Genomic DNA, 72,089 nt, shown 5'->3' on the forward strand with positions numbered 1-72,089 from the left:
CGGGTGTTACATGTGTGTGACACAAACATGGCAGTCATGTCAGTGTCATGATGATTTGAAAAGATAACTGTTTATATGTACTAGATTTAATACAAATGTATGTGCAGCTGCATCTCTGTACATCTCTGTGATACTGTGACCTGTCTCCATCATTATGTCTTCCAGATAATGCCTCGTTCACGCCTGCCAGCATATAGCCACCTGGAGGATGATGCCCTCATCCCGTACCTCCATGAGAACTATGAGGTGTTGTTCAGATGTTGTGTAGATGTATATGGTAAAACACATGCATGTAAAGGTTTCCATGTGTATGCGTGCATTGTCACTGCTCATGTCCATTAAGGCAGTGTATGTGTTGATATGTGACATATACACAGCATCAAGGTCAACAGCATTACTGTGGACACATCCAGGCATGTGCTGATAGGTAAGAACACCAGTACAGGCAAACAGACATGCCCACATCAAGACAGCATTCACATGGAGTATGAAAAATGTAATGAGGTGACACACATATATGGTGATGATATCCAATGCATAACGGGTGTTACATGTGTGTGACACAAACATGGCAGTCATGTCAGTGTCATGATGATTTGCAAAGATAACTGTTTATATGTACTAGATTTAATACAAATGTATGTGCAGCTGCATCTCTGTACATCTCTGTGATACTGTGACCTGTCTCCATCATTATGTCTTCCAGATAATGCCTTGTTCACGCCTGCCAGCATATAGCCACCTGTAGGATGATGCCCTCATCCCATACCTCCATGAGAACTATGAGGTGTTGTTCAGCCATGTGCCATAGCTTGCCCAGCAGTGTGACGACCTGTGGCAGGACCTTCGCAGGAGGGTTAATGATGTGGGTGGCCATAACCGCACCTACCAGCAGGTGCGCAGACACTGCATGGACCTGATATGACATACGAAACAGCATGCCAATGCAATCGCCAGGGAACAAGGTGGAACAGGTGATGGGCCACCAACCCAGCCCCCACTCACACACACTGAGGAGATACTGGCCAGCCTGGGGACACCCTCATTCCCTATCGGCATCTTTACCTTTGCAGAAGATGTCCTCCACCTAGAAGTATGCCTCTGGGAGTGCTGTGCTCCAGTACTCTCGGTAGAGCATTCTGTAACTGTGTAATGCTGTAGTGTGATAAGGTAGTTAGGTGTATGTTCGACTCCCAGCCCTGCCAAGTGTGTGTGTGTGTGTGTGTGTGTGTGTGTGTGTGTGTGTGTGTGTGTGTGTGTGTGTGTGTGTGTGTGTGTGTGTGTGTGTTTCCAGCTGCCTGGGGACAGAGTACTGCTTTTAGACGGCTCACTCCCCATACATTCCCTATCGGCATCTTTGCCTTTGCGGATGATGTCATCCACCTAGAAGTATGCCTCTGGGAGTGTTGTCGTCCAGTAATCTCGGTAGCATGTTCTGTAACTGCGTAATGCTGTAGTGTGATGAAGTAGTTAGGTATATGTTCAACTCCCAACCCTGCCAAGTGTGTGTGTGTGTGTGTTTCCAGCTGCCTGGGGACAGAGTAATTATTTTAGATGGCTCACTTCCCATACATTCTCTATCGGCGTCTTTGCCTTTGTGGATGATGTCATCCACCTAGATGTATGCCTGTGGGAGTGCAGTGATGCTGGAACTCGGTAGTGCGTTCTGTTACTGCATAATGCTGTAGTGTAGTAGACTAGACAGATAGGTGCTCGATTCCAAGGCATGGCAGGTGTGTGTGTTTGGTAGTTATACCATATGTGTTGGTATCTGTGGGTGGCTAGCTGCGGGATGTGTTCAGTGTGTTTTGTTGCTGACCTATATAGTGTCCACAGCCCGCATATTCTGCCAAGACACTGGGTTGTCAACACATACATTCACCAATAGGTCTGGTGAGTAACTATCAGCAGCCCTACTCTTACCCTTGATACGGTCTGACCCATATGACGCAACAAAACACACGTGCCTTGATAGTAACAACACTACATGATGCAGGTGGCACATGTAGTTTCCTTTTTCATTCCTGTCTAATGCTTTGCTGTCATGTGGTCCACTGTTGTGATATAAATGCCATATCTACATATGTGTGTACATGTATATGTGTGTATGTATATGTGTATATATATATATATATATATATATATATTTATACAAATAATATATATGATATATGTAGATATAGAGGTGGACATAGATGTGAACATATATGTCTAGGGACATCAGCACTATTGAATGTTTGTGTCGGATGATCTGTACGTGATAACCTGGTATCTATGTATATCTGCCATGGCGTGGTGGTAATGCACATCATCTGTAGTGTGCAGGGTCATGGGTTGTAGTCATGTAGACACCGGTTATTTTTTTGCTGGGAAGACCATAGGACATCGAATATGGTGATAGTAAGGCACCTGTTGCCAGTTGTGTATGGATCTGAGTGACACTGAGCAGTGGTTATTAATTTGGAGGTTTGGTATGGGTCATATAACTATTCATTAGAAGACTATACTATGCAGATGAGGCTGACAATAGTGTATCCCATTTATCACCAGGGTGTGATACAGGTCCCTGGAGTGTATGTGTGTAGTCAGCCGGGTGAAGGTCTTGAATATAGTTGGCAGCATGGGAGGAGGGTCAGGCATACTGTAAGTACATTGCAGAACTGTGCCTCGGGAGTGCTCCTGCCTTAGCACACCTAAGCTAGGGGTGTGTCTATACCTGCCTGGTGACATTGGGAGGGATGACAGCAGTGGTGGGGTACTCAGGGTGTACAGGCTGCACAAACAGGTGTTGACCAGCATAATCAGTAGATTACATGGCCAGCCCGCACCTGAACAGTACAGTAATGTGAGCAAGCAGCATACACACATGTTTCGTCCACACTCTACACCACCGGTGTATACCTGCGGGGACATTTCATGACACAGTTCAACCAAATGAGAAGGGCTGCAGCAGGCAACATATACCAACATGTGCAGGAGGCTGGGGCAGTGAGGATGTGTATGCTGCTGAACAACCCTTACAGGGGTGACATAAGACTTTATAGTCCCAGGGTGACTTACCAGGGGCTACATGGACTGGGGATGATGGAGCACTATGGGGTGGACAGAGACCTCCTACAGCGGCTTGTTGACCTGTGCCTGCCACACCTGACACATCAAACAGGCTGAGGGAAACACATCACAGTGGATACCATGGTATGTGTTGGCCTAGGTGTACAAGCCACAGATACCTCACACAGCACAACTGGGAATATCATGGGTATCTCACAGCCATCTGCATCCAGAGTATTGCACCAGTTCACTAATTTGTATCAACCAGGTTTCAATACCTTACTCGTCTGTATGGCAGAACATGTACTCAATAAAAATGTTTTTTATTTTCATGAGGAATGTTTTTGGCAGTTACAAGGTACAGCAATGGGAGCTTCATTTGCACCCATTTATGCAGACTTGTTTATGGCATACTTTGAAGAATGTATGATTTATGATGTATCACATAATGTATACCTGGTTGAAATTGATATCTGGCGCTGATACTTGGATGATTGCTGGATGGTGTGGAAAACGGATGAAATATACTTGCAAGAATTTGTTGATTACCTTAATGGTAATATTTGGGGTATTCAATTTACGAGTACAAGTAACATCAATACTATAGATTTTTTGGATGTTACTGTTTACCGTAATGAAGATGACACCTTAAGTACTAAAACGTTTAGGAAATACCCACAATATAACACATTATTACATGCCTCTAGAATGCATCTGAACCACACCATCTGCAACATCCCTAAATCTCAGTTCATGCGTATTAGACGCATATGTTCATCAGATGAGGAGTATCACTATGCTAGCCAGGATTTATATCATCGATTTCAAGACAGGGGATATAGAGACATAGATATACATCAAGCAAGTTCATGGAGCAGTATCAAGGATAGAAGGTCCTTATTACAATATAAGAAACCAGGGCATGGCAACCAAGAATCCATCTTGAGATTTGTCACCACATATGGCAGGAATCAACAAGAAATCAGAGATATATTGAATTCCAATTGGAACATTCTTTTGGCTAATGAAACTTTAAGAACAGTCTTAGGCCCTCAATGCCAGATGTCATTCAGGAGAGGAAAGAACCTGGGAGGTTTATTCTCACATTACAAACGAAGAGAAGGGGGCAGAGCAATATATCAACAGACCACTATTATAGGGGACAAACTTATTGGTACATTCCCATGTGGTCATTGTTGCTCTTGCCCACAAGTTGGTACATTAAAAGAATTTACTAGTGCTAACACGAGCCGTGTTTACCAAACGAGGGTCTTTGGCAATTGTAGTACTACATGGATTATTTATTTAGCCACCTGCCAATGTAAAGCCTTTTATGTGGGTCAAACATCCAGATCTCTGAGAATACGTATGACCGAACATAGAAGTGAGATTAAGAATAAAAAAGAAACCAATGCTTTATATAGACACACAATACAACATCCAACAGCTCACTTCATGTTCATGGTCATCGATAAAATTCAGGGGGATAGAAACAATCCACAGGGTTGGCACTCCATTTTAAATTATAAGGAACAATATTGGATTACCAACCTGGGTTGTTTATTCCCACCAGGTCTGAATGATTATCTGTGAATGTTACACGGTGTAAGGGGATTCCACTAATGGCTACAATTTTATATACAATGGTTATTAACCTGTATGTAGATATGTATTCAGGTCAGGTCAACTGTATTATGGGATCTAGGATCTATAGGATCTATTCTTTATTCTGGATTCTTTACATTTTTATATGTGTTGGATATTGTATGTGTATGTCTATATACACACACATACTTGTGTGTGCATGTATATATATATATATATATATATATATATATATATATATATATATATATATATATATATATATATATAGTATTTAGTCTGGAAGTCTATGTTTGTTATGATGCTGGGATTATTATGATAACTTTATATTATATTGACATCATTTGCTTGGTGAACATACTCGATATTCTAAGATCTTATTAACAGTGTGTAGTGATGATTATTATTATGGATATATCAGTTACAGATATGATTTATACAAATAAATGATGATGACAGATGGGGTTAAAAATAGTGCATATTCATCATAAAATATACATCAGGTGTAGTGTAACCATGATTTTATTCATATAGAAATGTACACAGAGGTCTGTTTATAAACATATTTATCATATGTCTTTAATTATCAGAACTATATGTAGAAAAGTATTTTTATATCATCTGGTATTATTTTTACAATAGTATACTCTCCTGAGGGAAGGTTTTGCTTACCAAGGGGATACATGTTTTTGGATACTCCATCCATTAGGTGGAGCTAGATTGCTGTTTCAAGATAATTTGAAGTACTATATATATAGGTTGTTTCTTTCATATAATAAAATTGTGTATCCATTGATAAAGGCTTCATAGCCAAAACCGGTCTAGATTTGGTGCTGGACTCAAAGCAGGAGTAAAAGGTTGTTAATACCAAGTGTTCGCTATCTTCTTTTGCTGGTCGTTGGTGGATTTTTGACGGTTGTTGACCTTGCATGCCATCCCTGCATAGCATAGTGTTGGTGGTTGGTTACCAGTTCACAGACACCATGTCAACACATGCTAGTGAGCGCGTACATGTCCTCAACACACGTGATTCGTAGACCAGCAATATGCATCAGTTCAACCACATGGATAACTACCCTGGGGTACTGGGTGCTATAGCTTGCACACACATACACATCGAAGCGCCACCCAGTGAGTGGGGTAGGGCCTACAGTCACTGCAGGGGCATACCCTCCAACAGCTAGGCCATATGCGATGGCCAGGGCATGAGATTGAATGTGTGTGCTGTCTGCCCTGGAAGCTATGATGATTCCGATATATGGCTTCTGACACAGCTGTACCACACCAATGCCAATATGGACATCCCCTACAATCTCCTAGTGGGGGATGCTGGGTAAGCACTGGTGTTGTGGCTGATGACACCCATCAGCAATGCACACACACCTGAACACTCACACCATAATGAGGCGGATGCACAGGCAAGACATATACTTGTGCATGTGTTTGGGATGCTCAGTTCATGGTTCTGGTATCCGGACACATCTGCAGTATTCACTAGCTACATGCATACAAGTTGTTATGGTATTTGCTATGCTACACAATCTTATCCTGCAGTAACAGTTGCAGCAGGAACAGCATGGGGTAGGGCCACACAGCCCAACACCACTGCCAAGGCCTGTACAGGCACAGTGTGACTTGGTGAAGGAACTACCTGAGCAGGGCACAGTCGGCGAAAGCCCGTGCACAGTATGACCTGCCCTTGGCTAAGATGCAACACAAGGCATATGCACTGACACAGTAGGTACCCACGGATTTCCCCTCTCTGACCCGCACACAGTACAATGGATGCCAAACATGACACTACTTGTGCTTGGCCATGTATAGGAGGTGCACTGTGTGCATCCAACATAGGCAGCCCTCCAGCACCGTTCTCAAGTCCAAAACACACCCAGGGTATGTCTATTGACCTAACAATTGGCAGTTGTATTAGAATGTCTATTTACCCATTGCTATGGTATGTATGTGAGCATACAAGTGACTGTGATGGCCAAATGTTAGGGCAGCCGACAGTACACATCCATACTGGCACCATGACCTCTGTAGCACATACGGGGGTCACAATGCTAGCCTGTAGTACACAGGGTGTCCTAACCCACTGCAGATTATGGGCTGACCATCATGTGTGTCCGTACAGCCCACACATGTTCCATGCAGCTGGACAGATGTGGACCAATACAGACAAATGATATACGATGGCCTATGGATATGCCTAATGAATGACCCCAACCCCCTAAGACACACACAGACTACAGCAGGCCAGGCAGTTTGATGTAGGTTGTGTAAGCTAGGATGTCCAACACCACTGTGCTGGTATTTAAAGCTGGGAACTGACGTATACTGATATCCCTCCAACCAGCAATTTAGGTAGGTCCACACACTGACATGGAGTACCTGGCATGCCAGTACAGTAGTGGCAGATGTGTACAACTGTTGGCTGTGCCCCCGTCAAACCTACACATGTGAGAGTCATGTGCGCCACCCACGGTGCTGTGTAGGACTGTGGTTGTGGTTGGATGTCCCCCCACACTATGCAGACATGTAGCAACTGTCAATGCCACATGACCATTAGCTACCCTGCAGACACAGCATGACACCTGTCTGTGTAGAATGGAGGGGTCAGCAACACAGTACTCACTATCTGGACATGTGACACATGTGCGATACAGTTGGCTATACTTGGCATGCTCACACACATGACGGTATGATGGTAATGTCGGTCGACAACATGCGTAACAGTCATACTGGGCATGCTCACACACTGAAACACAGGACGGTCAGGCATGCATACACCAGTGGTCCGGACATATCTGCCAGTACATTGCTATACTGTTGGATGACTGCGCTGTATGGTGTGTGTGTGTGTGTGTGTGTGTGTGTGTGTGTGTGTGTGTGTGTGTGTGTGTGTGTGTGGTCTATTATCTGTACATATGCCATGGTCTATTGTTAATTCACATGCGCTATGTGCACAGGGTACTGCTATCAACACGTGAATAGGGCGGTTCTTTGTTTGTGGACAGACCGACGCCTTTGGATACGGACTGGGTAAGGCACATTCCAGCAGGTGGGAGCAGGTGGGAGCAGTTGTGCGTGGGTTTGCACAGTGTTAAGCACTGCTGACATCTGGTCACAGCACCTTATACCCATTTAGACTCCACATTTCTTTGACAGTGCGTTACTGGCATACTGGTAGACAAACATGCTTACAGCCACTCACTCACCGACATTTCCACTTACATTTGTTACTCACGCTGGGTGTGTGCGACCCCTTGTGATGCGTATTACATTGGACTACATGACTACAGTATCGGGTATGTGTAACCATTTTGCGATGGCAGGCGTTCGACTGTACGGACTCAGCAGCCTGTCCATTGATGTAATCATATTATATGCGTGTTCCTCATACGATCTGCTCCCATCTGCCTGATACATGGGAACCGATACTCTGCAATGCTGACATGTGACTATGATTTTGTTAACGCAGCTGTCCACCGAGTCATGCTACCGCATACCTACTGTATGTTTTCCACCTTTCAGATTGCATGACGGAAGACTGTAGGAATGACACCTTTCCCACTTTGCATACAGTCCCTCATTAGGCATATCTCATGTGACAATACCAGACCTCTCCACCAATTGGGGACACATTTCTACAGAATCAGGGACAGGTCAAGATAAAATCAGGGACACTTTTACAAAAGTAGTGCTATTAACTTGAAACATTGACAGAATCAGAGCATATGAATTAATACACATTTTCTGAAGTAAAAGTAGTTTATAACTCTTACTTATTGTCATTAGTCATTAAGTGTAATTCACCACCTTTCCTTCAACAGTCACTAATTTTAGGAGGGATTGAGAGGGACAGAGTTAAACATTCAGTCAAACTCAGGGATGTACCTGAAATTCAGGGATAGTTGAGAGGTATGGACAATACTCTAGCCATTGCAATTGTCCTGATTAGGGGACATTCTCATGTTGTACGTATCTGTACTGGTTGCTTGTTACAGGTCTTGTATACCTGACACGTCGATATGTTATATGTAGTGGCATAAGCAACTTTACTGCTGCTAGACTACGCTTTGATTTGTGCCGATATGTATATTTCTGTACTATGCATGGCTGTAGGTATGTTCTGCCCTGGTACGTCTGACATTTCTACAGAGCAGATTCCACTTTGGCCATTCAGAATGGTGGCGGCCCTATAGACCCTATATGTAGAGCTATCACATGTGTCAAGGCAACACATATCCACAGCCAGTAGTAAACGGATGACTTCCACGGTTTGCATACATTAAGGTTATTCATGTAGCATTATAATTGATAATACTGTTTCCTATTACATGTAGCTGTTTCTGATACAACAAATTAAGTTCTGACACCACTACACACACTATATAGCCTCCATTCCCGGACTCACAGGCCATGTGCCATAACTGTCATTTTGCAGGACACAACTGCCCAGATGGGTATGTCCCTCGCAGGCGTATTGGTGTTGAACCACTTCTATTATGCTATCATCTACCTAAGGTGGTCAGCAAATTATGCACTTTCCGTCAGTAGCAGAACTCACGTACCAATGGGTGTGAATGAACACTGTATCAGGAACAATGCATAACACCCTGTGGGACACATTTAGATGATTGGTTCTATTAACCAGACACATTTACAGTCACAGAGTATATGTATTCATTCACGTTTGTCAAGGTACATGCTGTTTATGACTCATACATGTTGTCATCTGTCATTACTTGTATTCCGCCACCTGTTCACCTAATATCACTAGTTCTGGAAGTGTTTAGTTGGACTTTGTTACATTCTGATACATAACTATGGACATCCATGCTAATCGGGTACAGGGCACTGATTTGGTCTATATGTATTCCCCCGATGGTTTACAGACTATCCGGTAGATGTGATTTTCAGGTTTGGGAGGTGTAGGCGTATGCTATGCCCACATAGGAATATTAATGACTTCCAATGGGCGGGCCTACTACATCTCTGCCAACCAGCACCTGCACACTTAAGCCCATTATTGCATACCCATGATCCACCTACCTGACACCCCTCTACAGCAGTCATGACAAAAACTTACTGCGAGCACAGCTGGGGTATGAGCACACCCCTACACCCCTACACATTGCCCACTCTCCCCGTCTCGGGACACATGTTGTATGTTTTGTCAACACATGTATTATCACACTTGCACAACCTACTGTTCCATGTACACGTACATCCTGCTCGTATTAGTGTCAGCAGATTCACACGTACCCTGAATTTTTGGGGTCCCGCAAGGGACATCGTTATCCATGTTTAAAGTGTAGACCTTGCAAATCTCTCCCACTGGTACTTTCCTACTGGTGTGGGGGGGGGGGGGTTCCACGTGTTTCCTTTCCCATTTGACTATTTCATTCATTTATAGATACAATGAATATTATTCTGGACGTCAGTTATAAATTCACTACAGGTATGCAATAGTCCTGTCAACAGATGTGACAGTTGGTTGGTGTACTTATGTGTACGGACCTTTGTGATACTCGGGGACTCGTTTCTACAGTGACAAGGACAAGGCTATGACAACTCAAGGACAATCACAGACACTTCTACCATATTAGTACTATTAACTTGGAATGTGTTGACAGATTCGTAATACTACTAATTTTCTGCAGTTAAATACTTCTATTACTCTTCCTTGTTGTAAGTAGTCATTCTCATTCACACCTTTCCTCCAAAGGTCACTGGCTTTGTGAGTGGTTAAGAGGCTGGCCAGTTATTGCGCAAATGCTCTGAACTTTGGTAGCGTTGACATTGTCATATGTACAGGTTGGGATGTATTCTGGGGACTAGGGTTGCCACCTTTTCAAATGGCCAAGATGGAACATTTTCGGAACACACATCAGATTTTACAGGCCGACACATACCCACAGTCAGTACAAAGGTTAGAACTTTACTTATTTGCCTACATAAAAGCCTATTGTTGTAACGGTTTAGTTGATTATTCTGTTTCTTGTAACATTTAGGTATTTTAGATACAGAAATAATTATTTTATGCAACTATTGCATAACATATGGGACATAATTATGTCCTACAATCTCAGGACATTTGCCATTTTTAATATTTTTTGTCAGGACACAACTGTCCAAAGAGGGACTGTCCCTCGCAAAGTGGGATAGATGGTAACCCTACTGGGGACACTAGATTGTTTGGGCCAACACATAGCCACGGTCAGTGCAGGTTTAGAACATTCATTTGTTTCCTAGCTGTGAGCCTATATCTTTATCACTTTTGTTGTTTGCCTGTTTCTTGTACGAATTACGTTTATTCTATCCTGACGTGACCACTTTAGGCAACTGTTACATGCAGTATGGTACATAGTTATTTCCTACAATCACAGGACATTTGGCATTGTATCATTGTTGGTCAAGTCACACCTACACACACATTAATTGTCCCTCACACAGTGATTCAGGGGGTATCCTGTTTACGTCAGTGCCTTCATCACCCTTATACCCTGTGCCACTATGTGAATGTTTGCAATATATTCTCTCGCTTATTCGTGCATCACGGGCAGGTGTTTGATCCTGGGTAGTAGGTTCTGCATGACCATCTAGGGCTGGACAGTCTTGTGCACCACTACTGCACATTTCAACTTGTGTCCAGATGTCTACAGGACTGGACATCATGTCTTCATACCCATTCTAATGTTTACACAGGTTACTTATCCCATGAGGGATATCCCAAAAATTTTACATGACCAATAACAAGACCGATACCGAACATTTTTCTGGCATTATGAAAATGTGCTGGGGGTTTTACATGCAAGGGATACATAGTTTGCAATCCTGAAACTGCCTAGGGTGACACTACCTACTACATATGCATGGTGGTCACTATGTGTAGGTGTGGCTGCACCAAACTAGTAGGCCAAGTATGGCTGGATTTGGTGGACGTTCAGGTATGGGGGTGGGTTGTGTGCTGTGGAGGGGATGCTGGGTAGTCCATTATGCATCCAGGTGTGTTGCATTTGATATGGCCAGTTCCATCAGGACCAATCTGTGGGTATGTGCCGGTGACATGTCTGTACATTTGTATTGCACATTTTAATATTTATATGTTTGTGGGATTGTGTTCTACAGTATGGCCTGTCTGGTTGTATTGCAGTTGTGTATACATGTTTTTGTGTTTCTTTCTGCTTCACCCGCTGCTCCCTCATACACCTCCGGTTCACCTATTCTGCATACGACAGAGTGTCACCTTTGAGGATTATACTATTACCCATCCCCCCACACACATATATTCCTGACACTCCATCCATCACTGCTTTGGTTGATGGCCCATGACACGGTCAAGGTAACACATTGCATACCCTACATATGTCAGGTACCTGTATGGTTGTGTGGACTACCCTGCCATGTTTGACTTTCCACATGCTGTACCTCGCGCACATAGGTACACGCCCATACTTAACTTTCATGACATGGTTGTTATATCCGGGTAATACCTGTTCAAATGTGACACATCCTGACAAGTTCAGCTTGGACTTCAGATGTGTGGATTTTGGCCGACTTTTCTAATCAGTGGTAGGATGCCACCTTTTCCTATGTCCAGGATGGGATATATTCTGGACACATATCCAAATGTACTGGACAACATGTACCCACAGTCAACACTACGGATAATGCTGTTCCTTTCAGCCTACATGTTGCCTTATTGTTGTAGCAGTTTATATGCTCCTTCTGTTTCGTTTACATGCTTATTCTATTTCCTGTCACATTTGGTATGTGAAATATGGATATACCTATTGTATGTGACTATTACATGTGTTGTGGGATATAATTCGGTCATACAGTCGCTAGATATTTACATTTATCATGTTTTTTGTTATGGACACATCTGCCCAGCTGTGTACCCTCCCTCACAATATGGGTCAGCTGGTGACCCTGACCATTGGGCTGGACGTACCTATTGGCAGCGCTCTAACATATTATGCGTTTCACTTCCACTTCGTATAACTATCTACACTGCGTTCGACTATGGGCACACGGTTTTCAATGTCATTTGTTCGCGGGATAGGGACCAGTTATTCCCTACCGTGCATTTGTGTTTGCTTCTTCATTTTGTGTTCACAGGAACTGTCTTGCATGCTTTGCAGACAGATGTGATTACTATTGCTTGCAAATTGTTATATGCAAGCATTTTAGGTTGCATCTTGACAGCTGACATTTCCACGTCTCCGTGTGGCACTTTGACATACCCTATGCACTCGTGCTCCTTTCCTATGCACGTGGCTGTGGTGGCAGCGCGCCTTCATTAATATGCATTTGGCGCTACTGCACCATCTTCATGCTGCACGGTCGGCGCAAGCCTAACACCGGCCTTGCGCCGTGCTTCATGAATCCCGGGGTAAGTTTTTATAAAAAAGCCATATGTATACAGAAGAATGAAATAATGGAGAGGCATGTGTTAAACAGAAAGTGCCAATACAAGGAAATGTACACTTGCCAGAGAAAGTGTACAGATGAAAATAGCACACACAGGAATAAAAGGACTGAGTAAATAGTAAGAGGGCATGGTAAATATGTCAATAACCCAAAAATAGGATATGTTAAAGGAAACCTCCACCCTCTCATACAGTTTAACTCAATTGTTAAGTTTCTTTTCTTGCTACAATATGGTTCCAGCATTGTGTAGGTACCAGAAACCTGCTTGTACTTTTTAAAACTTTTATTTCCTTGCATTGGAGTCAAAAGAAAGGAAAGCCCACCTACTTTTTTTTTAATCTCAACTTCTCACATACTTTGCAGAGAATTTTGTTTCCACCTGCATAACATATCATAGACACAGTTAAGTATGTAGTTTATCTTGTCGGGTACTGCTCTCAGTCTTAGATGGGGAATTAGTCTTGCCAATATCAGGAACACAGCAGCTGATATAAAAAAAAACAGAAAGCTGTGGACTGTTTCCACTGTTTTTATTGGAGAAGTGAGGAGAACTTAACACTCCCCTTTCATAGCTAAACAAAGCAATTAGATCAGTCAGAGGTTTAAAGGCAATTGTCAACTCTTCTGACAAATTTACATAAGCAGCAACACAGTATTAGGTTCATAGGTTCATAGGTTCATACTAGGCTATCTGCCCAAGGGCATTTATAAGCCTAGCCCATAGTTATGTGGCTTTCGCCACCCCTTTAGTTTGAATAAAAACTATGCCTATCATTTTGCTGTGCCTCTGTCAAGCAGTGACGCTGAAGTAATCCCTGGGGTATATCTGCAATCTCCCATCCATTGGTCAAGATTCCTCTTGAACAAGACCAGAGAGGTGCTCTGCCTCACATGTACCGGGATTTTGTTCCACAGCATAGGGAGTCTCTGGGTGATGAATCTGTCCCTCCAGCACGTTCTATTTATAACCGTGTCAAGGTTTAAGTCTCCCGCCCTTGTGGTTCTGAGGGATCTAGATTTTTTGAGGTGAAGCATATTCATCAAATCTGGGTTTGACATGGCCTTATATGTCAGGCACAGGTCACCTCTGAGCAAGCGGTATGAGACTGAATAGAGCTGGAGTTCTTTCAGTCGGGCAGCATAAGACATATTTTTGAGACCCTTTATCCTTTTGGTGAGGAACTTTTGGGGCCTTTCAAGCTGCAGCAGGTGTCTGGTCAGATACATTCCGAACGGGGCATTGTACTCAATCATAGGTCTAATAAGTGATGAGTACAGGGGGACGATGACCTCCCTTGATCTAGATGTGAATCCCTTCATGATCAGGTGGGTGATATAGAAGGTTTTCCTAACTACTTTAGCAACATGAGTGTCAAACGACAGGCTACTGTCAACCTGGGTCCCCAGATCTCTGATGACTTTTTCTGTGCTCAGTGGATTGCCACCTATATGGTAGCTAGGGGTAGCCTTGTTTTTCCCAAAGGGTATGACTATGCATTTTTTGGCGTTTAACTTCAGGCCATGGCTCTGGCACCAGTTATCCATTTCTGTGAGGCCCTTCTGGAGGATATCTGTGTCAGATGTGTTTTCGACTATGGCGCCCAGTTTGCAGTCATCTGCAAACTTTGTCAGCCATAACCCTCCTGTGTTTGCTTGTACTTCAGAAAAGTAGATGCCGAACAAGAGTGGACCCAGGACTGAGCCCTGTGGGACACCACTTGTGACAGGTAAATATGTCAATAACCCAAAAATAGGATATGTTAAAGGAAACCTCCACCCTCTCATACAGTTTAACTCAATTGTTAAGTTTCTTTTCTTGCTACAATATGGTTCCAGCATTGTGTAGGTACCAGAAACCTGCTTGTACTTTTTAAAACTTTTATTTCCTTGCATTGGAGTCAAAAGAAAGGAAAGCCCACCTACTTTTTTTTTAATCTCAACTTCTCACATACTTTGCAGAGAATTTTGTTTCCACCTGCATAACATATCATAGACACAGTTAAGTATGTAGTTTATCTTGTCGGGTACTGCTCTCAGTCTTAGATGGGGAATTAGTCTTGCCAATATCAGGAACACAGCAGCTGATATAAAAAAAAACAGAAAGCTGTGGACTGTTTCCACTGTTTTGAATTGTATTGAAATTCTAAGTTTTAAATGTTATTCATAATAATTTATATGTTAAGATAACTTAAATGTAGTATCAAAGATTTGTGTTGACATTTAGAGAAAAGTCAGAAAACATTTTTTCTTGTAAAGTATCTCTGCATTTGCCATTTTCAAGACCCCCCCCCCCCGCCCACACACAGGCCAGAACTGCAGAAAGAGATTCAGGAGGCAACCTTATCAACTAGGTGCATGGATACTGTTCATAAAAAGGTCTTTTATGCTTTTTTGTTACATCCTTCCAGAGGGAAATTCATATCTGGTACATGCAGATCCATTGTAAGAGATTCCCACTGACTTTGAGTCAGTCCTTACATCATTAGAGTGCAACTATAATGTACAGCTGAATTTACTTTAACATGCATTTACTATGTACCCTTGTATTAAAACACTAAGAAAAGGAAATCAGAAGTACTTAACTGTGTTTAAATGCATACACACACAGACAAACACACACACACACACACACACACACACACACACACACACACACACACACACACACACACACACATGCTCATATGTTTTTGTATACATACTTTATACACATACACATACAGAAACACATATATACACACGTGTGTGTGTGTGTGTGTGTGTGTGTGTGTGTGTGTGTGTGTGTGTGCAATATGCGTGCATACAGAGAATTATTTATAATAAACAACATAGTATATTTAAGCATTATTAACATATCCATTCTAGTAAACGTTGCTCAATTATTTACTTTGTCACTATCACACATTGGCTATGTGTTGCACATGCAGTCTTGGTCAATGTCTTTATGTCAGTATTTTTTCTTTGTATTGCTAAGTGCATTTAATAATTGTTATTATCTTTGCCAATGTAGCCTAAATTGTGGCTGAAAACGGTCCTGGGACCAGTTCACTTTCCTGGTTACCAAAGTATAAATAAATATGAAATATAAAAAAAGGAGGGTAGCATGGGGTCTATATTATGTTGGCGAACATCTTCATCAACACATAAACAGCGAACCCTGTAATCGCTGAACGGCCACATCAGTGACTTTTTTCCCAGGGGAAAAAAGTATTTGACCGCCATCAGGAATTTGCCCTTTTCCTCACTGTAGTGTGATCTTGCAGTTGGTATATTTAGTTAAGGGAGGGTGTGAGGGGCACAGCCCCACACACTGGGAGTGTGTGGGGCGAAGCCCTCGACTATGTAGAGTTTGAACATATGTTTTCTGTTTCTTAGGCCAAGTGTTTTTCCCCTGGGGAAAAAGTCGCTGATGTGGCTGTTCAGCGATTACAGGGTTCACTTTTTATTGTCAATGAAGATGTGTTCACTGAACACATCTTTCAACAACATAATATAGACCCTTAGCATGACAGAAATAATCGAGGAACTAGTAAAGCACATTTTAAGTCTGCATTATTCATGAGAGAGAAAAATCCTCCCACTGAAGGCATTGGAAAGTAGCAGACAGACTAAGTTTAGAGTCCTACTACTTGTCACTTTTAAATGTACAACAAGGATCATTTACTGCAGTGAGAGTTTTCACACCTCAGCATGTGAATGTGAGGGAGGTTTTGTCAAATATTTTAGGACTACGAAAGCATGGTATTTATCTACTTTCTTTTGCTGGCAAGTAACTAACAGCTATTTACAGCATAGAACAAGTTCTGACAGACACATAAATGAGGCTCAGTCAGGTAAACATAGAAGCAGGTCTGTTACAGAAGGTGTGTTTAGATGACAGTGCTTCACAGTCCTGCCATTATATCTTAATGACAGGAGAAAAGAACACCACTTCCTTATGTCTGGCATGAGTCATATAAAGAGGACTTGAAATGTATTCTGGGAAGAAGGAATCAAAGCAAGAAAACAAGATCATGTTACCAAGGCAGGCCCCATCATCCACCATTTTGAGAGAAACACATTAAAATTGCAAAAGAAGCACTTTGAGTGATTGTGGGGCACTAAAATAGCTCATAAACAAAGATACAATGAAAAAAATATGTTTTTTGAGTTATATGGTGGAGTCTTCCTTTAATGCATGTACACTTCCAGCACAAGTCAGTAACATAACAGTAAGCATGTATGTAGATAGCACATAATGTACTGATGTTTACACTTCATGAGCTAGTATATTATGTTATAAACACACATTATACTATATATTTGATAGTTACACACTGTAGTGCGACCCTGGAGTTAGAATATATAGTTAGAGGGAGTGTGGGGGGCATAGCCTCCCACAAAGTTCAGTTTTACTAAACAATATAAAATCAAACCACAGAATATATAATCAAACTAGGTGGGGGGCTATGCCCCCTACACCCCCCAATGTGAGGGACTGCACCCCCATACCCCCTAACTATATATTATACCTCCAGGGTCGCACTACAGTGGGGAACAGGGCATATAACTTTTACTTGCCTTACGATGCATTGTCAGTCAAATGAATTTCGATCATATGAAATTTAGGTCATATGAAGTAGACCCATTAAAAAAAAAAAAAATATATATATATATATATATATATATATATATATATATATATATATATAAACTTAAGTCACTTTTTTCACACAAAAATAAAGTAAAAAGCACTTAAAATGGTAACCATTTGAAAAGTTTATACCCAATAGAGGAGTCCCAAAATATGGTGACTGATAGTCGGAAAGATTCAATTTAAAGATACTAACTCCAAGATGCCATTTATCAGAATATTTCTGGGGGGAATCCTCCACTGCCAAGAAAATTTTAAGGAGCAGATTGATTTTCAAAATTTGTTCTTTTGTGTTTTCAGTCTCTTTTTTTCTGGCTTGATGGCACTCAGCATTTAAAGTCCTGGCATTTCAATAAGGAGTACTTTAAAAACTTTCCAGACCCACAAAGTAAAATAAACACAATTTCTACAGAGAAAAATGGTTGATATTTACTTAAAACAAGCTTTTCAACTGAGAAGGGAAAAAAAAGAGTGCTCTTGTTTAACATTCCAGTACAGTCCCATGACAGTTAGTTAAAACACATACTCACAGCATTAAGATTATTTTTGGAACAGGAAAGTATTAATAGACAAACAGTTTTTAAATTGCAAGATTTTTTTACCCCAAAGGTACTTTTCTGCTTAGCATAAAAGCAGAACAAGCAGACCATCGATCATTGAAAGCCTCAGAGAAGCTTACTGTTTGGCAGCAGGAACTCTCTGAATGGCTTGGTGCCCAAACATCTCTTTTCAGTCAGTTCAGCTGAATCCCACTGACAGTTTTAGCATGTGGAAGGTCCTCTGAAACTTTGGAAGCTTTATATCTGTTATAGGCAATGCAACATATAACCCATATAACTAAGGCTACTTCAGCAGTGACCAATATGATGAACTTAAATGTATTCTTTAGCCTTCAGGATTATAAGCTGTCAAGTTCATACAGTATGTTGAAGCTTTTTCTTGTGTCTTTTGGGAATATGGGGAAGTTAAGTGGTAACCTTCATTCTTCTCAGGTGAAGAATTCATGAAATGCTTCTGTGGTATCCATTTCTCCACTGATTAAGGATATTTAAAAATGTACTTAAGACACTGCTGACTCCCTTTTTAACAAATTAACAATTTAAGCATAATGGAGCTACAGATAGGTTTTTTTAATGGAAAAGAGGCTCAGTAAAGCAAGGAAATGTATCTGAAAGTAAAGAACATTCCTCTTACTTAGTATGATCACCTGCCTGTTCACCCCCCCCTCCCTCGAACCCTGGCAACCTTTTTATGTTTCTGGCATTCCATCCATTCCTACTGGAATCGGATTGTTTCAGAGAGTTGGGATCTGAAAGTAATCCAGTGGTGGGTGTAATACTTCAGTAGGAGCCCCTTCTCCTTTCCAGTGGATTCCCCTTTGCCTGAGGAACCAGATTTTATTTATTTATTTGACATTTGTTGACTGGGATAGTCCAACTGAGCTAAAGCCCTTTTTCGTTGGAGGCCCAGGGAGAAAAGCTCCACAGTAAAATACGACCTAGTAAATACAATAGTATGGTATTCAAACATTACAGATAAAGCATTATGACACATATCTATTTTACAGAGTTTTCATTTGATCAGAGGTGCAAAGAGCAATATAAATGCAGCTTTGTCATATAATTTAAGTATAGATAAGTATATAAACTGTAAGAGACATAGTTGCAATAAAGTGCAAGGAAACAATCCTGTTAGTAAAATGGAGCTTGAAGAATATGATAGACTTCTGTTAGAATTTGAAATTTTAATGAGAAGTGAATACAATATGTTATATAGACAACTAAGGTAGGGAAATAGGATCAGAAAGGGATTAGGCAAATAGTAAGTGGTCAAGATGGGAGGGGAACATCATGTGAGGACAGCTAGGAGAAGAGAATAGAGGAGCAGAATAAGGAATGAGTTGAGCTAAATGGGAGTTCATAAGATAGGAATTGAAAGAATGTATAAAAGGAGAATGAGAAAAGAAGGAAGAGTAGGGAATAGTAGAGGATAAAGAGTTCAGGGAGTGTTTTTACAATTATATGTCCAGGTAATATTTAGGTAGTCTTTTTGAGTCTTCTTGAATTTGGGAGTCTAGTTGATTTTTCTTAGGGACACGGGGAGCTTGTTCTATGGCAGGGCTGGTAAGTAGCTATAAAGTTTTTGCCAGAAGATCTTTTTTTTTTTTTTTTTTAATTTTTAGGTGATATTGATCAGAGCTCCTAAGAGTTCTAGGTGGGGTATATAGAGATACTAAAGAGGAGATATCAGGGCAGGAGAAGGATTTGTACAGGATGGAGTGAATGACAGTAAGTTGAAAAAGTAGAGGATGGTGAGAGAATTCTAACCAGTTTATTATCTTGAGAGCCAGACAGTGATAAGATTTATATGGCTGGTTTGAAGCAAATCTAGCTAATAGATTCCTCTGTTGCTTCCCATTATACGCAGAATGTTGCCTCAAGGAGTCAGAGAACAAGGGCGTGCACAAAATGCCTAACTTTGATGCCCACTCAGAATGTATTTACTGTCTTAGGGTGCTCATCTTGAGGTCAAATTTGAAATTTATTCTAGTCTCAACCAAAGAATCTTGAATGAATGCAGGAGCAACATTATACGTTATGGTCTGCTACCTTCTTCTTCATCAATATCTGGAGCTCCTCCCTCTGCAAATAAATAAGTATAAACATATCAGGGGGAGAAAGGAGACAAGACTAAGGAAATGTCCAAAGAAAAAGGAAAGGCTAAAGAGTTAAGTAGGTGTTCCCCCTGAGCAGTCTCCACTCTTGTTGCTAGCTTCTGCTCAACCATCAAAAGTATCTAAACTTTCTCTCTTTGGATGCAGTGTTACCTTCAATCAAGTATTTTCCATAAACAACCTTGGTTCTCTCCAGTGTCAATTCCATAAATGCTGCAGTCTCCATTTCTACAAGAAACTTCCTTCACAGTTTCTATACCACCTTCTACCTCCTCATCCTTCAGTTCCACCAGGAGCCTGTCTAATATAGATATGAACAAAATGATGAGAAAATTTCTTAGGACCAAAATTCAGTTGGGAGTACTTCCATCTCCTATCAGACCACTGAGCTGCAGACCAGCTCAAACACCTCTTGTGACTCCTACTCTAATCCATTCTATGAACTTCAGAGATTCAGGATCCAAGAACCACAGAATTGTCTGGGTCAGATCTGAAGACATGGCCTTCATCAACTCTGTCTTCTCTGATTCACCTGGACCAGACCTTGTCAGAGCAAGAGGGATCTCTGAGCTATAGCTTCTGTGCTGGATCCAGTTGTAGAGGTTTGACTCCAAGGTTTTCAGAACCATCCCTTCCATCAGGGCTTTGGAGCTCAACAGTTCAATTCCAATCTCTGCATCAATGCAGGTTCATGGGGGAAATCTTGAATTCCTCTAGGCAGGTGGCTTTTGCTCTTAGTGGAGCAGTCATGGACTTTCCATAGGCATCTGTGTTCAAGGAAGGGGAGAGAATTGTCCACATGACTGGAGAGAGGACATTATTACCCCCCACATGTCTTCCCCCTCCACATTTGTCTGTCTGTCTTGGGTCCTAAGTCTTCTCATTTTGTCCCATCTGGGCAGCTGTTGCCTTCAAGCCTCAAGACAGTCCTTTTTCAGCACTCTTCTCACACTTCTGTGTCCTCCTTGGACTACCCCTATAAGGATGTTCTCTGGAAGCATAACTACAAGCAGAAACACATTAACTCCCACAGAAAGTTTTAACAGACGATACAGACTTTGGCAAAGGGGAGGGGTCCCCTAAGGTCACCACTTCAGGATGTCTCATTCAGAGACATTCTCCAGCTAACTGCATGGTTTCTCCACTTTTTTTTTGATAACTAGACAGTTTTGGCTCATGTCCCAAGTACAATGTATCCTTACTGCCTTCCAAAAGGATTCCACTAAGAATATATGCAAGAGCAAATGGAAAAGATTTTGTAATTGGGCCAAGGAAAGGCACTTAGATCCTTTTTCAGCACCCATTCCAGTGGTGTTAGCTTTTCTGGTTTGCATTTTTCATACTGGCACAAATTACACCAAAATCAAGTTACAACTGGTCTCTAATATTCATGTAGAACAATGTTCATTTATTGTTGGCCTGAGTTAAACTATACAAAGCCTTTCTTAAAGGTGCATTTTTACTCAGACAATCTGTCAAGGATCCTACCTCACCATGAGATTTGTCTTGTCTTCTCCAGACACTAACTCAACCTCCTTTTGAACTAGCAGCAAATGTTGACTTAAAGGAATACTATATGATTTCCATATAGGGTTGCTTGCCTCATACCAAAATGTCAATGTTGCCATCTGAAAGAATTGATAAGGCTGTACTGTATCATAATTAACTGGGAACAACTGAAATGAGACTGGTAAAGTCATTATCTCTTAATTACAAAAACTTTTGCTGACAGGTGCCAGTCTCTCCTTTATGGACCAAGTCTTATGAACTTTTTAGGATGAATTCTCCAAACACTGTAGTTCATTTAACAATGCTTTATTAGATGTTTACAATATCCAAATACTGTCTTCATTAACAGTGCTGATAATAGCAGTGCTGCTAAATATATCCAAAATTTCTGCCCATATATTCTGATTGTCCTGAATAATGTAAATAAAAACAATCTTTATTTGACCTGACGTCTGTACTCAGACTTGCGTTTCTGTAATGTCAGGCCGAATAAACTAACTAACCTTGACTGACATCCCCAACTGTATCTGATGTATATTTTAATAATACCAGAACCCTGTGATGCCTTACACACCCTCTTAGCCTTGGTTCTCTTGGTTTCCAGGCTTGGTCTTAATTTAACATTCCATTAAGGAACATTCTGTAGTTGGCAAGATTGTATCTTTCCCTTGAGAAAAGAACATTTTGTATTACTGTAGTTTCTATCCACTTTATGCTTATTTTTCCTTTCTAATAAACTGTTGACCAGCAAGGTTATTCTTTTCCTGCTTAACTGTCTTTTATGCATAAATGAAACATAATTTCTAGGTCTATTTTACACTTTAGGCTATCCATTGTCTAATAACTACTTCAAAATGGAAATCTCAACAGTTGCCACTGAGGTGTCTGACAGATTTCTGCAGGGACCTACTTCTGTAGTTACCTTACATTTGTATTGTTAACTACTGTATACAGCTTTATGCTACCTAACTCATAATTTGAAAATATATTTTTTGAAACCTGAGATTTTAATTTTGACCACTAGGTGTCACTTGAGCATTTATGGCCTGTTTGGATTGAAGTCTTTTAATTTTATGATTTAATTATAACTATGCAATAATTTTTTCTTTATCTGGTGAATAAACTTACAATTTTAATTTTGACTACTAGATCACTTGAGCATTTATGCCTGTTTGGATTGAAGTCTTTTAAGTTTATGATTTGATTTTGATATTACCTAGAGTTATAATCTTTAGAGTTTTTATGTCTAAGTTCTGATGTATGAGTGATATATTTAAAACCTGTTTATTAGCCTGAAAATAAGTGCTTTTTTTAATTATGTGGCTTTTAAAGCTGATTAATCTGTCTTTAGGAAACGTTATTTAAGTTAGACACAGTATAAACTGTTAACCCTGCCTATTTTTTTTCATATCTCTGTATGTTGTAATTGTGAAGTTACACTGTTTATTACCTATGTTTTTTACCTTGTGAACTGGTGCCTTAGTGTACTGTGATGTCTCTCTCTTATAGCAAATCAAACCCTTTTCTGTTGTTTATAGATTTAAATCTCTAAACATTGTACTTTTTTTATTATTGTATAGCCTATCAAGCATGATGGCTATTTTCTGAAAACTAATTGAAACCTGCACTAAAGAGATAACTCTATGACTGGTCTTGAAGCATATTTACGATATACTGTATTAACTTGTGTCTATAAACTTTTATTTCCATTTGCTAATAATGCTACTTACCTTTTTTAACTTTATGTGCTGTAATAGATGCTTGCCTCTTACATTTCTGTCTGAAATATTTTATGAATATTTATGAGCTATAATAGTTTACTAAACCCTATGCTTTCTGTATTCCAAGTCTATACCTTTGCATTGTCTGTTAGTGTCATTTTAATTTTTGACTAATGCACAATAATTATGTAAAGTGCACTGTAATCTATAAACATGCACTGTAATCTGTAAACTAATTAACAAATTAAGCCTGTCCTGTTATGCATTGAATGTATTGAATAACTATTACTAAATATTCTTAGATAACTTATTTTAATAGTTTACCAAACTTATGCTTTCTGTATTCAGGTCTATATGTTTGCATTTTCTGTTAGTGTCTTTTTTAACTTTTTGACTAATGCACAATAATTATGTAAAGTGTACTGTAATTTTTTAATTAATTAAAACATAATTCTGTCACTTTACCCTTAACTAATGACTGAATAATGTAATAATCCTGTTACAAATAAGTCTGTCACTTTACCCTTAACTGACTAAATAATGTAATTCTGTTACTTTACTCTTAAACTAATGACTGAATAATGTGAAGTAACTGAGTATTATTTTTTATATTTTGAGATTTGACTGAAATGTACTATACTGAATGCATAACTAAGTATGAATGTCATATTCTGAATTTTGACTGAAATTTACATTAGTGTATACTGAACATTTAAATTAGCTGTGTATATTCTGGAAATTAACTAAACAAATACTAAAAGCATAACTGAAACTGGTACATGTTATATTCAGAAAACCAAACTATTATTGCCTGAACATAGACTGAAAGCTAGTTGTGATGCCCGTGCCTGGCCCAGCAATCAAGGATCCTCAATCCTCACCACTAACACCAGATAGGGCGTCTCATATGAGAGGAAAAGGATAATAAATACACACAGTAAAGTGTAATTTCCCTTAAGAGCTCACAGATATCACAGTCAGTCTGGGGCTGGTTGCTCCCTTGCTCTCCATGTCCCCAATAAGACTCCCCATTGGCACAGCTATAGGGTCCAGATCTCAGCCTAGCTGGCCAAGCTAAAATCTCCAGCACCCTCTCTGTTCAACCAGTGCTTCATGTCCCTGCCCAAGTAGCTGACATACACATACTTTGAGATAAGAGTTTATACAACCACACAGACACTTCTGGGAAAGGCTGGCACAGGTCCTCCAGCTGTGCCCCCTTTTCCAGACTATATGGTAGTAATCACTTGCCACCACCCAGCTAATATTATCAGCTACCCAAAGGCCCTTAAAAGGGTGTCCAGTTATTACTGTGCAATATTATTATCCAAATGGTACATGTGACTAAACAGTCAAGGCTTATTTGAGTGGCTTGGTACAGTAATCACTATAAATATGCAATGTACTCTAGAGCTTACATTATATCTACACAAAACCAGCCACAGTTAAAAGGTTTTAAAATATTTAATAAATAATTAAAACCTCAAGACATTACTTTCTACTACACAGTCAGTGCTAGTCAAGACTTCAGAGATCACACAGAAATACTTAAAATAATTCAGTAGTACAGTTCTGACATAACAGAACAACACTTAGTCTAATCTTTCTAGATTCTAGCTATCTCTAAAAGAAAACACAAATCTAAAATAGCTTACATGTGAGCAAGAAGCAGTGCTGTGAGTTTGATGATAAAGACAAAAATGCTCAATGCCTTCTGATTTTCTCTGTTTAAATTGCTATTGCAGTTCTGATAAACATTACATCATTTCACACTTTCCTGGTGTTCCCAGGCCAGCAGAAAATGCATCTACATTCCTTTACACCTCCTTTTGTTATTTTGCAGCTGGTCAGGAGCAGAACAATAAAAATACATTTGCATGTTTAAATCTAGCAATGTACCTCTTGGTTAAAACAAAAGAAAGAATGTCTTCATCTAGACTTTTCGGCACCACTGTCTACTTCAAAGGGTCACCACATGCTTTACGTTGGTCAGTAGAGTGCACTGGTGTCACATTTATTTCCAGTTCCACATGTAACAATATTTCTTTACATTTAAGACAACACGCATGTAGTTTACATTTATATTTACAAATGACAGAATTATTTGCACAATTCTATCTGGCTAGGCTGGCAGCCTTCACACCCCCCCCCCCCCGGAGAACTCAAGCTAGTTTTTCAAGTGACCCTTAAGAAATGCTGCTTGAGAAGGTCAGGTCTATCTGAGTATACCTACCCCATTCCCTGTCTTGAGAGCCCATCTGCAATGGCATTGCTACTCCCACTGCACTGCTGCACTGATATATCATATGCTTGCAACCCTATGCTCCATCTTAGCAACTTGGAATTTTGCTGGCTGGCTCTATTTAACCATGTTAGGGGGTTGTGATCTATCATAACAGTGAATTTCCTTCCATACAGATAAGGTTGAAGTTTTTGCAGTGCCCACACTATGGCTAGACATTCCTTTTCTACATCTGCATAGCATTCCTCCCTGGGTTGGAGCATATGACTGAGATACACCACTGGGTACTCTTCCTTCTCTGAAGAAATCTGGCTAAGTACAGCCCCCCCCCCATGGTTTGAAGCATCCACCTGCACAACAAATTATTTGCTGTAATCTGGCCTGGCTAACACATGGGGGGTCCTCCCAAAGCTTCTTTAAGCTTCTGGAATGCCTGCTCACATGCTTGGTTCCACACTACCTTACCTAGCCTGTTCTTCCTTGTCAGGTCTGTGAGGGGAGCAGCTATGGTAATATAACTGAGGACGAACTTTCTGTAGTACCCTGCTGTCCCTAAAAATGCCATCACCTGCTTTTTAGTAACAGGTGCAGGCCATGCCTGAATGGCTTCCACTTTGGCAGGTTATGGTCTATCTTACCACTCCCCACACTATGTCCTAGGTAGGAGACCTCTGCCATACCCACCTGACATTTGCTCGACTTAATGGTCAACCCTGCCCTCTGTAGTCTTCCCAGCACCCCCCTGACATGCTGAAGGTGCTCTGGCCAGGAATGGCTGTAGATGGCAATATCATCCAGGTAAGCAAGGGCAAACCCTCCTGCTAGGATATGATCTACCAGCCTCTGGAAAGTCACTGGGGCATTCTTCATCCCAAAGGGCATATTTGTGAACTCATAAGCCAAAAGGAGTCACAAAGGCTGACTTCTCTCTAGCACTGGGGGTCAAGGGCACCTGCCAGTAACCCTTGGTAAGATCAATGGTTGTAAGATGCTTAGCCCTACCCAGCTGCTCTAAGGCCTCATCTGTCTTAGGCATAGGGTAAGCATCTGACTCTGTGTGACTATTTAATTTCATGTAGTCCACACAGAACCTGGTGCTGCCATCCTTCTTTACACCAGCACCACTGGGGAGGCCCAGGGACTGTTGGACTCTTGAATCACCCCTAGATCCAACATCTCCTGTACCTCCTACATCAGAGAATGTCTGACTCTCTCAGGCACTCTAAATGGTGACTGCATAATAGGCCTTTGGGGTCCTGTATCCACCTGGTACTGCACCAGGTGGGTGCACCCTGGTTTCCCAATGAACATGTCCCCAAAGTCCTGCAACACTGCTCAGATTTCTCGAACCTGGGTAGGAGATAGCTGCTGGGACATTGCTACCCCTTCCACTGAGGTGTCAGCCCAATCCTCACTGAGGAGATCAGTCCCCAGATCTCCCTCAAACTCCTCCTGAAATCTACTGCAAATGCTCTGCACAAGGGCCTCCCTATCATGATAAAGTTTCATCATGCCAGACACAAGTCACCTCTTAGCAGTCTGTAGGATATAGACATTAGATTCAAACCAGAGGAATGCAGACCCAAAGTACTCATTCCACTCCACAAGGGAATTCCACTACTGATCCAAGAAACTATAGACCTAAAAGCCTCACCAGTCTTATCTGCAAATGAGTGTAATACATCATTATGTAGCTTATTAACAAGGTCACAGGCTGTGTCCAAGCCCTGAACCAGGCCACCTTGGGGCTGTTAAAGGCAGATCCCATATTCTTAACCTGGTGGACTTCTTTCAGCAAGTTACTGATGCATTACACAGAAGCAAATTGGATCATACTGCCTACCTGAACTTAGCCAAGGCCTTTTGGTACCACTCTACATTCTGGCATTATTGATGAGCTAATCAAACTAAATGTAAACCTATATGTTATCTGCTAAATAGCAAACTGGCTAACGGACAAAGCCTAGTCTATTAGCATGAGAGTCATGCTCTCTTCAAAAAGAGTAGCTACCAGTGATACCCTCCAGGGATCATTTCTAGGATTTTTCAAGGATGTCTGGCTGACCAAAATGACTGCAAACTTGGAGCTGCCAATAACTCACCATCTGAGTTCCATATTTTTCAGAAGGGACTAACATGTAGTAATAAGTGGCACCCTGATTACAGCCTAAACCTAAATGCCAAGAAAAACAACACTAGTACTATGTCTTTAGCCAAAACTGAACATCAATCTACCGGCCAAATAGGTGACAACCTTTTGAAAGCTGACTCAGTCATTAGTCACCTGGGCACTTTCATTGTCAATGAACTCTTCTTTGATCATTATGTATCCACTGTTGTTAGGAAATCCTTTTATCTAGCCAGACTAATCACCTGGGTCCCGTAACAGAGCATACTGTCCCCTTTGGTATATACTTGCCTAAGGATACTACCTAGCATGAGAGACTGCAATATTTCCTAATTAAGATAATCAAGGGTATGTCTTCCTTGAGTTACCCAAACAGCCTTAAAAGCACTTTCTGTCTCCTTTCTGTTTTTCTACAGACTGTGGAGAGGTCATTTCTGTGTAGCCTACAGAGCCTCAAAGGATCTAATTCTCTGTGACATCCTACACATCTGAAAAACTTGTAGTTCTCAACAAACCTGCTCAAGAGATCTTAAATTCCACCAGAACATAAACAGGATCTGTACTGTACAAAGATCACCATGTTCTAAACTGTAAGAGTGACGTCATCCATATAAATATAATGGGGGTGTTTCACTACCCATAAGGTAATCTGGATTTTGCCATGCTGATTTTGCATTTAAGATTTGTTTCCTAATAAAAAGGAGCAATACCAACCCCCTCAATTAGTACTATCCAGTAAACAGCAATGGCCCTGCTCTTAGTCCACTCCAGGCTAAACATACACCATCTTCACCTTTCTAGACAGTGTTTCTTTTCTCTTTTCCCTTCACTCACATAATATTTTATAAATATATTAAATTTAAATTACAACAGACCTCCTTCAATTCAATTTGCCCTTTCCCATTCTCTGCTCCTCCACACTCAAAATGCTTCCTACTTTATTATAGTACTCCCTTTTCTTTCTGTCCAGCTCTGTTATCTTGCTGTTTGTTACTTTCCTAATTTTCTGGACTCTAAAATTTCCCTCCTTTCTCTTTCCCAAATCCTCTTACTCTAACTTTTCTAGACCTAGAATCTTCTCTCCTTCCATATTCTCATTACCTGAGAACTCCTCTCTACTACTCCTATATGTGATCTGTACTGGACTGCAACTACTACAGTTACTGTACTCTGATACTGTTACACAACTGTATTTGAACGTGACCAGTTTGTAATCCTGATCTACCGTGAATCTGCTTTGTATATGTAATCATGAAAAAAATATCAATATAACTATAATCTCCAGGATTATCTTCTGTTTTTGCTATAAGTGACATACTTAAATATTTCTACCACATTAGTTTTTATATAGTCTGGATTTCCACCTCAATCCGATTTCATGACCTTTCACTGAACTCATGGTTTTTCACTTATAAAAAATTAACTTCACTTTAAAAGAAAGTGGTGCTTAAAAACTGAAAACATATGCGTTTCAGGATATCCTGCTGTTTTCTGCAGCTCTACTAACGCTACATCACTCTGACTGCTTAACTCCAAAAACAGCCTGCCTATTAATTCTGAAACCCTTAGGACTGAATAAAGGGAATGAAAAGTCCCTTATGATTAGAAGAAAATTTAACATTTAGGTGGAGCTGTCAGTTTATGTGTCAGATTAAACTAGGGGATCATTGAGTTTTGACTTCCCTTTATATAAAATTTATTGAAAGACTACACTTAATAGTCCAGTTAGCAAAAAATCTGAAGATGGCTGCAGAGTGGCAATACATCTTAGAAGTTTATATGACATAGTGTTGTCAATTTAGATTACTTAGTTACAATAATAAGACTTCTGAACAGTGACAAAGTAGAACTACAAACTCAAGCTTAAAAAGGAGGGATATTTAGACAACAACATACAAGCACAGATAACTCATCAGTCTTGACTTTTGCACAGGTTGGACTCTGGGCACATTGAATGTTAGCATGTTGCTGTGTGTCCTCTATGACATGTTTGTTAAAACTCAAAAGTTTAAATAGATGAAGTTTAGGGTTCATTTTACCTATGCTCTCACACATACATTTGTTAGTATATCAAAGTTTTGGCCATAAGCCGTTCAACTATTAAGTGACAGGATCATGAGGATGGGAGGGGAGTCAATATTTAAATATTTACATTTTTTAGCAGCATTTACATTTTTAAGCAGTATTTTTAAGCAGTATTTTTAAATAGTTCAGTTATATATATATCATTATATGATCATAGCAAGAATATGTAGGGCTTTGTATGCTATAAGTTATGAGTTTCTATTTGAGTATCTTGTGATGGTAACGAGTTACGTTATGGTTTTTAAAGTCTCAGATTTTTACAGACTGCACACAGTTACTTCGATCAAGTTTCCTTTTGCACTTTTATATGCATTATATATATCACAGCAATCGGGTTCTTTCTGGTATGTTTAATGTGTCTGATAAGTATGTTGAGCATTATGTTTTTTACTTTTGTTCTTTTTCAACTTTCGCCTGAGCTTCGGGCAACTGGATATATTCATTCAACAGATAGTATTAGATGTTCAAATTTAATAGTTTAGCATAAGCAACTCATCTGGAGATGAGTTTACTATCTTATTATATTGTATTGCACCAATATATTCAGTACAAGTTGTTAGGGGCATGTGCATACACACTTGTAATAAATATAACTGTGTTCAGTATGACCAGTATGGTTTCCGAATATAGTTTTTTTTAGATGGCTTTTAAATTAAAATAGTAATGTATTTTGTTTTTCTATTTTATCATGTGAGAGGAAGGCTAAACTATAAGAAGAGGTTTAAATGACATGACGTTGTTTCCGTTCTGAGGAAGTTTTTTTTTGTAACTGACGAAAAGCTGGATTTTTGAGCTTAAATAAATATGCGGTTTGTATTCTATGTCTCGAGTGATTTATGCGAGATAGCTGATTTGTCGAACTACTGGTGGGTTACTGGAAAGTTTCCACTTGTCTTTGCTTATCACAGTCTTTTTCCGATTTGCAGTTTGTTTTTGGATGTTGCTGTGTGTCCACAGCAAGTTTGACAGCATTGAAATGGGCAACTGCACTGAACCTGAACCAATGTATAATGTTTTAAAAGTACTACACAAACTACACAGAAAATGCAAACACCCTCCCTTGCTTTCCCCATAATCACATTTCATAAGATTGCTAATGAATGGAGGTTATGAACTCCTTATCCGCCATGCACCATAGTGTGCAAAACAGTCCCTACTGTTATTAAAATCTGTGCCACTCCTTTTACCCCTAAATATCTCACCATAAATCAGCAAAATCTCAGGGAAAAAAAATCAAAGGAGTCAACAAAAAGCATCCCATTGTAGCATGTTTTGGTATATGGAAGTACTGCTGCAGTAGAGAATGCCGGGAAATAAATACCCATCATTGAGTCTTGCATCTTTCTGATTTTGTGAAATAAGACTTTGGTTTTCTGTTTTTTTTTTCTTTTCTTTTCTTTTTTTTTTTTTGTTTTCTCTTCCAAGTTTTTCATTTTGTCTTTTTTTTAAAATGTTAGATTCAAAGTTAACTATGTTCCAAACAAAATATTTCCTTTCCCAGAGTGCATATTCTACCCTAGGTAACACATGGCACACTGTCACATCCTAAGCATGATTTAGCAGTCTCTTCCTCTCTATGACACATCAGTTTCCTCACTTCACATCATAATGGGGCTGAATAAAATAACATGATACTTTGAGATTTTTGTCTGTCTTGCTCTTCCTTACTACTGCTTATCACAGCAGAGTTTTTTGTTAAAGAAAAACAAACATAACATGGCATCTGTAGTTTTCTTTTACTTGCATTCAACAGAGTCAGAAAACTATTTGAGTGTTAAGGATTTGTGGTCATTTATAGCTGTATTCCTTCCATTATCAACAGCCATAAACCTAACGAGCCTTTGCATAGTTCTGAATGTTATGCATACCTCAAAAAAAATTATAATTTAAGCACTGTGAATATGTACAAAATAAAGCAACAGTCAAAACAGTAGAGGGGGATATTGCAAGTTACTGAGCTATTCACTATTAAGAAGCACGCAAAAGCATTTCTTATACAAATGATGTATATGAAATAAAGTCAGTTCATGCTAAATTGCTGTTGCTGTGCAAAGATATTTGTGTGACTGTCAAGTATACATTTGATTTTATGCTGCGGTAGCATTGTCGCCTCACAGTAAGTTGCTGTCTGGTACGATTCTCAGCTAAAGCGAATTCTGCGTGGAGACATGCGTGAATGGGCATACCTTTGTTGAAGGTTGTGCATCAGGGCTGGTAACTTGGCATGTAAAAATCAACTACCAATCATTAGCGGACCGGAGTTCTGCTGTGGCAACCCCTAACCGGGAAAAGCCGAAAGACACAACAACAACATTCTTGTAATATTTTGATCAGTTTATACTAAGAAGTCATACATGGTTAGCATTGCTGCCTCACAGCAAGAGGTTCTCCAGTTCGATCCTTGTTTACAGAAAGCTTTCTCCATGGCCCACCTCATTAGTAAGGGTATCTCATCCAGAGACAAGGAGGTCATAACATCCCTGTATTCCTCCCTTAAACACTTATTGAGTACATACATACATACAAATATTTTAAGCACGTGCATTAATGCCCTTCTAGCTTGCCAGTATACCAAAACACTTGTTACCATAATACGTATCCAGCCTATTAATAAAAATATCTAAACTATTACTTGCTTTAATATAATTGGGGTAATGTGTTACATGCATCAGCTACTCTGTCAGAAAACCATTTAGTACACTTCTCATTCCTGTAGAATCTTCTACATAAGTTGTAACCACAAACATTTTCAGAAGTAGTTGTCTCTAAATGCCCTATATACCTGAATAAGATCACTTAGATATTTATAAGAAACACTGTTCAAGTTCAGATATTTTAGTCTTTCATAATAACTTAGATTTTCACATCCATGGATGCCCTTAGTATATTTCTGCTGTACTCCTAGTTTACTCATCCTTGTTTTCTTGCAGGGTTTCCATATTGTTATTCCATACTCAAGTTTGGGTCTAATGTAACTAACAAACAATGACTTCATTATTTTTTGATTTCCTAGACTTTATAAATCTTTTTATACAAACCTATATATAACTATCATTAACCAATTGATTGATATAATTAGAAAAACTCATAGGTGAAACTCATAGGTGAATCTATCCATATACTCAGGTCCTTGAATGAGTCTACAGTTTCAATCACTGTGTGCTGTGTTAAATATTCGCCTTTCAATTTATGTCTCCCAAATCTCATATGCTTAGTTTTTGATGTATTTATCAGCATATTATTCTCCTGTACCCAAATGGTCAATTTAGTCAAGTTATTTTGCAGACATGCCTAATCTGTAACACATGTAATCAATTTACCCCATTTCAGGTAGTCTGCATATAGACTGTAGAACACCTCAGATAAAAATGTTAGGTCTTGAAGATACAATCTAAACAAGTAAGGGCCTAGGACAGAGCCCTGTGGGACTCCCTGACTGTATCCAAGAATTTTGCCTGTCCAGTTGCTTTATGATACTTGCCATGTCCTATCTTTAAGCCATGCAGCTATCCATCTTATAAAGAATACATCAATACCTAGTTGTACTGATTTATTGATCAGTGTTCTGTGTGTGACCCTGTCAAATGCTGAAGTTAAGTCTATATAAATTACATCACAGCACACTTTTTCATTCATAGCTGTTATTATACCGTTATAGGACATCATGTTACAGGTGTTAATAGATCTGTTTTCATCATATGCATGCTTATATATGGTTTCAAGTACCAACCTATCCAGTTCTGACAATAACTTATCCAACATTACCTTCTCCATTATTTTTCCACAACATGAAAGTAGACTTAAGGGTCTATATGACCCTGGGTTTGTCCTACTTCCCTTTTTCTTAAAGATGGGTTTAATAAGCGCTTGTCTCCAATCTTGAAGAATCTCCCCATATTTATATGACCTAGTGAATAATAGATATAATGGTACTTTAAGTTTTTGCTGAAGTGTTTTCAGGTCGTTGTTCTAATTCCAGCTTCTCCCTGTGCTTTGTTTGGATCCAAGTTGTGCAGTTCTTTTTCAATATAATCTAATTTGATTCCAGTATCTGGGGTTACCTGGATGTCATTAGGACAAATTATCACCCATTTTGTGGAGCCAAACTGTTTTGCATAAGATTTTGTGACTATATCTACAATCTGTTGTGTCTGAGAATAAATTTTAGAATATGCACACACTTGATCAATTTGTGTGTCTTTACTCCTTCCACATCTTATGTATCTATAATAAGGTTTCCTATTATACTCAATATCTTTATATATATTTTCTTCAAAAATGTATTGATCTTGTCTCACACTATACTTAATCTCTTTTTTTTTCAGCTTGTTTATTTCAGTTTTCAAAGTTGTAGTTCAACCTCTCTTCCATTTCTTATATATTTTTTGTCTCTCACTTTAATGAGATATCTTGTTCTTATGGAAATATATCCCCCTGATGTTGTCTACCTAGATCCTGATGTTAAACATTTTTTTTTTTTTTTTGCACTCAAACAATTTCTCTTTTAATACTTTTCCATGTTCCATCTGCAGTTTTTCCACTGAGCATCTCACTCCAGTTAGTTTTACATAGTGACTGTTTTGCTTCCATATAATCTGCAACTTACTGTGCACTGGCTTAGATTTCAGTTTGGGAGAATTGTCTAGCAACAAATTAACCTTTATAACCCCATTATCACTGTACAGCAATGGTGTTAAAACTTGACTTGAAGTTATAGTAAGTTCTCTGGGAACACAAACAATGTCTAGTATGTTCTGTCCCCTGGTAGGTTTTTTTTACAATCTGAAGCAATTGTTGTTCCTGAATATATGCTGTGAATAATTTCCTTACTCATGTTGTTGAATCAATATTATTCCAATCTGTTCCTGGAAATTTTAAGTCCCTAGCTAATATTATTCTTCCCTCCTGTGTTTCATGCAAGAAATGTATTAATTCCTCTAGGTCATCTGCACTTGACTTTGGTGGTCTATACACCCCAACAATTGTTATATGGTCCAGGGTTGTCTTTATTGTCACAATTACACAGTCTGTAGTGTTGGTGTTATCATTGAACATATAATAATCACAGGTCTCATAACTATCTTTAATCCTTATCATAACACCTCCACCTGACTTTTTGTTAGAATGTCTGTTACAGTAAAAACATTTATAGCCTGACAGAACTGGTTTCCAGTCATTGTTCTTTAAAAAATGTTTCACAAACAATAACAATGTCAATATTGTAGTAATGTAGCAAATTTTCCAATTAAAAACTATCAGAGGCATCAAATGTTGATATCTGTGAACTGTTAAATTTTTGTCCTGGCAAAAATCCTGCTTAGTGTTTGTCAAATATTGCAAAATATCTGCTGCAAAAATTCTCTTCCCTGATCTTGACAAATGCATGTCATCCTCTCTGAACACATGTGCCCAAAATGAGGATTTGATGCTCTACACATTTCCATTTGTTAAAAAGGGACATTTTTCCATGTAGGTATTTACCCCAAAAATCTTTTCATTCATAGTGACCTGACTATCCTTTCTATAGGTTATTTGTTAAAAATAAGTCCTAACACCAGTACAAGCTATACTATCTAAGTGGGCTGTCAGTTCCCTCCTAACAGTCAGAGAATCCTTGCGGGTGACATTATTTGTACCAACATGAATAAAAACAGATCCATACTTCCTTACATTAAGGCATTCCAAGGTTTGTCTCAAATCTTCTATTTTTGCTCCCGGCAAGCATAACACTATTTGATGTTCATTCTCATCTTTGCAAATATAAGCATCGGTTCCTCTAATAACTGAATCTCCAATTATAAGAATATCTTTGCTCACCAGCTCTGAAGAATCTTCAGCTTCTAATACAGTAATATCTGCTCTATCAATTGTTATGAAGGATAGATCTTCATCACTATTAGTCTTATTTATCCCACTGTTTTCATTGCGTATTAAATTCTCATCCAGCTGGTGTTGTAAATCCACAGCTTGAGCCATGTAGTCAACATCTGTCTTTCTCTTCTTTTTTCTTACTGTAATGTTCTTCAATCCTTCCACATTCAGTTTTGATTTCTTCCTTTTCACCTGCCCCCTTGCCTCTTCTTTCTACCTTCTTCATTGGAAAAATTATGCCTTTTTCTGTAGACTGAAGGTTTTCTGATAGAAAAATGTCATCATTTCCTGTCACCAGTGTGTTACATAACACACAGTGTCCTGTTTACTACGTATTCTCTTTCCTTTACAGTCATTAATCAGCTTCTTTTTCTTCCTTATTTGTTGTGAACTTCTTCCTTTCTTTCTTTTTTTGTTTCTTTCTAAACAAATTGGATCCATAGATTGCTGAAAACTTGCATCAAGAATTCCAAAGTTGTCAGGGGCATCATCTTGTTTCAAAGGGGTTGAATGATCTTTCAGAAAATAGATGCATAATTTCCTAAATGTGTTCTATTAGTTCCATGCTTAACATTATTTAGTTCATCAGTCCAGTTATTAATATATGAAACAACAGTTCTCCAAGCCATGCCACTTGCACAAGTGCAATCCTCATTATTAAGTCTAGATTTACTTCTAACAATGGTAAGCAGTACAATGCTCCTTTTGGCATGGACCTCACAGAGCACATGCAGCAGCTGGAGAGACCACACACAGAAGTTCCTCACCAGGAGAGTCCAGGGCCTCAAATATCTAACCTACACAGCTAGGCTAAAAGCCCTGTCCCTCTACGCAGTCTCATACAGAATCCTCAGAGGTGACCTCTGTCTGGCATACAAAACAATCCCAGACCCCGCTTTGATGAGACTGCTCCATATGCGCAAGTCAAGCTCCACTCGAGTAACTTGCACGCATAACCTCAACATGGTCTGTGACATCAATAAGACTTGTTAGCGAGATAGATATGTGTCCCAGAGACTCCCCTTTCTATGGAATAGACTCCATCTCCACGTCAAGCAGAGTACTGCATTAACCATTTTTAAGCGCAACCTGAATAACTGGATGGGGAGCAGAAAATACACCTTTGGGATTCCACCTGTGTCCCTGCTGGACAGGGACATTGGGTGCTGACTTGTCGAAACATGGGCTAAATTCTTGGCTAACCTTGCAAGAGCCTCAGGGTCAATAGTCTAGTAAGTTCCTATGATCCTATAATGTATAAACATGAGCCACTAAGGCTGATTCATCAAAAGAGAAAGCACATAGATCCTGGGATATTTATCCTCCAAATTTGAATGATTTTTTTTTTTTAACTAGAAGACATGTACATTCTTTTTTAATTGATTAAATTCACTATGTCTCCACTTCCCACTAGATGGTAATATTTTACAATGTTTTTAACCTTCAAGGGAATAGATTTGTCCCAGAGAAGGGAACTCACATAAATGCTAATTGATAAAAAGGGAAAGTAGATAGATTCCTACCTAGCTATTTTGTTTATTAATTAATTTGTTTATTGACACCAAAAAGTACTGAAAAATTTCTGTATTTTCTTCTTTAATAGATGGTAATATTTTACAACACTGCAATTTATTATGCACACATATGTTAGTGAATCTTCTTTATAATGTGGATCTTTACTACAGATTTTGAATGGTTGCTTTAATCCAAGTGACTTCTTGAATGTTGTATTTAAACTTGGAATTTCTTTTTTTATCAGATTAAACACTGAAAGAGCCTGCTGGGATGAAACCACAGTCTGTTGGAATTGCGAGAAGACTAAATAAAGTTGATTTAAATTTATACCAAGAGATGGTTGTTTTTGTGCTCTGAAGTACTTGAATACAGCCATGCATGTAGTTTATCTGTGCAGACATCCTGGCTCATGTTTGCTCATTTTTTTTTTGCTGGAGGAGAACTTTTCTGCTGTGAGTACAGTGAATTTGTTGTGGATATGGAGCATGCTGGGGTCTTGTAAGATTCTGTTGAGATACTACTTATGACAAGCATGACATTACACAGTTAGCAAAAATCCATTACAGAAGCTTCTGATGCTTGTTTTGGTGGTGTCCTCTTTGTGACATTTTCAGCAAGATTTGACTGTACATCAGGCTTTTGATAATCTTTCACAAGCAAGCAAGATGGCACATTCATCCATTTAGCACCAAGTTTGAAACACTATCTAAACTAATTGTTCCTTGAATCCTTAGGATATATTTGGGACCAGGTACTGGGCAAGGTAATCTACAATTTATAAAGAAGCGGTGTGGCATTCAGCAGGTTGCATTGATGTTATTTGGTGAAAGTTTGGTGGAACTATATAAAACATCTTTACCATCTATAAGCAAGAATGTGAAAGAAAGTGTGTTGATGGTCACCATTTTCTAAAAAGTAAAAGTAACAGGGAATCCTACAACTGTCATGTTTCTTTCCTTTAGAAAATGATACAGTATTTTTCTATTATGGACACTGAATCAGAAGACATCATGGTTTCTCCAAATACAACAAAAACATATGCTGGCTCATCTAGTACCCCTTTAGATATAAAACACCGGGAAGAAAACACAAGCATTATTGACAAAATGACAGGATTACTAGTTCAACCACTGAGTTTAACCAGTAATTACAGATTGTTGACCTTATCACCAATATTTCTAATTATGCTTTAAATGCAAATGAATGCACTGTGTTTAACAAAGGTCTGTTATTTGTTCCAGCATTTTTTTGTATCTTACATAGATTTTGTGAATAAATTGAAGAATTTTTACAGATTATATTTTAAATAGTCATTTTTCAGTGTCCCTCACACCCACGGGATAACATTAATTTCAAATTTAAACAACCAGAATTTATCTCCCTTACCATCCAGCAGTTAAGATGTTTGACATACATGTCATGAAGGAATTACAGACCAACCCAGGATATTTATTTAAATCTGGACAATTTAATTTGTCTAAAAAGGAATATCAGGCTCTACTTTCTTTGCAGGTCAAAGCTGATATAGTTACAACCAATGCAGAAAAGGGCGGGGCAGCAGTTGTTTGAAATCATTATGATTACGACATACAAATCCAGAAGCATCTCTCCAGCCAAACATTTTACAGTACTGACTTTTTTCAGCCAGGCAGTTGAGCAGGACATCACTAACGTTTAGCTGGGTTAAGCAACTGAACATTTCTACCTGTTGCTTATAATTCATAAGAATATACAGTCCACACCAGGACAACCAATAGTAGCCATGAGGGGTTTTCTTACCAAACCACTGTCTGACTTTCTATAAGTGTGTCTAAAGCCTCTTTTATCATAGTCCCTTTCAGGCTTAAAAATGTGACAGAATTTTTATATTTCACACAAAATTTAAGGTTGGATAAATATATTTATATATGCAGCCTGGATGTCCAGGCCATATACATTTCCATTCCTTATGATTCAGGCAATTTGGCTAAGCAACACATTTTGCTTATCTTAGGATTATATTTCCCCAATATCACTGGACTTATTAATCATCATAACATTTTTTTTATTTCAAGGGCCAATTTTTTTTGCAACAAAGAGACACTGAGAAGGGGGCAGCTTTTGTCCCATTTATGCAAATTTAGTCTTTTTTTCCCTCCAGCTGGGTGTACTGGTTCTACCAAACCATGATGCAATGGAAACACTATTTGGATGATTGATGGTTGGCATGGAGGGGTTGGTCATGGCTTCTTTAACACTTCTTGTTACATGCTGTTTGGCATGGAAGGAGATGGTCACAGTTTCTTTAACACTTCTTGTTACATGCTGGTTGGCGTGGAGGGGGTGGTCATGGTTTCTTTAACACTTCTTGTTACATGCTACCAGCTGCCATGCCCCTCATCTCATTAAGAACATACCCGAGTCACCATTTTATAGAATTAGATGTTTTTGCAGAGAAGACACTGGCTTTGTGGAAAAAATGGGAGTTTTACATAAAAATTTTACATAATATATTTAAGAGGAGGAGCTGTAAAAACACTTAGACATAGCCGCTGCTTTAGAAAGAGTGGCCAGTACTTCTTGATTTCGGTAAGTACTAATCAACAGGGCCCATAGTTGTTACTACTTATGGTATAAATACCTTCAAGTTAAGAAACTGTTTACAAAAGTTTGGGTATTTTCTTAAAGCTGATTTTTTGAGTAAAATCTTTTTGAGTAAACCCTTAACAGAATATATTTTACTTGCTTACAGAAAAGGAAAGAGTTTGGGTCAGATGTTTGGTAAGCCCCCCCCCCAACTTCATTTTACTGGCCTGGCCCCCAGTGCTCCATATTCTTGCAGGGTTTTCCAGCCACCCCTTCTACCAACCCCCCCGGATTACTGTGGTATTGCTGAGACCAGTTGTGGCTCCTAAGGACATCCAGGGAGCTTAAACATCTGAGTTTCCATCCAAGAGATTCTTTTTATATGCCCTATGTACTGTCTTTCATCACCCTCCCATGCTCATTGACTAGGTCCAAGGGCAACTCCCATCTTTGAACCATGCCTCCCTTTAGGGAGAGTAATTGATGAGCACCAACCCCTCCCTGCCACTTTATCAGTCACTCGAACTAATAGAATCTTGGTCACCTAGACTGTACTACAGCACTCAACTTTCCTCACTTGTCTAGTGGAAAGCAGTTTTTAGTACTTAATAAGTAAGCACTTACCCAGGCATGTCTAAGGGTCAGCTCCCAGTGATTTCTCCTGTCTACCTGATGAATCTGGGCATCTTGGGGCAATGCAGCAATTGCCTCATGTACACAGACAACCCTCTCCTCCTACCACCCAACACTACAACCTGTGAGAGATGCACTTATATAGCCAAACTGGAAGCAAAGCTCTCTTCACCCAAGACTGGACTAGACAGTCAAGAGGAGAAGGTAAACACTTGCACCACACCACACTCATCACATAGTCCCTCAAAACCTACACCACCAAAACACACACATAGAAACACAAAACACACACCTACATTCATGGAGGCTCTCAATAAAAACCTGCCCAAGCATCAGGGACATCCAAAGCATAAATGCAAGCAAACTCCACCCCCCAACACAACCTAAATGACACATAGCCCACAAACTCAGTGTGCCACTCAACCACAGCCCATAAGGCATAACAACATACCCAACACTCTAGTCATAGGTGACTCTATAGTCAGACACACTGATGTTCCACTCACTAGACTGAACATGGAGAAAGTTACTGTCAGCTGCCTGTCAGGTGCCAGGATCCGCCACATAATGCATGCACTCAGGTCACTCCACAATAAGTACAAATATGACACTGTCATTGTCCATGTTGGTGTGAATGACCTGAGACATACCTCCCTGGACTACATGAAAAGAGGCATGGAGGAGCTCTCCGATCTTGTATCCCAGGCAGGTATGACCCTAGCCCTGAGTAGCATCCTGCCATCACCCAGAATGATACCACAGTACAAGGACAAAATGATTGACTTCAACAATTGGCTAAGCTTCTGGTGTCATTCTAAGGGGATCCAGTATTTATCTGCCTGGGACGACATGATCGACAGTCCACGATGCTTTGCCAGAGATGGCCTGCACCTGTCGCCCTTAGGATTCCGGATACTGGCTAAGGCTCTTGCCACCCCTATAGTGCCTTTTTTAGGCAAGGTTCAAATGACAAATTCACCACGGTAACAGGTACAAGCAAGCAAAATCTGAGGGTAATGCTAGTCAATGCTAGAAGTCTAAACCTCAAAATGCACTCACTCGAGGCACTCCTTAAAATGGAGAACATTGACATCTGTGCAGTGACAGAGACCTGGTTCAAAGCTCCAGAGAGCACCCCTGCATTACCTGGCTTCAATTCATACCACACCTTTCGGCCACCTAACCCAGAAAGAAGCACTAAAGGCAGAGGCGTGTCAATATTCATTAAGGATATCCACACCTCGAGGCTAGTTGCACAGCATAATGCATCTGAGATTATCCAAGTGCAACTAACTCTGGGCAAGACTGCAATCCAAATTGTAGCTTGCTACAGACCCCCCCACCATGCCCCAGAATTCACACTCCTCATTTCGTGATACACTGGAAAGTATTAGTGTACAACCCAACACCCTAATAATGGGCGATTTCAACTACCCCACCATTAACTAGGAAAACTACTCATGTACCAACTCTTTTGCTCAACGTTTTCTAGAATTCATAAATTCCAATGCCTTGGATCAACTTATTCACACCCCCACCAGGGGCAGCAATATCCTAGACCTGGTCATTACCAACATGGGAAACCGGTGTTTCACACCAGAGGTCAATTCCTCATTGGTCAGATCCGACCACAAGCTAATCAGCCTAGACATCCACATCCCACCCCTACACCCAATTAAGGAAACCATCGTAAAAAACTTCTCCAAAGCCAACTTCACACTTCTTAAGACAGAAGTGGCAAACTTCATTACACCCATGCAGACGGACAATAGAGGTATGACTGCCGAATCCTACACAAATGCACTTTATAAGCACTTACACGAAAGCATGGATCATGCTATCCTTAATAGAACCAAGATGTTATCCCCCAAAAAAAGGAAGCCAATCTGGTGGTCCTCTGCCATAAACAAACTCTACAACAGAAGAAAGAAACTGTTGCAAAAAAGAGTAAAATCCCATGACTGGAAGAACTCCCTGGTCAACCTCAGTAAGAAGCTGAGATCCCTCATAAAATCCTCCAAAGCTAGTTACGAAAACAAAATTGCCACTGACTCTAAAGACATCCATTCTATAGCTATGTCAAGAATCTAAATGGGAACACTCAGATCTGCTCTGAGTAACAGCACAATGGCACTAAATATACAGAACCAACTGATATTGCCAACATCCTAGCAGATAGGTTCAGTGCTAACTTTACCCCCCCTCTCACCCCCTAGAGGGCCCATCTCTATACCAGAAGAATGCAAACTTCCTATAATCATGGCTGCACAGGTAAAAAAACAGACTCTCCAAAGCCAAGAACACAGCATCCATGGGACCTGACAATATCCAAGGCTGCGTTCTACATGAACTACAGAATGAACTGGCACCCTACCTAAGTACCATGTTCAATCATAGCCTCACCTCAGGCTTTGTACCCACTGAATGGTGCACCGCGATGGTTATCCCACTCCACAAAGGGGGAGCCACGATGGACCATGGGAACTACCGCCTCATTAGCCTGACGAGCCTGGTCTGCAAGGCCATGGAACGTATCATCGTGGAACTCATAAACAAAGACATTGGTAATCTCTAAACTCTGGACCCTACCCAGTTTGGATTTGTAAAAGGCAGATCATGTCTCCTAAACCTGATTGACTTCTTTGAAGCAGTCACCAAAGCCATAGATGAGGGTAAAATGGTTCACACAGCTTATCTAGATCTCGCCAAGGCTTTCAACACCATCCCCCACTCTGGAATTATAGATAAGCTCACTAAACTAGGTATAAATCCCTATGTCACAAGATGGGTTGCCAACTGGCTCACGGACAGAACCCACACCGTGAAAATAGCATATTCCAAATCCGACATTAGACCAGTGACAAGTGGAGTACCACAGGGTTCAGTCCTGGGTCCTCTCCTGTTTGGTATCTACTTCTCTGAAGTGCAGGCCAACACAGAAGGTCTTTGGCTAAGAAAGTTTGCAAATGACTGCAAACTAGGTGCCATAATCAAAACTCCTAATGATGTGGACAAACTACAAAAGGGCCTCACTGAGACAGATACCTGGTGTCAAAGCCATGGCCTGAAGCTCAATGTCAAAAAGTGTATTGTCATCCCCTTTGGTAAAAACTCTGTACCCATGAACTACCACATAGCTGGTAGTCTACTTAATGCCAAAAATGTGATAAGAGACCTTGGGACACAGGTGGACAGTAGTCTCTTCTTTGATAATCACATTGCCACAGTGGTCAGGAAATCCTTCTACGTGGCTCATCTCATCACAAAAGGATTCTCATCCAGAAAAAAGAGGTCATTGTTCCCCTCTATTCATCACTCATTAGACCCATTATAGAGTACAACGCCCCTTTTGGTATGTACCTCACAAGACATCTACAACAACTGGAAAGACCACAGAAATACCTCACAAAGAGGATTACTGGCCTCAAACAGATGTCCTATGCAGACCGTCTCAAAAAAACTACAGCTTTACTCCATCACATATCGCCTACTTAGGGGCGATCTCTGCCTAACATACAAAACTATGTCAAACCCAGGGCTGTTGGACATGCTCCACATAAAGAAATCCCAATCCCTCCAAGCTACACACTCTAGGGACCTAAACCTTGTCACCACAATAAACAGAACATGCTGGAGGGATAGATTCCTGTCCCAGAGACTTCCCAACCTCTGGAACAGACTACCTATCTATGTCAAACAGAGCTCCTCATTAGCACTCTTCAAGAAAAATCTTGATGATTGGATGGGAAATGGGAAATTCACCCCGGGGATCACTTCTGTGGCTCTGCTCGACAGGGGCACAGGAAAATAATTTTCTTGGGTGGCGAAAGCCAGGGTACATTTTTTGGCTAGGCTTGTATGGGCCCTAGGGCCGATAGCCTAGTACCTACCTATGAACCTATGAACCTATATAGTCTGGGCTTTATCCCTCTACACCATTGGAGCAGCTAGATGTTTGGCAAGTTTAAGAAAAATGAAAGAACTATTTCTGTACAGAAGGCCCATAAAAGTTGTTACCCATGTGGGCACTGTACACACAGTTGTAGAATCTGTAAGACAGTTTTTTTACCTCTGGAAATGCTTCTAAATCCTTTGAAATGTACTACTTTATCTTATGCTAAATCAAGTGGGTCATTTATCTTGTGGTGTGCTTTAGCAGAGCATTCTATATACGGTGGACATCACTCCCACTAACACAATGGATTTCTCTACATATTGATGACACAAACAGTAAGAGTATGCAGTGCTTTATATCATCACTAGTTTCAACAATCCAGTGCTATTTTCAACTTTATGGGAAATGATCTGGTGCAAAGAAGGGAAATGACACAACACTAAGACATAGTTTACTCAAAAAATGGGAAAGTACATGGATCCTTAACTTGGCGGTTATTTATCTTCCAGGTTTGAAATAATATACTATTTCCCTTAATTAAATTAGTTGTTTACACTTCACTAGAGAGCACTGCTACAATCTTTGTATTTTTTGTTTTATTGTTGAAATTTACTATGCAACTTTCATGGGGAATTGATTTGGTACAAAGAGGAAGAATGACAAAAATTAAGATATAGGGGGACTTCAATAAAGCCTACATGGACTTTTTTCCATGTAGGCATAGTGGCACGGTGCTTATTCAGAAGTAAACAGTGCTGAGGGGCATGCACAAGCATGTGAACACTAAAGTGTCCGTGGCATGCAAATCACCACATATGCAGGTGAATTGCATACAAATGAGGGTGCTGGAATGATCCAGTGAGCAGATAGGCAGTCCTGCAGCCCTGTTTTGCTGTCCAAAGTGTACACGGAAAAATTCCATGTACATGATATAAAACAGAGAACATGGGCTGTAAAAGTCCAGTTAGAAGGACAGAAATAGCAATAACAGACAGAGATATGTCTAAAACTGTGTTCTGTATGTCCAAAATGTAATGGAAATGTAAAATAAATTAATTGTTTTAACACCCAGGTTATGTGTGCGCAGTGCACTGCAATACACAAACATGGTGTTATACAAAAAAAATTAAAATTGGAAGAAGGAAGAAAATTAAATATGTGACAATAATACATTATAGGGCCTTCCATGGAGCATGTACAATGGTAGATTTCTGTGGTTGCTAAGGAGTCAGGGCCTGGAATAGTGCAGTTTCCAGGCTGTGTGCATGGATCTCTGTGCAAATGAGCTGGGTGTACTGAATAGCAAAAATGGGTAGCCATGCCCAAAGATCCCATCCGTGTAAGCCCAAAACCATGTTGGTGTCCACAGAAGTGGTAGCTGACATCAAAAGGGGGTGTGCCCGCATACATTTAAGCTCATCGGTGCTCAGTGGCACCTGTTTGTGTGGCATGGTGCTCTGCTCTGCAAGGGTGTGTTTCTAGTGACTGCTAAGTTTTGTTTACCTCCGGGGCATGTATTTCAGCTGGTTTGAGTGTGTTTACACAGCTCACTGCTGTGTTTAGTGTGACCATCCATGGGGGTGTGTCTAGTGACTGCTGAGCATTGCTTATACCTATGCTGTGGCGTGCTGCTCCACAGTGCTGAGCAGGGAAGGCTGTTAAAAAATTGGCTATAAAAGCCAATCATATATAAATTACTGATGATCCCTATACCACTTAAACTGTGCCATTAAAACACCTTAATGATGTAATAGGCAGGTGGAATGCATCATAAGTAGCCAACCACTCAGGTTGTACCTACAACAGAGCAGTATAAAGAATGCATAGACCCTACAATCTGATTTTTCCCCCATACTCTGCACCACTGGAGTGCAGACATGTGAATTTTAACTGAGAGAATGCAAGGGGCTGCTACAGGTCTGCTATATCTATATGTGCTAGATACTGAGGTCAGTGCTGATGCTGCTGCTGACAATAGGCCTGGACTGAGAAGAAGAGTGTTCAGGCCCAGGGTAACCTTCCAGGAGCTACATGAGCTGGAGACTGTAGAGCACTACAGGGTGGACAGGGACATACTGCAAGAACTCAATGAGCTCTGCCGCCCTCAACTCAGACCCAGAGCCAACAGAGAGAAACCCATCCCAGTGGAAACAAAAGTATATGTAGCCCTTTGGACACTAGCTACAGGTTCTTTCCAAAGACCAACTGGGAGCATGATGGGGGTCTCACAGGCATCAGCATCCAGGGTACTCCACCAGTTCCTGGATGCCATGCTAACACATGCCAGTAAGCACATTTATCTACCCCGCACTCCTGAGGAGAGGGCTAGCAGCATGTGACTCTTCTACCATTTAGCACACATCCCTGAGGTACTGGGTGTTATAGACTGCATTCATGTACACATCAAGGCACTGCCCAGTGAGGAGGGTAGAGTCTATGTCTACCACAAGGGGTATCACTCCATCAACCACCAGGTCATGTGCAATGCCCAGGGAATTATCATCAATGTGCATGCTGGCAGCTCTGGCAGTTATCACTACACCCATATCTGGCATGCTTCACAGCTGTACCAGATGTTTGCTAGGGGGACATCCCATATGGCCATCTAATGGGAGATTCTGGCTATGCAATGGAACTGTGGATGATGACACCCACCAGAAATGCACACCCACCTACCAAAGAATGCCGTAATGAGGCACTCGCACAAACTAGAAATATCATAGAGTGTGTGTCTGGGCTGCTCAAGTCACGGTTCCGGTGCCTTGATATATCTGGTGAAGCCCTGCAGTACTCTCCAGCCACATGAGCACAGATGTTCACAGTGTGTGCCATGTTACACAATATGATCCTGCAGAAACAGCTGGGGCAGGATCAGAAAAGGGAAGGGGTACACAGCCCCCCACCAGTGCCTAGGTCCCCACAGCCACACCCACAAGTGGACTCAGAGGAGGAACCTCATGAGGTTCTCTCTGTAGGCAGATGTAGGCATGCCCAATATGCCCTGGCCTTGGCCAAGAGACAACGCATAGCACATGCACTGACAACCTAGGGCCCTAGGGGCTGACACTCACTCCAACTCACATACATATATTAAAATTTATGGCAGGAAACCCACACAACCTGTACATGACCATGTATTTGGCTGTGTATTGCGTGCATCAGACAGAGTCAGCCTAGAAACACAGGTCTCTCAACCACTGGATTTGCAAGTTAAGTCACTGTCCTATACAATACATGTATGGGGTACTACACTATGGGAGCATATTATGGACCTGCTGGATGTATGCAAGGCAATAGAGTGGACTACTGGGCAACCTGCAGAGATCTAACAGCCACTTGGGACAACAGGCGCTCTGTCCATTACTGAGTGTCTCATAATATTCATTAGGCCACATGGCTGGGAAATCCCACTGCATAATGCAAGGGAAATGCCAAACAGTGGGGTCATATGACAGACGTATGACTGTCAATGCCAGAGTCCCCTACCCTGAACGCATCAGTGTTCCCATACCACTGCAGTAACAGTATGTATGCAAGGATATATCAGCAGACAACACATTTCCGGGGCTGTAACATACAACCTGGCCACATATTGCTTTCCCCACAAAACACAGGGGTCAGTGTATATCTGTATGCTGTTGACAGTGTGAAGAATTAAACCTCTCTTTTTGGTGGCTGGTGTGGCTCACTGGGCTAAGGACATTAGTATGGGTGATGGTGTTGGTGGTTTGAAGCTGGCAACATCTGCAGCTTTTGCATGTGATTTACTCATATGGAAGGAGTCCCACAGACTCTCATAATGCTGCAGTCTGTTACTGCAAGAACGCTGGACAAAGCTAGAGAAAATGGGGGGACAGCGGGCCAAACCTACAGACAGAAATTATACATGCTCTGAATAACCTAGAAAGTGGCTAGTATAACAGTAGGTTGCAACAGATCAGATTAGCTGCAGGATGTAAAGGTCATCACTTAACTGTGTCAGTACTTACAACAATTCAGTGGACTGCATTTCGTACTATATTACTGGAAAACCACAACTGTATGAGGAACTAAGCAGACTTATGGGGCGGAATGCTGGACATTCTGCAAAAACGCATACAGTGAGAGGTATGAAGGCTGTCACCCTGTGTGTAGTGTTACATCATGTACTCCATTTACATCATACCTCTCAACCTCATACAGCAGTAAATCTGGACAAAGACATGAATCATAGAGGGACAAAGACCCAAATATAAGGACAAGTATTAACTATTGCCAAGACAAACATAAAAAGTTGATAGAATAACAGCTCATGCAGTAGCATGAATCTCCTGATGTGTATGGAGTCAGACACTCAAATGTCTGCATACCTCTCAACCTGGAAACATCAAAAATCTGGGCAAAGGCTCATGGAAAATAGTTACAAATCTGTATGCTGATTAACATAAAATTTTCATGCATAATTATGTAACCCCACCCACTTTAAAGGAATTGTGGGATATCAACTTTCAAATGCAAACTGAAGAACAGACAGCCAAAATATGGCCCCAAGTGGTGGTAGAATTTGTAAAGACTTTAGGCTCTTGCTCCTTGTACGAAAGGTACAGGGTTTGAGTCTGTGTAATTCTATCAGTTATACCTAACTGAGGCATTTACACAAACACACACAAATGCACACATGCAGAGCAATACACACAAATACAGCTTGCTTGTAAAATAAAATGCAGAGCAATACACACAAATCCCAGCTTGCTTGTAAAATAAAATGCAGAGCAATACACACAAATCCAGCTTGTTTGTAAAATAAAATGCAGAGCAACACACACAAATCCAGCTTGCTTTTAAAATGAAAATGCAGTACAACACACACAAATCCAGTTTGCTTGTAAAATGAAAATGCAGAGCAATACACACAAATCCAGCTTGCTTGTAAAATAAAATGAAAATGCAGAGCAGTACACACAAATCCAGCTTGCTTGTAAAATAAAACACAAAGAAATACACACAAATCCAGCTTGCTTCTAAAATAAAATGCAGAGCAATACACACAAATGCAGGCTAATTGGTTGAATAAATGCAGAAAATCAGCATAATAAAATAAATGCAGAAAATTAGCTAATTGGGCTCTGACTTACAGCGAGAGCAGAGAAGTAAGATACACTGGCACAGCAGATACTTCATAGTTCTTGGACTTGCAGTTTACTTTTCACAGCAGAAATAAATACGTTTTCTCAGCCGTACTTTTAAATATGTTTTCTCGTACTTATAGCGACAGTAATACACTGTCTGGGACACACACATTACACACACCTTCTTAATTAAACTGTAAAATAAAATACAAACAAACACACACACGCATTGGCGATTAGGCCCCAGCACAGCATACTTTCACAGCATGGCACAGCAAATAAAATCAGCTAAGCAGATATGTTCTCAGAGACTTGGACTTACAGTGACAGCAGATAAAATACATGTGGCACAGCAGATAAAATCAGACTTTCACACAGTTCTCTCGCTCGGACTTGCAGCACAGCAGAAAAAAAAGTAGCACATGCCACTAAGCAGTATACCACCCCACTAGTTCATTTTTCTCAACAGACTCTGCAAAACTTACACACACACACACACACACACACACACACACACACACACACACACACACACACACACACACACACACACACACACACAGCAGCTCAGCCCTTAAAAGTAAAATGAGTCCCTTTCTTACAAAGCAGCTCAGCCGTGAAAAGTAAAATGCAATGTCTGCCTGCAAGTTATTTCTCCTGTCATTAAGCATACATAGCAACAGTCACCCCCGTCAGTAAATGCATTCCATTAAACAGCTCTCCTACACAGCCGTTAAAATTAAAAGGAAGCAGAAGTTCAGCTGATAAAAGAAAGATAAAGCAGTTAAAAGTAAAATGTAATGCCTCCTCCTCATACAAAGCAGATCAGCTCAGCTGTTAAAAATAAAATGTACCTGCCATTAAGAGTACATAGCAGCCATCACTAAATACGTTCTGTAACCGTTACACAGCTCAAATGCTTGTAAGTTCTGTATGGCTCAAAGTTAGTGTTAACTAAGTCTAAGTGAAAAAGCAACTCAGCCGTTAATCAGTAAATGTATCTTCTGCCGTTAAGCTCATATAAACTCTACATTTAATATTTTTTACCTGGAGGAGAAGAAAGATGTACTGGAAGGCAGACTGGTCTACATTGGCTGGGCAGCCTCATGAGCCTGAACTCATCGCGCATGCCCTGGATGCAATGATGTCAGAAGTAAATAAAACTTAAAAAAAAAACAATTTGAAATTCGGAAATTAAAGGGGCCAGTCGGGAATTTGTGGCACCCCAATATTTTGCCCTCAAAACTGGTATTTACCAAGGAATTCGGTACTTGTGAGAGGTATGAATGTCTGTCACCATTTCCTAATGGTAATTTAGAATGATTTGCCACTAATGTGACAGAAAACTACAATGCTATACAAAATGTACCAAAAATATGAAGCAAAACTCTGGACAGTCTATTACAATCTGTACAGCTGATAGGTATGAATCCCATATTACATTCAGCAAACAGCTGGGGAATGCTTTGGACAAAATATCAGAGAAATGCTGGACTTTGGAAACAGGTGCAGAAGCTAATGGTCTGCAGCAAACAAAATCCCTGACTGGAGTACAGGTAGGTCTGGCCTGGAGTCACCGTGTAAGTACTGACAGTCACACTGGGCATACTCCTACACTTAGCTAACTTGAGCCCATGTCTGTTGTCTCTTCCAACCAAAGAACAGCTATGTGGACATATGTGACATATGTCTATGCATACAGATAGCTATGTATGTCTCCCCTTATGACCCTCACGCATGCTTACTCAATCGGTATGTGACACGTATGCATATAGAATCCCCACATACATCTACGTAACAGATTTACATAACATACAAACACAGCAACAGTTAAGTTGACATCCCTGCTATACACCTGCATCTATCTGTCTGTCTCTCTCTGTATACAGACCAAGGCCGCAAAAGGACATAATCCACTCACCCACAGAACCCTGTGCCTGTGGAATGTCACCCTGTAGACAAACAACAGTGGGAAGGTGGTGTAATGTGCAATGGTTGCAACACAGGCCTTGGACAGGCCATATTGTCCCTGGCCAATTGTCCACCTACCAAACTGCAACCAGCAAGACATGGCCATACTGGTAACTGTACACACATAGCAGGGGTATTAACAGGTATCAGACTCCTATGGCACTAGATACAATAACATCATCACAATGGATCACTCTCCAGGCCACACATGCTGTGTAATACAAGGCCACTTTGTGTAGGTCACAAGTATTGTGGCTGCATCCACAAATACAACAGAAATAACCTGTGATGCATGCAATACGTGACCTGTACTGTGTACTATTAGATAGGTAGGGGCTCTAATCTCACAACAGGCAAGAGTGTTTGTGTGTGTGTGTGTGTGTGTGTGTGTGTGTGTGTGTGTGTGTGTGTGTGTGTGTGTGTGTGTGTGTGTGTGTGTGTGTAAATATCTCCCCTTGCAGAACAAACATGTCTAGCTCTGTGTAACGGTTATACATTTTAAGGCCCGGTGACTACCTGATGGCCTCTACATTGGCTTCCTTTACAAAGCCTGCTGAAGTCATCCACCTTAACAGCACTGGCTGATATTCTAATTTCAAATTATCTCCATGGCATGTGCAATAAGTACTATGAGTTATAGAGTTTAATAGTAGATAGGTAGGGGTTCTAATCTCACATCAGCCAACTTGGTGTCTGTGTATAACTATATACATCTGCAGCACTATATACATGCCCATCTGGGCTATCTCTGTTCAATGGTTATGCATTTTATGGGCCTAAGACTAGCTGCTGGCATCTAAATGCTCTCGTCTACAAGGCCAGCTGATGATATCCACCTTAAGAGCACTAGCTGACAATCCAATATCAGAACAACACCATGGTGCATGCAATAAATATTGCTCGCTATAGTATGTAATAGTAGATAGGTAGGGGTTCTAGTCTTACATCAGCCAACTCTGTGTCTGTGTGCACCCATGTGTATGGGTGCAGATATAGCCCATTGTATCACTACAAACATTCCTATATGGGGTCTTTCTGTGCAATGGTATGTATTTTACAGCCCTGTGACAAGGTCCTGGTCCTATATTGCTGTCATTTGCATAGGCATAACTAATGTCTGCCACCATCTAGGTATATATGTTCAGAAAACCCAGATGACATGAATTAAGGGTAGCAGACCTTGTCACAAAGTATGAATGCATAATTATGCTGGCTGTCCCCATTGTCCCAGAAACACCCTTCTACACATATGCACCTAGGGAACCATGCAAGAATACTGCCTTACCTTGCTGACGTCATATTTCTGCTGAGCTGCCATGGCATCCTGTGCCACTGTACTGCTGCCATGTGTCAATAGAATAACCATTCAAACCCCTGGAACAGAAGCATACACTGGTCTGGGATACACCTGTCACTCTGACAACACTACCAGTCTAACATCATGCAACTAAGATACACAAGATTTGCTGTGTAGTCATAACACATGGCAGTACACAGTACCTGTCGTGGCTCACAACACCTGCCATGGCATAACAATGCTGCACTACACAAGTACATTGTAAGCAATATAGTCACCCTGTGCATCAGACACATATTTGCATGTCCTTGCATCTATGGCACTGATGGCAGGAATGTGGCACGGGTATCATCACATGCACAGGGTGTGGTGTGGGGGTGCCAGAGGCCTAGGCTGCGTCATACAGTTGACAGCTGTGTATAAGTCAGGAAGGGGTGCTGGTTAGATGGGCCATGGAGAGGTGCTGTGTGTGTCTGTTAGTGACCCGCATGTGACAGTGATGTTTGAGGGTGTGCGTATACACAGTCAAGCCCAGTGTTAGCCCTACACATGTGTATGTTGGACAGCTGTGGACTGTACATAACAGAGTGGACAGTTCACCGTCTCTGGCCATGAACATGGGAACTTGCTCTGTCAGGAGTGGCACTGGCACCACCATGCCCAAGGTCAGATGCAGTGCTAATAGCTGATGGTGACTGCTGTTTGCTGGGACCATTTCCACCATGTAACCAGCCAGGACCACGTGCCCATGACCTGCCATGTTATGGTGTGGATAACACACTTCCCTCTGTAGCACTGGAGGTACTGCCACTACGGGAGTGTGACTGTCCATGGCCACATGAACCCTCAGCAGATGGTGTTGCTGACCTACATCCATGTGCCCGATGCCCTACTCCAACCAGATGTTCCAGCACAATGTGCTGGCAAAAACAGACACTGTCTCACCCACTGTCTGTCCACTACATCAGTGAAATTATCCATCACATCACCAATGCGGTTGAGGCAGTCATGGATATCAGACTGTGCTGCATCCATAACCCACAGCATCCATCTAGTGCTGCATTTGGTACATGTTTGGGCCTCCATGATGGCCCAAAACATGTGGTGGGTGACCTGTGATGTGACACCTGTGACAAGAAGTGGATGGGCAGCAGTTCTTCTTCGATCACCCCGTCAGTCTGCCTGTGTGAGACCTCACCAGCTGTCTGGCTATGGCCAGTGTCTACACTTACTAACACCATAGTTTTTACACTGTCCTGTTCAATGTTGCCACCATCTGACTGTCCAATATCTGTGGCCACTGGGGACAGGGTATGTGTGGGCATACTGACTGTGTGTGGGGACAATGGGGGCAGAAGAGGGATATCAACCTCTGGGACAGACTCAGCCCCTGACAACCCAACCTATGCCTGACTATGGCCACCCATCATCATCAGAGTCTGACGGGGCACTGACATCAGGATGTGATGGAGACAGACTTCAACCCCCCATTCACCTGTGCGGAGGAAGGCAAAATCAGTACATTATCACCTGCACGATTATGTATGGTAAGCCACACAGACTCATACAGATGAAGAGCCACAACTGCATTACCAGTCCTACATCTTCTCATCACCGATCTCTTGAACAACACACAAACACACAACATACACAGATAAGACAGGCCCTTTATAACATGCACTTCAGTACATCTGGTGAATGTTGCCAGTACAATACACCCGTGAGGTATGCAATATAACAGTGCATGTGATAGAACATAATACCCAGTACACCTATTTTGAGAATAATATGCCTGCTGTAGTATCACGGCCATAGGTATGCACCATCTCCCTATTGTGTGTGTGAACAGGCATCTTGGAGTAATTGCCATCTGTATAGCAGGCTGCATACCTGTTCATGACTATAAGTACAAACATTTTACTGTTTGTACAAAAACAAAGCTGTGATTATCCATGGTATGCACTGTAGTTAACTGTGCCAAAATGGAACATACAAGTATTCTACTCTGGTTAAGCATAACAATTGAGTCTAGGGTAAAATGGCAGTCCTTAACATTCTTAGGGTATATATAATCCATAAAACAACAGTATCACACTTTCCAGGTACAGGATCACAGACTCCAGCCACACCTGACAGACCTATGAAAATGTGAGGGAGAGGGATTGCAGCAATACCAAATGTTGCAGTGTTAGAAGGTAATATGTGTGTATATCCACATGTTCAGTAGCTAATGTGGTACTGCCTACATTGCTGACATTCTGGGTATATGGGCACAACTGTGAATTAAAACAACCCCCCCCTCAATGCAGATAGACCTGACACCCATGTACTGGTATGCAGAGTCTGCCATAATGACTGATACAGTATTACACTGGTGAACAATGCAAACTTACCTGGATGCTCCTCTGATGTGGATGCTTTGGCACCCATCTCCAGGATGTATGGGATGATGGATGTCTGGGAGCTGGTGGTTGATTTCAGGATTACTAGGAGTTCCTCTGTGGCTGAGAGTGGTTGTTCTGTTGCAGGCCCTCCAGTGGTGGCAGCATGATCCCTGGCCACAGCAGCTGCCCTTTGGTGTGCAGCATTAACCATATCTGTGGCACAGTATCAGACCTGCTCATAGGTCCTGTCCTGTTGGCCTATTTGGTTAACCCCCCCCCAGACAAGGTCACCCTGCAATGCTGCACACTGGGCATGATTTTGGCCACCCCTTGAAAGTAGAATGTGATGATACAGTCTGAGTCCACCCAGAATAACAGCATTTTCTGCAGCTGTGAATGATCCATGCCTCCTGTGATACATTGTTCTTGAAAGACAACAGGAGGGGAGCACATTACAAGACCAGATACATGAACATCCACTATGTACAGACCTTAAACAACCAAAACAGCCTGCAATAGCCACCACTCCCTCACACATCATACCCCACAGTCTATCAACACACACTACATGCATGGCTATCACCAAGGCAGTTGCAATACTGGGTATGTCCCTGTGTGCTGTGACAGCTTCTGCTGTATGCCTCTATATCCATTACTGCAGTCTACTGTGGTATGTCCCCTAAGGGCAAGATCCCACTAATATGCCATATATCCACTGTCTGACAAATAGCTGTGTGATATAACAACAGCTATATGGAGACAGTCCAGCAAAACTAGTGTGCCACAACAACAGATAATGCAAACCTGCTTTAGTATATGTTTCCTATTGGCATCATATCTCTCCACTACACAGATGTTTTGCAGAATGTGAGCATGTGCCTCATAGATGTGGTCCCTTTGGCACAAACATGTGGATGTCTGACAGATGGTTGACCATTCATCAATGGTTGTTGTCAGAAAATAGAGAGTCTGACTGTGGCATGCCAGACCCCTCGGAAAACACTTATGCTACAGTAATATCTGTTAGTCTATTCATACTATTACTTTGTATGGCCAATATGTATTCTCTGTTGTTGAGTTTGTGCCTGTGTCCCCCCATTAATTATGACTATGACTGGCATCCCTGCTGTAGGTGGTTGACAGGTATGTGGTATAGGATTAGGTACAAACCCGTATGTCACCTGGTGGATAGCCAACTGGCTCACAGACAGGACCCAGGAAGTTAGAATTGGGGAGTCTATCTTTAAAAAGAGGCCAGTCACAAATGGGGTCCCTCAGGGATCAGTCCTTGGACTGCTCTTTTTTGATATTTACTTCCCAGAAGTCAAGGCCAATGTCAGTGGTCTCTGGCTGCCTAAATTTGCAGATGATTGTAAATTAGGAGCTGTCATTGAATCTCACACTGACACAAATATTCTCCAGGAGGGGCTGACACAGACAAACAAATGGTGTCAGAATCATGGACTAAAACTAAATGCCAAGAAATGCATAATAGTATTGTTCAGGAAGTCATCCATCCCTGGTAACTATCATATTGACAACACACCCCTTAGAGTTGACCCATTAGTCAGGGACTTAGAGACACACATAGATAGTAATCTAGCCTTTGATCATCATGTGTCGACAGTGGTGAGGAGATCATTCTATGTTGCACAACTTATAAACAAAGGTATGGCATCTAAGTACAAGGAAGTCATTGTTCCACTGTATTCGGCATTCATCAGACCTATCATTGAGTACAATGCCCCCTTTGGTATGTACCTAACCAGGCATATCTAACAACTGGAATGTCCACAGAGATTTCTTACTAAAAGAATACAGGGTGTAAGTACTATGTCCTATGCAGACCACCTCAAGGCCCTATCCTTGTATTCTGTCTCCTACAGGCTTTTGAAGAGAGATCTATGCCTGCCATACAGGGCATTGTCAGAGCCTGCTCTGATGGACCTCCTGCATATCCACAAAACAAACAGTACCAGAATTACCCATTCTAAAGACTTAAACCTTGCCTGTGATATAAATAGGACCTGCTGGAGAGATAGGTATGTATCCCAGACACTACCCCATCTATGGAACAGGTTCCTCATCCATGTGAAGCAGAGTTCCTCCCTGATACAATTCAAGTGCAACTTGAACAATTGGATGGGAAACTGGAAATTCATCCCTGGTTTGGCACCTATGTCTCTGAAGCAAACAGATAACCTGTAAATGGTTCATCTCCTAGGCCTATGCTTACATTTATCAAGGGCATCAGAACTTGTCAGAGATTTGAGATGCATGGCTAGGCTTAAACCTGAACCTAGTAAACACCTATGAACCTATGTTAGCCATAGCTCTTGACCAATGAGAGACAGATGTCAACAAAACAGTGACACAGCCAGCATACATAAGGGACATTTTTACAATGTTAGAACTATTTATGTCTGACATTGACAGACTGAGAGGATGTGAATTACAGTGCAGGGTTTGATGTTACAGGAGTGTACATCCTTAATTAGTGTCACTATGTCTAACTATTCCACTAGCTTTCCTACAATAGCCAGCCATTGTAAAAGGGGCAGAGCTGAGATTTGATTCAAAGCCAGGACAGTAGAGAGGCATGCATGTAGCTGTTGGACAGTAGAATATCACCAACATGTCAATATCATAGATGTACAACTTGCCTGCTGTTGTACTCCCTATTCCCCATACCTCCATCTACCCCTCTACATCCCATTATATGGGGACATATATTACATACCTGGTAGAGTGACGTAATCCTTTTTTGAAGTGCTGCTCTGCAAATAACTTGCAAATCTGTTGTCTGTGTGAGCAAAACAACATACAGACATGTTGCCCATAGGCAGTTGCTTGCCTTTTGTAGGTAATTCTCATTACCGTGTAACTGCCTGTGCACCAGTCTGTGGCCCAGACTTGCTAATTGCATGTAAAACAACTGAGTTGCACTTTCATTAGCCAATGGCATGGCACCACATTGCAATATTTAAGGTCTTCATGTAGGCCTAGGCCCCTTTCTTACTCTTTGAGATGGACACTAGTAAGGTGTGGAGACTACAGCATCACAGAGGGTAGGTACAAATACTGTCCACTGTTGTGATTTGTGAGTTATGTCCACAGTTTTGAATGATATGTTTGGCCAGTGAACAATGACATTGTGTTCATCTGGCAGCTTAGGCTTAAACATTGTGGGTTGAGGTCAGTAAGGAGAGGGAGACATGTATGTGTCACACATTATGCACATCAGAATCTGCATTCTAATGCAGTAGCTTCTATTCTGTCAGTACACTATCTTTGTAGGGTCAAACTGTTAAATGTGTCCCTATCGCTGGACCTTTGCCCCCCACATGTATGGTTTTCTCTGTTTCCATTGTTTTAGGGGTTTGTGAGGAATGGTAGGTCTGTAGCAGCAAGCTTAACATACAGCTGTATATGCTCCACACACATAGGGGGGAGTATGAACACTTTTGAGGGCAGCAAGCTGTACCTGTAACTGTGGCAGCAGTGTCAGCACTGTCATTACAGCAGAGCCAGGTCCAATTGAGGCATGTGCTTAAGGTATATCTGTTATACAACAATGCCAATAACAGAGTAGTAGGTGATATATAGTTAGACTATACGAATATGTGCAGTGTGTCCCTACCTGCAGGCCTTTGACTCACAAAACTGGGTAGCAGATAATTCAGTAGCAATAACCTATGTGGATTAAAAGTGCAAGACTCGGTCATTACTTACTATTTTCACAACAATGTAATTGACATGCAATACACTGGATTCGAACACAGGACTGTACTTGGCAAAATGCTCAGTATGCAAGGCATTTAACAAACTCAGCTATTGAGTTAGTGCTGGAGCAGATGTAGTTCCCAGCTACATGTGCAGACATACAGGCTGTGAAACATGCTGTCTGCATTGATCAGTATGTGCATGGCTGTCAAAGGCAGTTGTTCTGCAGTAGGGTCCCAGATGAACATATGTACTGTGCCATGGATGCCTTAGCAGGTTTTTTTTAAAGATTTTGCAGGTAAAAGGGAACATTTTACCTGCTATCACAGGCCTCATGTACTGCCATTATAAGTTATTTGGCTGTCTACTGGTGTATTTTTTGCATCAGGGTCCCAGGTACACTCTCATTTTTCACATGCTGGAAGCACCTGTTTTATTCCAGATCTCTGTGGCCTAGTGATTTGGTGCATTAGGCTGTAGTTGACAGAGTCTGGATATGAGATGTAGCAGTGGTGATGATTTTGTACATCTGACTAAAACTATGAAAAACACATACGATCATTAAGGCACATTAAAGCACTTTTAATCAGGTTTGCAAGATGCACCACATTGTGGTGCACTGCTTAGCCCCGCACAAACCTTAGCAAAAAAGAAAAAAGAAAAGAAAAAAATGGGGAAGGGGTGATAGGACAGCAGTGAAATGGGGCAAGCAGGGGAAAAACATATTGAAAGACAGGTAGGGATGTGCAGGAAGGGTGTAGGAAAGAACTATAGCTTTCCTTTTCTTGTACAGCAACAGCTGCACATTTTGACACATTTTTCAGATGAATTTGGACTCTCAAACCCCAGAGAGAGGGGTGAGGACAATATAAATGTGTTGTCAAGCCAACTGGACCAAATTAGTTGTGTCCAGTGGACACGTGTGAAATAGAAAGCTATGCACTGGGCCATATTTTTTTTTTTTTGTGGGACAGGTGCCCTTTTTTTTTTTTTTTTTTCTTAAGAAAAGAATGGAATTTTGAGGAAGGGATGTAGGTACATGTGGGGAGGTAAGCTGGGTAAGATAGATTGCAATTGCAGAGAGATAAGCCAGACAAGACAGCATAGAGGGACAGTGTGTAATACCTGAGGGAGGTAAACACCTTGGATGGGGAGGGTTTTGTGGAATCTGAAATACATGTGCCTCCAGATGGCAGCAGCACGACTGACATCCCCACCCATGGGCAGTCAACACTGCAACTTCACTGCCCTGAAGGTGGCTGTGCTGGAGGCTGGGCACCATGGCCACCAGGTCCCACCAAGTTGTTGAGTCTGTCCTCAATCCGGTGCAGGCTTTGTTCATAGCTCCTATGAACAATCCTGCACACCATGCCCAGTAGTTGATCTTGGATGACTACTGCCCCTCCACCACTCCACCAAGTGGGGGAAGGACCCTGTCCCCTGAGGTGGTTCTACCCAAAGGTGGTGCAGGGCCAGCAGAGGGGGCACCACCAGTCTGGGTCCCAGACAGGCTGGTACCTGGTGCCACAGCCGGCTGAGGTAGGGGAGGTGTATAGCAGAAACTGGCTTACCTGTCATGCTGTGGTGATAAAGGTATAGCAATGTGTATAGGTTAGTTATGAACAAACCATTTTGTTAGAAATAACAGCATGACAGAACATTGGAAATAACTCATTCACATTTCAATGCATGTTATATTGAACACAACAGTAAATAACATATCTGTCAGTATATTAACAGTATTCCAGTAACAGTTATAGCATAAGGCCAACAATACAGGTAATTTAACAAGATATGTTAATATGCAACCATTGTAGTAGAGAACAATAATAAAATCCATGCCCCAAAATAAAGTTAATAGAACAACATATGTTAATAGTTAACCATAACCAGTGAATAACAATAATAAATATAGATGAAGATAAGGGGTGGGGAAAGAGAGAATGACAGAGAGAAAAATGCAGTTCATTAATACTGGTGTAGGCCAGATAGCTTAAAACAGTACTGCTATCTACTCTACAGGTCTGTCCTTTCTTTATGTCCTATAGCTGTTGTATATGTTGTAGCATGTACATACCTCTCAAGGTTTCCACATGGAGCAATATGGGCCAATCAGTAACACGTGCAGGTACACAACTACAAAGAACACTTGAACAGCTTTTATGCTTGTATTCCGCTCAGCAAGTGCCTTTCAGGTGTTCTGCAGAGTCTACAGCAGCAGAGAGACAAAAGAGTGACTTTGGAGTGATTAAGTATCACTTTTCTGCTTTTCTTGCTGTCTTAACTAATTCTGCCTAAAACGCCAGTTTTTTTTTTTCAGCGAATCTGTGATTTAAAAAGTTTGTTATTGTAGACAACTCCGCACAGCTCCTTGTGGTGTCCTGCAGAGTGATACAGGCAACTGGTATGCTACACACTCAAGTGCGCTAGCTGAATTAAAGCATTTACTGTGTTTCTGTACCTAATTTCTGCTACTTTAAAAAAAAAAAAAAAAAAAAAATATCCTTGTTTCCCGCCTTTACTGAACTAGAATAGTCCAGTCTTCAGGTATTGCTGATCTCTGGGCTGTGTCATAGTTCCTGTGTTGCCCATATCCTTATTTGGATAGGATGAAGCTTCTTTGTTTACCAGTGAGAGTGGGGAGCTCTGAGCAGCCTATCTGTCCCTTGAGGAGTGGTTCCAGCCCAGTGACTTGTAGCTTATTGGTTGTTTTGGGCCATTTCCTATCTCTTTCTAACCCCCTGCTTTAAAGCCAGCTTTAGCACGCTTTTGCGCTTGTAATTTAAAGTTTGTCCTGTTTGTTGCATTTACCTGTTGAGGCTACACACTCAAGTGCGCTAGCCTATGTTACATATTTATTGCATTTTCCTGCTGTTTGTTGCAAAAAAAAAGAAACAAAAACAAAAAAAATTATCCTTGTTTCCCGCCTATCCTGACCTAGAGTAGTCCATATCCAGGCTTTGCTGTATTCTGGACTTTTGGAAAGTTCCTGTGTTACCCATTTCCTTTCTTGGATAAAGGGAGGCTACTTTGTTCACCAGTGGCAGTGGGGAGCTTAGAGCAGCCTATCTATTCCTGGAGGAGTGTTCCCAGCACAGGAATCTGGTAGTCTATTGACCGTTTTGGGCCAATTTCTAGCTCTTTCAAGTCCTCCTGTATAAAACCCGCTTTAGCAAGGCTTTGCGTGATTTTGCGCATAGCGCAGCATCAGGCAGCGCCGCTTAATTGGGTTTAAACCTTTCTCGGCTCCACAAAGTCTGCTCTTCACTTTTTCCCTTAGAACTAATCTAGTTCTCATAATAAATACCCTATTCCTACTCTAAAGCCTGGCACTTGCTCACTAAAGCAATTATATAAGTCAGCACTAAAAAATTAAAAGCACTACACCCTCACAAACTCCCGTTGAGTACCTTGTTCCCCATTTGGCCCTTATTTAAATTATAAAGGAATTCCCAATACTATTCTAGCATGTCCAAACATCAGTTGTCAATCTCCTCTCTGGTCCAGCTGGTGAATCTGGGAATCTTGAGGCAATATTACAACTGCCTCATGTACACAGATAACCCTCTCCTCCTCCCAACAAATTCCAACACATGAGAGATGCAACCATATAGCCAAACTGGAGGCTAAGCTCTCTCAATTCAGTACTGGCGTAACCAGTCAGGAGGAGAAGGAAACCACACTCACTACAATTCCAGTCTCACATAGACCTACCACGACAGCAAACCAAACACATAAACACACAAAAACATACTCGGAGGCTCTAAATAAAAATCTGCATAAGTAGCAGAGACCTCCAAAGGAGACACCCAAGCAACCGCTACCCCAAAACAAAATACGTGCAACACATAGCTCACAAAGCCAGTGTGCCAAACAGTCACAGCCCTTAAGGCTAAACAACACACCTAATACACTTTAATAGGTGACTCTATCGTCAGGCACACTGACGTCCCGCTCACCAGGCTGAACAAGGAGAAGGTCACGGTGAGCTGCCTGTCGGGTGCTAGGATCTGCCACATAACACAAGCACTGAAGTCACTCCAAGGCAAGTACAAATATGACTCAGTCATTGTCCATGCTAGTGTGAATGACCTGAGACGTACCTCCCTGGACTACATGAAAAGAGACATAGAGGAGCTTTCTGAGCATGTAGCCCAGGCTGGTATGACCCTGACCTTGAGTAGCATCTTACCCTCACCAAGAATGGTGCCACAATATGAAGACAATATGATCAATTTCAACAATTGGCTTAAGTATTGGTGTCATTCAAAGGGGATCCAATGCCTGTCAGCCTGAGATGACATGCTTGACAAGCCACGATGCTTCGCTAGGGACGGCTTGCACCTGTCACCCCTGGGCTTTCGGATATTGGCAAAGGCTCTTGCCACCCCCATAGTGTTTTTTTTAGGCAAGGCTCAAAAGACAAACCCACCTCCATAGGTATCACAAGGGATAAGAAACTAAGAGTAATGCTACTCAATGCCAGAAGTCTAAACCTCAAGATGCACGCACTCAAAACTCTCCTTAGCATGGAGAACATCGATATCTGTGCAGTAACAGAAACCTGGTTCAAGGCTCCCGAGGGCACCCCAGCACTACCAGGTTATACCTCATACCATGCTTTTCAACCCCAAAACTTGGACCGAACCAAAAAAGGAGGGGGAGTATCAATATTCATCAAAGATACCCACACCTCCAGGTTGGTGGCACAGCACGAAGCATCAGGGACTATCCATGTGCAACTAACTGTGGGTAAAACTGCCTTCCAGTTTATAGCCTGCTACAGACCACCCTCCCAAACCCAGAAACCCCACTCGGCCTTCCTGAGAACACTGGAAAATATGAAGGTCTCTCCAAACACCATTATATTGGGTGACTTCCACTACCCAAACATAGACTGGGAGCATTACTCTAGCTCCAACACCCTAGCCCAAAGGTTCCTAGAATTTATAAACTCAAATGCTATGGAACAACTTATTACCACTCCCACAAGAGGGGAAAACATACTGGACCTGATCATCACCATCATGGGGACTCTATGCTCCAGACCAGAAGTGTATCCCTCACTGGTAAGATCAGACCATAAACTAATCTCACTGGATATTCACATCCTGACCCCACCTCCTGCCCAGAAAACCACAGTGAAAAACTTCTCTAAAGCAAATTTCACACTCCTCAAAACTGAGGTGGAATCCTTCAAAGTCACCGGGCCTGTGGAAAATATGGCCCAGACCACAGAATCCTTTATAAATGCATTCTATGAACACTTTCAGGAATGCATGGATCATGCAATCCCAAATAAAACCAAGACCCAATCCTCCAAAGGCAGGCACCCTGTCTGGTGGACCCCAGCCATAAACAAACTATACAATAGAAAGAGGAAGCTACTACATGATAGAGAAAAATCCCAAAAAGGGAAGGTATCTCTGATCAGAATTAGCAAAAAACTACGGGCACTCATAAAATCGTCTAAGGCCAGCTTCGAGAGAAAAATTGCACAGGACACTAAGGCTAATCACAAGGCTTTCTTTAGTTATGTTAGGAACCTGGGTGGTAATTCCCAGATATGCTCAGAATTAGTCCAAAATGACAAAAAAATACACCAAACCCACAGACATTGCCAACATCCTAGCTGACAGGTTCAGCGCAAACTTCTCCCCCCCTCCCCACCAAAAGGGCAAATATCTATCCCAGCAGAGTGCTGCCCCCCTGACATCTCAGATGCTTAGGTAAGAGCTGCCCTCTCCAAAGCAAAAAACACAGCATCAATTGGACCAGACGGTGTCCCGGGCTGCGTCCTACATGAACTACAAGAAGAGCTAAATCCAAACATAAAACTACTGTTCAATCTCAGCCTTACTACAGGATATGTACCCAAAGAGTGGCGTACAGCAACAGTGGTCCCTCTCCACAAAGGTGGTGCCTCAACAGATCCTGGAAACTATCCCATAAGCCTGACTAGCTTGGTCTGCAAAGCTATGGAAAGGATCATCATGGACCTCATAAATAAAGATATTGGGGACCTACAGACACTGAATCCTACCCAGTTTGGCTTTGTTAATGGCAGATCCTGCCTCTTAAACCTGGTCGATTTCTTTGAAACAGTCACCAAGGCCATTGACGAGGGGAAGGTGGTCCACACAGCCTACCTGGACCTCGCAAAAGCCTTCGATACAATAATCCACTCGGGCATTATAGATAATCTCACCAGCTTAAATATAAACCCTTATGTCACTAGATGGGTTGCAAACTGGCTCAAGGACAGAACCCACATGGTTAGAATTGCTGGAGCCATGTCAGACTCCAAACCAGTTACAAGTGGCGTCCCACAAGGCTCAGTCCTGGGACCTCTCTTGTTTGGTATATATTTCTCGGAGGTACAGGCCAACATGGAAGGACTGTGGCTGACCAAGTTCGCAGATGACTGCAAACTGGGTGCCATAATCAACTCTCCAGCTGACACAAGCATCCTACAAAAGGGCCTCATAGAAACAGACAACTGGTGCCAGAGCCGTGGCCTCAAGCTAAACGCCAAAAAGTGTATAGTCATCCCCTTTGGTAAAAACAAAGTGCCCACAAATTACCACATAGGTGGTAATCCATTAAGTACGGAAGAAGTAATTAGGGACCTGGGGACCTAAGTTGATAGCAATCTCTCATTTGACAACCACGTGGCCAAAGTGGTTAGAAAAACATTTTATATAGCCCACCTAATCATGAAGGGATTCACATCTAGATCAGGGGAGGTCATCGCGCCTCTTTACTCATCCCTCATCCCTCATCAGGCCCATAATTGAGTACATGCCCCTTTTGGGATGTACCTTACCAGACACCTGCAGCAACTGGAAAGACCCCAAAAGTACCTCACCAAGAGGATCAAAGGGCTCAAACAGATGCCATATGCTGCCTGGTTAAAGAAACTCCAGCTCTACTCAGTGGCATGCCACCTGCTCAGAGGTGATCTGTGCCTGACATATGAAGCCATGTGCAACCCAGAATTAATGGACATGATGCACCTCAGAAAATCCAAATCCCATCGAGCTACGCGCTCGAGAGACTTGAACCTCAGCACTGAAATAAATAGGACATGCTGGTGGGACAGATTCATAACCCAGAGGCTCCCTTCACTCTGGAATAAAATCCCAGTCCAGGTTAGGCAGAGTCCCTCATTGACTCTCTTCAAGAGGAATCTTGATGAGTGGATGGGAGATCATAGGTTTACCCCGGGTATCGCTTCTGTGTCACTGTTAGACAGAGGCACAGTATACTAACCTCGAAAAAGGGCATAGCAAAATTCATTTAAAATGGGTGGTGAAAGCCAAACACACTCTGGCTAGGCTTATACATGCCCTAGGGCAGATAGCCTAGTATGAACCTATGAACCTATGAACCTATGACCATCAGGTGGACACATATAACTACTAAGGTGTACTGTGGACTGATGTACTGTTACTTTGCTCTGTGACAGAGGGATTATGCAATAGTACTTTCATTCAGTGACAGTGTAACACTTAAGAGACATGTATGTGTATAGTACAGAGAGTAAGCAACTGTCATGTCTTCTCTGGCAGGCATTGGGATAGTACCCAATGGCAGTGACTGTAGGGGACATGTGCACGGATGTATTAATTGACTGCAGGAAACTTTTACAGACACTCCAGACATACAGCCATACCAAGATTACACATTTTATTTCTTTTATTTGATTTTATTATTATTGTACATTTTGCCTTTATTTTATGCAGTATTATCACATCCCTGGTCAATGAGTTTAACAGTCTGTGACATCTGAACACACAAATATTTACACATAATATGAGCTGCTTCACTCATTTAACTGTAGCTCCTGTGAAGAGAAGATATCTGCAATCAATAAGTGACTGATACTGTACTATTATTGGCAGGCATGGGGACTGAACTCAATAGCAGTGACTGCAGGGGACATGTGCACCAGTTGTATTAATTGGCTGCAGCAACCTTTCACAGACATTTCAGGCATACAGCCATACCAAGATTACATATTTTATTTCTTTTATTTTCTTTTATTACTGTTGCACATTTTGCCTTTATTTTATGCAGTATTATTACACTCCTAGTGAATGGTTTTAACAGTCTGTTACATGTGAAAACACAAATTATTTACTCATAATATGGGCTACCTCACCCATTTAACTGTAGTTCCTGTGGAGAGAACATCTGTTATCAATGCTTAACTGATTCAGTAATATTTATTACTACATGGCAATGGATTTGAACCCTGGTTTGTGTGTAGCAAAATGTACTTCATACAGAGCATTTAACAAAAGTGAGCTATTTAGTCACTGCTTACTGACTGATACTTGCCTAGAGCTCACCTGGAAACAAAATATGACCTGCTATTAGTACTACAGTTTCATACTAGTCTGCAGTGACAGTTGAATACATGTGCATGAAATCCATGCATGTCAGAAATACTAGGTAACCTATACATTACTACATAGACTGCAGGTGTACACAATATATTGTTAGTGGGTGGAAATATCTGTGAAGTCTATGAACCGTATCAGATTATTGGGTTGGCTACCTCATCTTTATACAGTTGCAGACAGTGTATATTTGCAGTCTACAGCTATTACACTATTATACTTGCCTGCAGCACTGTACCTTGGAGTCTGAATGCATATAGCTGAAATGCAATGGTTGAAACAAGACAATCCTGATATACACAATATACCTTGGGTATTACTGCTATTGCTTCATATGTTATTGCAGAACAGGTGTTATAATTCATTTCTTGTAATACAGCTCTGAATCTACACTTTTTGCAAAATACTCCTTGAGGCAGGGACTGGTATTGTTTTTATTGCAGAACAGTTGTCATAATTGATTTCTTGCAAAACAGCCCTAATTCCACACATATTGTTCAACACAGCTTTATTACAGGTACCTTTATGTGGTTAGTGGTATAGTTTCGAGTTTTTATTGTACAACAGTTGATGTAATGCAGGTGTTGCAATACATCTGTAATTCCACAGTTATCGCAGTAGAAACTTTATTTCATTTACTTTGTCAGGGTTAATGCTTTAGTCTTCCCTACTTATTGCACTACAGTAGACAGTAGTCACTTATTGCAGTACAGGTCTATGTCCACATTCATTGCAATACAATCTTTACTGTATATATACCTATTGGCAGTTAATGCTTTACTCTTTCTTGCTTATTTGACTAAAGATTGCAAAATAGATCTGTACTCACCACACTCACACCATAACCTGGTCAAGTACCCACCATGTGCCTCAATATTGTGAGCTCTCTCCTCTGCAGCTGTAGGGAGAAAAGCACACCATTGTGCATACATGTCTAGCAAATGTTCAGATTAGGTATTGGTGAAATAATGGTAACAGTAGTTACAAACTTGTGGGCATTCCCTGCCCAGGCATCTTCAACCCAGGCAGCCAAGAGATCCCCCTTCTGATACTTCAGGTCATCATAGTGGTGATGGCTCTATTCACCTGTGTGGGGGGATACCTGTCTCACTGATGAGCTCAAGTGCCAGCCAGTCCCAGGACTCTGCCTTGCACTCTGAGTCCTGGAGCCTTTCCTGCAGCAGCCGGTCATCATGATTTTTCATCAGGAGTTCAACCATGACCCTGAACTTCTGAATGCCCCACCACTGCACCCGGAAGTGCACACCCTCTCCAATGCCAGTCATAGTTACTGCACAGTTCAAATTCCAACTGGTTATGCTGTATTCCCACCTATTGTACTTAATATAGCCTGTTTTTCTGCCCTTTAACACCATTGGGCAATATTTAAAAATGCAGTTTGTCACTTATCACTATGTAAACAACACAACTGAACTGAGCAGTGCCTTAACTGGCCATGCTTAGCAGTGCGCAATCCAGCTAAACACAGCCAAACAGTACCAAGCAGTGTCAAGTAGTGCCAAGCAGTTTCTAAACATATATTGTTTAAGCAGTGCTTAGCATGGCTTAGCAGGTCTTAGCAGAGCTTAGCTGAGTGCAGCAGATCATGATTTAAAAATAATGAGCATTATTTCTATTTGCATGTGTCACTTGTGCTTTGCACAGCTGCATGCAAACCTGCTTTTTTATAACAAAAATTATTTTAAATTATATTGATATAATGCAGGTGGACAGTGCAGGGAGTGTGTTGCTCATCTGTAGACATAGTTAGCACCACACTTCCTACACTGATTCAATAACTGTGTTCACTGGCTCTCCCTTGGCAATGCACCATGATTAATATGCATAGGTGCGGCCTAGAGGGAACAGTGCACACGGACACAGTAAAAGTCCATTTAGGCTCTACATGGTGCCTACATGCATTTTATTAAATCTTGGGGATAATTTATAAGAAGAGAAAGTGCACGGATTTGTACCTTATGGACTATTTTTACTCACTGTTTAAATTAATGTGTTTAATATTTGTTTTTGATGTTTATTAATTCAGTTGTTTGTGCTACACTAGATGGCACAGATCTTTGTATTTTTCTTTGTACTGTTGAAATTTATTGTGGTTCCCACTAGATGACAATATTTTACAATGCTGCAGTTTATCATTTATAGATTCATTTTGGAAACCTTCTTTCATGGCATGGATCTTTACTATTATATGTGCATTAAGCTACATGACGTTTTGAATGCTGTAAATGTAGACTTTTTGTTATCATATTAAGCACTAAAAAAACACTTGAAGCAAAACTGTGGTCTGGGAGTTTATGCTTTTTTTGTACTGAATGCTAGCTCTTTTTGTGTTTTGGAGCATATATATCATACCAATAGTATTTGTGTGTGTGTGTGTGTGTGTGTGTGTGTGTGTGTGTGTGTGTGTGTGTGTGTGTGTGTGTGTGTGTGTGTGTGTATATATATATATATATATATATATATATATATATATATATATATATATACACACACACACACACACACACACACAAACACACACATAGATATATAAATATAATTTGATATATATACACACACACACACACACACACACACACACACACACACACACACACACACACACACACACACACACACACACACACATATATATATGTACACTATGGTATAATATCTCACAATGGACATTAGTGAGAAGTATAAAAACAGTTTCAGCTACTTTCCCATACAACAGCCAGTAAAGGGTCAGATTCCAAAAAGTACAGATTGCATACTAGAGAGCTTCATCCTGCAGTACTAGCCCAATAGAAAATTCAATCTCTGCACTACTATACATCAGGATTTAGTTTTTAAATTGAAAAACAAAATCAAAGAATGAATGAAAAAAAACATAAACAACTGAAAGATATTGCCCAGGATTCAATAAATTCCATGTTTGCTCTGTGTAGAGCCTATGCAGAATGTAGCAGAGTATATGGCCATGGTTCCCCCCAGGCAGTACGCCATGCATAATAATCATGGAGCTCTGCCAAGGGAGTTCACAGTAACATGGATACTGAATCCATGTAGGCAGTAGTGTTGTGTCCTGTGGTTGCGGATTGTTCAGAGAATTCCTGGACAGATGTTATATACAGGAGAAGAATCCCTGTAATGTATCCTGCTAGTGTAGGAATTTTAGAATGTTTTGTTTTATTTTTGCATTTTTTTCTTTTTCTTTTTTTAATGTCTGTTTGCATGCCGCAGCTCATAGTGCAACAGTCCCGAGCTGCACTTACACATACATAGCTGACACCTGCCAGATATATAAAAATAGAAATTGGATGCAATTATTTATTTTGTTTTCTTTTAATGCCCATTTGTGCAGTGTGTGGTGCTGAGCTTAACAGTGCCAAGCTGTGCTTACACACGCACAGATGATATCTGCCAGACATCCTAAAATAGAAACAGGATGTACTTAATTATGTGCTTTTGTCTATGTGTTTTTATTTTATGTTATGAATGGCTGTTTGCATGGTGGGGTGCTTAGCAATGCTAACAGGTAGCTTAGTAGTATACATGAAGGTATACTGGACTTCTTGCTATCCACGTAGATGAATAGTTAGAGCCATGGCCTAGAGTGCTGTAGGTCCTGAGTTTGAGTCCCCAGCAGTCATACCTTTTTGCAGTGGCAGCTGGTGACTTCAAATTAAAGGGGGGCTACAGGAGACAGCTGAATGGGTGGGGCCAATGGGAAGGGGTGGGGCAATTAGAAAGGGGTGGAGCTATGCTCTAAACCACAACAACTGGAACTTTAAATACGCTGCCATGGGTGCCAAACTATTACAAGAGTCCAATCAAGACAAAATGAAGTGTAGAAGAAAAAAATATTTCACTGCACTGGCTACATGAAGGCTTACTTAATCTCTAGGTGGAAATGCAAAGGTTGTGAGGCATGAAAAAATAAATTACTTTTTAAATACATTACTGGAATGCCAGTCAAAATAAAGAATGAAAAAAAAAACAAGCAGCACTCAACTCAAACCACTTCTCTTTGCTCTGCAGTTCTAATTATAATTTATATTTAGCTTTATAAAATTACCGAGTAACATGCTGAAAGTAGCAATCTCTGTGATACCCCCATTTGTAAAAATGTTTCTTATCCAAAATGACCTGCTGCCTGACAACAATCTACTTGTTTCATGGGGAAGACATGATCATAGTAAAAAATGAACAGCAAACAAGAAACAAGTTCAAGATAAATTGTTTAAAGGATTACTGCACAAGTTATGGACCACACATGATAGCTTGGCAGTTTAGTTTATGGGTAAAGCCTGTAAAGATGACTGCAAGTCTCCAACAAACGTAATGAACTTCTGAAAATACTGTAATTCTGTCCTTTATTACAAATACTGTCATATGCATTTCAATACCTAAGGCTTATACGTTATGTAGCTATGTAAATATTCTCTGCATGGCAACAACAAAAAGGCTCTCAATGCTGATAATTATTTAACAGTATGCTTATTAAGGCTTACTTGCATCTTACAATCTCTGACAAGCTTACCTGATGGTAATTAAAGCATTGCTACTTAAACAGAGAGCAACAGGACACTGCAATAGCATGTATTTTCTGAATAATAAGAAGCATAAATC

Source organism: Protopterus annectens, chromosome 8.part0 (assembly GCF_019279795.1).
Source record: "Protopterus annectens isolate FY-2018-M chromosome 8.part0, PAN1.0, whole genome shotgun sequence".
NCBI lineage: Eukaryota > Metazoa > Chordata > Ceratodontiformes > Protopteridae > Protopterus > Protopterus annectens.